General features: G+C 33.7%; 1 protein-coding gene across 1 annotated transcript; it reads right to left on the bottom strand.

Moving 5' to 3' along the window:
• Positions 1-6,829: 6,829 nt before the first annotated feature.
• On the bottom strand, positions 6,830-24,819 carry LOC127840511 (atrial natriuretic peptide receptor 1-like). Its single transcript, XM_052368927.1, has 16 exons — positions 24,770-24,819; positions 24,401-24,503; positions 22,792-22,869; positions 22,135-22,239; positions 20,244-20,315; positions 19,209-19,368; positions 15,733-15,897; positions 15,274-15,410; positions 14,811-14,852; positions 13,856-13,989; positions 13,370-13,493; positions 11,259-11,327; positions 10,753-10,927; positions 9,782-9,880; positions 8,466-8,557; positions 6,830-7,014 (listed from the first exon to the last, which is right to left on the bottom strand). The coding sequence occupies exons 1-16, from the start codon at positions 24,817-24,819 to the stop codon at positions 6,922-6,924; spliced, it is 1,698 nt and encodes a 565-aa protein (XP_052224887.1). The 3' UTR covers positions 6,830-6,921.
• Positions 24,820-60,948: the final 36,129 nt, after the last annotated feature.

Genomic DNA, 60,948 nt, shown 5'->3' with positions numbered 1-60,948 from the left:
AAAAAGGGTCTTCGCTTAATTTATTAACTTACAGACCTTGTCTGGGATCTCAACACCTTAATACAACGAAGATTTAGTGTTTTTTTGCGGTTTAAAAACCTATTTCGCCTTTCATGTCTTTATTTGAAAAGTTTCGGATTGAGTTTACCTCTATCTCTTAAACAACAATATATATTGATCTCAACTTAGTTTGGCATGCCCAGATGTATTATGTTATACCTGTACGTTCACAAATACATCGCTTTTAATTAACCTATAAATCAATAAGAGATCAAGCTGTTGTCCACCTATTTGTTGTGTATTTCATTGCAAGAGTTGAATTTTCATCATTCTGGATCTGCAGGCGATTGTTTGCACACATCAGCCCATATAACGGAGGATATCGGAGATAGTCGATGTATCACGATTGGAATTTGCATATCCGGGGCCAATCGCAGATTCTCGGCCCTTTCCGTCAAACATCGGGTAAGAACGATTATTGATAATCTGCGAGGGGTACCGAATGATTCGGGGCATTTGATAATGTTTCCCAATCTCCACGCAGAGTTGTCGTTCCTTGCTCTCACATACAACTCTGCGAAAGGCTCAGCCCTCCATTTTGTCTATAAAATAGATAAAACCGAACTAACGCATTCAAAGTATATTTGATTGGATATTTAAGATCGCATGCATTAAATTAAGAAATAAAACCGAACCAACGTTTTCAACGTATATTTGATTGGATATTTAAGATCGCATGCATTAAATTAAGAAATATGACTTTTAAATGTACGATAAATCGTGCAAAAAATTGCGAGTTTTAATGCAACTCTTTAGAACTAATTTATTGCCCATTTACGCAGATAGAATCATTCCACGCACTTCACAAATGTAAACAAGTGAACATATTTTTTTTATGAGTGATGTTAGGAATTGCTTCGACGTGTGTATGTATGTTGGTTTCTTAACATAAAAAAAACATATCAATTTTATAATAATGAATTAAGACTGATATAAGATATCATGGTATAAGATGGTTTTCTTTAATGCAGTGAATGCAATGTAACCGTCGTGCAAGAGATTGTTTAGTATTCTGTAACCTCAATGATGAACGCTTGGAATGATCATGACATAAATGAGACGCTTTCATAACAATAGTCCGTTCTGAGCCCAACACAGAGGTGAATGTAATGTAACCGTCGTGCAAGAGATTGAATGTTTCCCTGATGATCAGGGACCAATCATCTCTTTTCGTTACGTTTTTTCAGCCGCATTGAACCTGATTGATTTCGATTGACTAGTTTTTTAACCTATTTTTTTTTTAAGAATAAGTCATGTAAAATGATTGGTGCAAATGATATTTAATCAAAACAATATCTTCCCCATAATAACGGCTATGGTTTTCAACAAGGTGATGACAAATTAAAACGTCAGAGAGATACAAACGTTGAACATTAAAATTATCTATGTTTTAATGTAACCTTGATCGAAAAGTAGAAAAAAAGTTAAGTATTTTCACTCTCAATATCTTTCTCGTTTCAAACGGACGATTATGCTATAACAATGCCGAATGTGATAATATTTCAGATACTGAGCAAACTTATCATATGTCATATACAACTATGACGAACTACTTTCAAGTACTATTTACATGTTATTAATCATTTGTGAACGAAAGCAAATATGGAACGAAGTAGTAAAATGTTCTCAGTTTTTATAGTTCACCTAAGCTGAGAAAATTACAAAACAGAGGAAATTTATTTGGAAAATAAACAGACTTATTGTAGTTTTCTCGTTTTGTCTTCACGTTATGTATTTTTAATTAACTCGTGCAAAACAGCGTTATACTTGGAATGACCTACAATAATTATAATAGCAAGTTAAAGGCGTTGAATTAAACAGTTTGCAGTGCGGTTTTAGAACCCTGGACCGCTAGTACCAATTATCTTGGTCCTTTTGTTCTCATTTTATAGCATACCATATACACATTTATTAAAAAGACATTTGTTCAATTATTTCTTGTAAATATTAGACTTAACATTAAGGATATCAAAAATCACGTACGTAGTGTACAGGTAGTGTATCATTATAAAATACATGTATGCACAAGACGTTCACACGCTGTACTGATCAGTGAGAAAGCGATTTGTTACTGGTATATTATTTACTTATACACATTCAAACAGAACTTTAAATAAATAATTCAGCAATGTAATTGCTATACATCAATTTCATAATCCGTATTGACACAGCCCCTAAATTATTTATGTTTAACAACGTTGTTAAAGAATTATTTTAACTGAATAATATATATACCGCCTTTCTGAATGTAACGCATCAAACCACGTATTTGAAGTTAAAAACAACGAAAGTTTTGACAAATGAACCCAAAATTTTAAACGAAAGTGAATCTTATTTGTAACGTTTTGAATCGAAAACTCTTGAAATTATAAGAAAATTATTGTCTAGAATAGTGTATTAGTTGAGTCCGGTTAATGAAATTGAAACATCATTACGTTTTTTATAAGGGCGCTTACTCAGCTATTGACATAATGTTAACAAATTTGAGTTGTTCCGAATTTATGTTCTAATTTCTATTGCATCAATAATTATTTAGTTCTTCGGTCTGGTTAAACGATAAATAATCTTATATACTTTATAAAATCTTAATTATATTACAATTAATGGCAAGACACCAAAACAGTTTAAATAAGAGTGAATCTTATTTGTAACGTTTTGAATCAAAAACTCTTATGAGTATAAGAAAATTAGCTAGAATTTAAATAGTGTATTAGTAGAGTGTCGTTAATGAAATTGAAACATCATTGTGTTTTTTATAAGGGCGCTTACTCAGTTATGGAGTGAATGTTAAAAACTCGAGTTGTTCCGAATTTATGTTCTTATTTCAATCGCATAAATACTTATTTTGTTATTCGGTCTGGTATGGAAGCGTATATGGTACACTCTGATGCTGTGATGATGTCAACATTCTATGACGGCGTGTTATGAAAAAGGTGTCATGGCGTAAAAAAATAACACATCTTGTCGACTAAAACTATAATGGCAAGGCATTTTCACAAAAGCATGACGCCAAAAAATATGTTGATTTGTCGACTTAGATCATGTCGACCAAATATTTTTGCGGGAAAATCCGGAAACATTTACGTCGAGACTTTAACTTAATGTCGTTATGGCGAGTAAAATTAAGAGGGAAAACCTACAAAACTATGACGACATACCATGTTATTTTTTGAATATAACCTGCGTATTATATCTCAATATCCATAAATAAAAACAAAGACAGGCAACTCGAAAAACGGGACAAAACTGGTAAGCGTTTCATCATAGTATTACTTCCTTTGGCGGTACTTCACGAATTACTGTGTAAAAACTTCACAAACTAGACAGACATGTGTCTTGCGACATGTATATCTAAACATTTCAATTTTGTCATATAAGTTCACTACATCTTATTTCGAAACAAATGAACACATAAATATAAATACCCAGGCTTGTAAAATTAATATGCTTATTTAAAGTAGCTGAAATTATAACGAAACACGGTCGTTTAAATGGTACATTTCAATTTGTGTAGTAAATGGAGTGCTTTGCATCACGCACATTTTAACCGGAATTTTCTACGCGCAAGAACGGCATTATTTCATCTGAATTTCAGATAGAGGTGCGGCTTGTTTATTAATGCTTCTCAAAACATAGGTGTTGCCCGTGATTTACGTAATAGTTATAGTTATTCATACCTGCTTTGAAATGACAATTACACTGGGGAAATACTGCCAGTCGATGTCGTTAATCACGGGCGCCACCCTTTTTTAAGATGATTTAATTAACCAGCCAATGCTACTTTCGAGGTGGCGCTAAGGACCGAATGTTTTAAAATACCAGTAGATCTCTATATAGTAATTAGGTTGTATATGTATTTGCAACATATTTCGAAATACTTGTGTTTAACAATCGGATAATTTAGTGCGATTCAGCGAAGATTTTTTAAACAACAAATGTACAGAAATGTACAATCATATCCCATTTGAAAACGTGACGATCTTCATTAGTTAGATATTAACATTCTTGGGTGTGTTTTTTTAACAAATCTGACGAGAGGTACAATAATATAATGACATGGCTGTTAATCACGTTCTAAAAAATGAGGTGGCGTCCATGATTAACAGCCATGCAATTATGCTCTTGTTTGTTTTGGGTATGTACAATTGTACTTTCCAATAAAGTTGACTTTACATGAGTTTGCTGCTGTAACACAATCATATATGTTTTTGTTAGTATTATTCGCTTATCTGGACTTAATTGTTTCAGTTGGCATATATGCAAGCATGATTTCATATACGTTCTCTAAAATAATTGTTTGGGTCACAAAGTTGTTGGTATTAAATAAGGTCATGTTCGGAGATTGTATTTTCTAAACCAAGTATTTGGCAAGTCGCTTACCTAGATTTTAAAAACCTCCCTGTATATATAAACTTTTAGAAGATACATGTCTCTGCTTTTGACAATTTTGATTTAACATACATGGTCTTAATGACGGTGGGATAAATTAACATATAGTATTAATCCAAATGTCCAAAATTTGCTTTGAAGTTGGATAACATACATTTAGCTCTGTTGATAATGCCACTATTTCGATTACTTACGTTATTTGTATTAATCTGTTCTTAGATACCGCATGTTTGTATAACAATTGTACTAAAACATTCCAATGAAACTGTAACTCAGTTAAACAATGTTAACAATTACACAAATTTGAACATGTTTTGTGGATTTTCCTTTATGTGATCGTGTTAGCTCGAGCGTATTTTTACCAAGATATCAACATTAAAAAAATGCAAAAAAAAATAAAACATGTGTTGTAATTATGCCAGTAAGTGTGCTAATACAAGGCAATCAAAAAGGCGAGAAAGGAAAGACGTCAGCGTTCCGAAAGACGTCTCGACCTCGGGGACCAAGCCCGAGGGTCGCGTCACGGCAGACTAAGTCTTGACCCACATCAGTGCATGTACGTAGAGGCAATCCATTGAGTTTAAGCATTGAATTGTTGTCTATTTTAAATGTACATTGATCTTAAAGAACATAAGCAGATATTCCAGATTCGCGATCAACCCGCAATTACCAAATACCTTTCATTGAAGACAAGCCAATGGTAGCAAGGTTAAATCCCTTGCATTGCCGAGTTCGATTGTTTTCTTGTTTTCGCATGTGTTATAGAAATGTTTAACGCTGTTGTGTATAATATTTCTATTTCACATTTTCTGTCTATGATATTTATGCGTTTGAAATGTGTAACTGTCACTGTCAGGAAACGGTCAGAAGGATCGTTGCTTAAAAAACAGATATCCTTTATATGATTTTCGAAATATCGTCGCGGAAACATGGTGTGAGAGGCATGTCTTCAATTGATGTGGACAACGTTTCAAAACATTTCGATAGGCAAATATATTTATATGGTAATGGGGTTGCAATAATGAAGACGCAGACAAGTTTGAGACATAGAGTATATTGATGTCAAACAATGATTTACTATGCAAAATCACATCAAACACTGAGTATTACAAAGCATTATTTACATATATATATATATATATATATATATATATATATATATATATATATATATATATATATATATATATATATATATATATATATTTATTTATTTATTTATTTATTTATTTATTTATTTATTTATACATTGACATTTTTTCATGGAACTAAAGCCTATTAAAAAAAGTCGATTTGATTAAAGATGTTAATAACATGAGTAGCTAATAATGTGCCAATACATTTTACATTTTATAGCCCCTTAAATGTACCAAAAATATTTTTTTAAATGCATGAATTTTATTGTTTGCTTAAATATTGACATTGTTTTGGTCTCTGCGTTTACAATTACTATTAATAACACATGTAAGCAAAGAACGTGTCGTTTCGGCGTTTGGCTAAGAAATAAACATAACATGCTCCAAATTGTTAAAAATGCTAGCATATAAAAATTATATACTATGACATTAAACAAGATTAAAACAATGTTTGTTCAGCGGCAATATACTACTTATTTCATTTAATGAAGCATAGAGGACCAGAGCCGTTCGCATTGGTTAGCACACAATAAATGATAATGTTGATCAACAATTACAATCTTTTGAATTTGCAAGAATACAATTAAAACATGCATACAAAACGACACAATATAAACACTTGAAAAAACAAAATGAGGTCATTACTTTAGCAAAACATTATTGAATGACCCAAAATAATCAAATCACTAATTTAAAACAGTTGCAAGAGCTTTGCAAAGAAAGGTGCAGGATTTTTAGGTTAATAAAAATAACATAGTATATAATATACGGTTTCAAACAGAACGAATGTTCAACATTTACAAATCGTCCGTTTTTGAAAACAAAATTCGGGCTGGTTCCATATACTTAAATGTGTTGTATCATGCTCGTAACCGGCATGCACAATCTTTACCATGGACCATTATTTAAAGACCATTGAATACATGTAAATAACATTTGGTGTAAATATGACATAACCCATATGCTAGTTACAAAAAAACCGGCAAATGGAAATAGGTTTGAGTTGTGTTTGTTGTTTGACAGACAGTCTCATAATGTGGTTTAAATAGCCAGGTTACAAAATGGGACTTTGAGATCAATGACAAAAATGAAAACAAACTTAGATTTGTCTTTTTATACACATGCACAACTATTATGTATCATGACGAATAATGATAGTTCAACATCCATTTTCCACAAGGCAACGAAAGTAAGCAAACATTTTTCTATGGTTTTAAGACACGAACTTATTATTCCGAGCTCTTCATCTTGAAACAAACACATGACAGATATATAAATGAAAACTGGATGACTGGAGACTAATATAAGCCGTCGTCTTGTCCCTTAACGTATTTCATCAGCGTAACGTAAATGGCATTTGAAGGGCAAATCCATCGTTTTGTCTTGTTATCTCGTCGACCAACCAGTACGTCGTCATGGAACCTTTCCCCTGCAAATCGCAACGTACAGAATAGTGCAATTTTGTTTTATTATTATTATTATGATAATGTGTTTCGCATCTGTATTATTAAAAACTAAACTCTATTCTATCATTTTCCCTTAAGTCTAAGTTTGTGTTATCTCGGAATGGACACTATTTCCAGTCTTCTTATTTGAAATCGGATAAATATGGCTTAAGCTCAAAGTATCACTATACAACTCTTTTCGGTCCAAACAAGTGTGTGTTTACGCTAGTATAAGTTGTGTAAATAATTTTGAGGATTTACTACTTGCTTGAAAACAGAACCCAACGTGAAAAAAAAAACAGTAAAACGTACAACAAAAGAGCGAACTTTGTTCCACATCGCTTTTATATTAACATACATTTTTCGAATAAATTAAAAACTAGATTTATTGAGACAATTAAAAAGCACTAAAATTCAAAGCCTAATAGAAGTGCGCAAATTGTATAACTATAGGAAATTAAAACTTATACAACTTGGTTAATCTCCGTCCATAAGTTGTTTCATACAATTTGGTTTTAATATTTGGACAACAGCTACATTGAGAACTGTATGTATATTTAAGTAAATAAACTAAATTGGAATATCAATTTATTTTTAAGTTGCGGATACGTGTTTTAAGAGTTATTTAAGAAATAATCGACGTGTAAGCGTTGGTTATTGCGGTAATTACCAACGGTTTGGAGTTCCGATGCGTTGGAATTAAACCACGAGGGCGTAGCCCTAGTTTTTTGGTAACACGCATCGGAACGACGAATGTTAGGCGTTCGGTGTGCGTTCTGAAGTGTGTGGATGGATCGTCTAATTTTAATCGTGAGCAATCTAGATGCCTCATGTTTTTATCCAATCTTGATTAAATCATATAAGACTGCTTATCATGACACTATCTAGACCGGGGTTAAGTCTATGAACCATGCGTCCAAAATATAGTTCATAAGATCAAAACTTCTCCATAGGCAACTTTTATGACTACACCGTTATGAAACCTGGTAAGAATGTTTACTTTGACAATTGCTAGGACGACTGCATATCTGGGTCACTTGCATCGCATAGAAAAACTATGATCGCATGTAAAATCTTGGAAAAACCTTGTTACTACTAGAGAGGCCACAATTATGACTCAATTTTGATGAACCTTTGTAAGAATGTTTGTATTGACAATATCTAGGCCGACTGTTGATCTGGGCCTCGTGTTTCTCGGTCAAACATTATGCATAACTATGTTCCCAACTCTAATCATACAATGAAGCTTTATATGGAACACGTGAGCCAACCTTTGTTAATATTAGAGAAATGATTGACCTTTACAAACAAATAAATTAATATTAGATACGTGATTTATAGCTAACACCGATGCTAGAAAGTAACCAAACACAAGAAACAGAGGAAATAAAAACAAAATATTGATTTCGTACAAACAAATGAAACCTTTCCTTACCTTAACCTCAATTTTTCCCCGTTCTTCTATAACGAACGTATTAAAACTTTTCAGAAGCGTCTTAGTTTCGTCGCTTATATGTATCTTCATTGCTGAAATACAACCAGCCGTACAACATAATTGTGTATTAAACCGTTTTCCACAATCAAATAACTACATGTATAACCTTATGTAACTATCTTTCAGCTGATACAAGATCAGCTTCGTCTCTCTCTGTTTTCGAAGCTAAACAAGGATGCAAGAAAAGTAAATTAATTATTATTTAAGGCGACGGAAATGTTCAGTATATATTATGGAAGACGACAAATGTATTGTTTCAGCTTAAATGAGTATTCATTAACGAAGATTTTCTGGATACCCCTAGTTGTCGATGTGGTAAAATCGAAGATACTTCAATATATCTTATCTTTTCGTTTCTATCGTGGTAAAATAATAATTCTATTTAAAAGCCTGTCTGCACTCCGCCCATTGACAGTTCAACTCCTTCTCGATTTGGTCTTACAAATTTAAAGTATGAAACTAATTCAGCAATAGTTTAATATGTTAAGGCCTACATTCGTGACACTCACAGATTGTATCTTATTTCCTTCCGGTTACCGATCTAAAGTAGTAACCGTTGCCAAGCTGCTGTTTATTGTATTCGAGCTTTCTTGTTCTATCAGTCTATAGTCTCAATCTCTTCACAACCATATGGTACATACACCACTTTGCGTAAGCCCGTCTATTATGACGCTTTACTTTACTACCTTAATGATGTGTAATTTATACATGTTTTTTTTTTACCATAACCTCATACATAACCTTCAACTGTATTCTTCACTAATTGCAGCAGGTCTATTTAAGTACTTGTATTATCTTATTGACTTACGGTGCAATTCATAATGTAGTATTGATATACGAAGTTTGTAAACTTTGTCAAATGTATCATGTTGCTTTTTATGATCGCATGCTTATTTGATTAAATTAAATATTTGTTCAACTAAACTAAAGTTATATATGTACATACAAGTTGGTCAGTCGGCACTTAACATATCGGCAAATGACTCGGTACCATAAAACCACGCAAAAGTGGATAATTCAGCTGAAACAGGTCGCAGTTCAAATTTCTTTATCAGCAATCATCTACTCAATAAGGTTATTTAATAAGTTTTAGCAAATTCACGAAGCACTAAGAGGTGTTGCAACCCAAATTTTGAAACAATACATAACATTATTGAAAAACGGACGTGTGGTCAGCATTTTTAATTAAGCACAACAGAATACACACAGTCAGTTAAGAACGTATCGAATAAAGTAAATTAATATTTTAGCCATACCTTTTCCGTTAGACTCCATTCGGCTGGCGGTGTTGACCGTGTCCCCGAAGAGACAGTAGCGGGGCATTTTACGACCCACGACTCCCGCGCACACTGGGCCTGTGTGTTGTTATAAGAGAGCAGAAACGTGCATATTAGGAAATATTGGATAATATTCTTAATTCAAATACTTTAGATATTCTAGAAATTATTTGGAATTTTATTTTAAAGATGTCGATAAAATGTTAAAATCACATAACTATTTGAAATATATCATAGTTGAAAATCAGACACATGGCCATTATTCTGCTGAAACGAGTTGCATAAGAATTACCCCCCCCCCCCCCCCCCCCGGTATTTCGTTTCTTTAAGGCCTTCTACACATTAAGGTTATTTAATTGTGGAATTTTCAAAGAGATCTAATAAGCATGGAAATATTATTTGAAAACTCAACATTTGGGATATATAAAAAAACAGAAAAAGGGCCATCATTCTGCAAAAACTCAAAAAACGGGCATTATTTCTTTCGTTCCAATCATCTGCAGATTAAGGTCATTCAACTGTGAAAGTCTGAGTGACATTTATTTTTTAATATAAGAGGATTTAAACACACAGTTTTTTACTATATATTATATAGTGGAAGAACGGGCCATTATGCTGCAAAACAATATTGCAGCCAAAATTGCTTTTATTTTGGCAATCTACATATAAAGATGCATATTAAGATTATTCAACTAAGAACGTTTGAGCGAGATCCAGCCATTTGTAAACGCGGAGATTAAACCTGGGCAACTGATAAAGGGCCATCATTTTTACAAAACTAGTAGAAGCTTCGATGTAATTCTTAACGAGAATTAACGTATAAAATTAATTCATCTATTTGCGTTGGAGCGAGATCCACCCATCAGTCAAAGATAAGGGACGGACCAACAGACCAACGGAGAAGTGAAATAAATTCCAGTTCGTTTATATGTGTATATAGATGTGTGTACCAGAATGCAGTCCTATCCGAGCCTTAAGCGGTGTTTCCGGCATATGGCGTATCATAAACTGCCGCACGCTCCTCAGAATTGTCAGCGACATGCGGGCAATCTGTCGCACGTGCTCAGTCCCGTTTCTTTCCGGAATCCCGGAAACGACCATATAGGCGTCGCCAATAGTTTCCACCTGCGTTTATGTTTAATGAATGCACAAAAAAATGTAAAATGCACCATCATTTTGTATCGACTTGATCAAAACAACCATGCAATGGATAAAAAATGTAACGAATACATTTTGTAATAATGTATGTAATAATGCAATTAACGAAAAAGAATAGGCAAACGTCTCTCCAAAATTGACAGCAAAAACAATGTTTTACATATTTCTTACAAAACATGCATACAAGATTAACGAAAATTTATCAGTATAAAGTTACATAAATATAGCGTCATAACACTTAAAATGTATGGGCTAATGTCAGCAACTATGTGTGAACATTTCACATTATGAAACCCACCTTGTACACGTCGTAATGTTCGATAATAGTGTCAAAACAAGTGTAAAGGTCATTCAAGAATTCAACCACCTGCAACGACGAATAATAAAAAAAAACAAAATTGATACAGATTATAGTAAAGTTTTTTTATCACAGCATATTTCAATGTCCTGCTTTTTAAGAGTATAGATTTTTATTATATGTTATGCACATTTAAGCAAAAACCGGAAATACGCTACTTAAATTTCCGTTTATCCAACCGAATTGGTATTGAACAGCATAACAATAATTAATTTATATTTATTTGAACAATAAACAAAGCATACTAATTCGCAACACTTCATCTTTTATCGGAATCATCTTTGAAATTATGCATCAGAATGCACTTTAATAAGATATTGAACACTGTTGTTATTAAGTTAATACACATATGGAACAAAATATGAAAGTTCTTATATAAATCAGTCTGACATCTCTTCTGAAGAATAAAAATGTAAATAATTGATGCACTACATATCCCATTATATTAGATTAATCTCATGGAAAACCCCATACTGACAACTTGTTTATTGCAAAATAAACATGCACCAGGCGGTTTTGGCCCCTTATTTAAAGGCGCTCACGTCTATAAGGGTTGGTCAATTAGAAGTAGATTAGAGATATTTTTCTCACATCTTATCAAACTGACACCTTTAATTAATAAATATAGGATCTGGCACGAGTTGTCATATCATACCATATTTTATTAAACAAGTTCAGGAATTTTGTTAGTAAGCGAGCCTTTGGCGAGCTTACTAACGAATTTCCTGGACGAGTTTAATAAAATATGGTATGATATGACAACGAGTGTCAGATCTTTTTTATCACATGTTTTTAAATGAGCAAATTAAATAAATATGTACGAAAACATAATGATAGATCTCGAATATTGTTTACATTTCCTGACGTCATTTGGAATGCCTCGGCTTTTACAAAGCAAAATAACAAAATGCGATTGGTCAATAAACGAAAACGAAGTCAATGAAAACGCATAAAAATGTTGTATTACACATGTGTAATATAAAATAAATATGTAATGGTTGTATTACATTGGAAACAGGGTATAGCATGTGATAAAATAACGTCTTTAAAGAAAGATTAACATCGGGTGCGCTTAATTTGTTAGTTTTATGAATTCTTTTATAAACAAGGACACTTCACACATTTTTTATTAATTTCTCGCATTTCCTGAAAAAATAACAGGCCTCTCGTAAATTCCCTTAGTAAAGCAGTCATTTCACAGAATTCCTGAATTTAATGGCGTGAAATTTAAAGTTTTTCTACAATGCATATACATTTTATATTTCTTAGAAACAGCAATAAGTGTATATTGTGCATGAGAAAAAGTCAATAACACTTAAATTGAACGAATATTTTGTAAAATAATTCAAAAATACAGTTAACACATCAAAATCAATGCTCCTTATAGCAATAGCGAACATTTCAACGCTTGATGTGGTCTAGTAACATAGATATAACTCGATACAATATGCTCGGTTGTTATTTTTAGGTGTCACAATATATTCCAGGTGAATTACCGGCTACGATATCCGAACATTTACGAGCGAACGCGAGATTGGCTTCGGGCAGCTTCTGAAGCACGACGTAGTTCTCATGAATACGTCGTACTGCCGACGCTGCCCGAAGCCAGTCACGTTTTCGCTCGTAAATGTTCGGATATCGGTGCGGGACATTAACATGGAATATATTGTCGCACAAAAAATAAAACCGAGCATTTTATATCTCGTAAAATATATGTAACGAGACCACATCTAGCGTTGAAATGTTGGCTATTGCTACGAGGAACACTATTTGTTAATTGGTTAACTTATTTTTACTAAATGTCTTGCGAAATATTCGTTGATTTAAAGTATTAATGTTACTTCAATTTTTTTTATATACTTGTATAGGCCTTTGAACAGCCTTGTGAAGCGCACTACTGATAAAGTTTGATTTGATATGGAATTCATATGAAAGCCTGTATAATGACTCAAGCTACATAGGTTTAATAAACTGCAAGCAAAAGCAACAACTGACGAATTGTACAGTCCATTATATTCGAAAAAACATAGGCCATTATATTGAACGCTTACCTGAAATGGAGTGCTCACTGCTGATATTGACGTAAAGCCAACGATATCCGAGAAATATATAGTAACACTGTCAAAGGATTCTGGGTTAACAGACTTCCCTATTCGAAGCTGATTTGCAACGCTCCTGGTAATACAAAACCTTATCCTCTCTATATTTAACATTTATTGTGTCAATGTGTATTAGTAAAACATAGCTGCACATATGGTGTATATTGTTGTATGCTTGTCTGTATTTGATTAAAACAATATAAAATACGTATGTTTCGTGAAATATTATTTGTTCCGATCAAGTGTGAATTAAAGTCGATGATATAGTAAAACCAATATATGTCAGAAAATATTTTAAAAGCTACTCATATACACTAAAAAATGACGTACCTAAACCTTAATGTAAAATCGCGGACGATTTAAATCAGAAAAATTGTGCGGTAAGTGTGTTACAACTTTTTTTTTAATTTAACATCAACCGTACTCCGGTACACGTACTTTGGCAATACTTGGTAGAGCAGCTCCTCAGATCGTTTCTTCTCTTCTATGAACGCCTGTGTCTTCTCCTCAACAAGACCTTCCAGATTGTTGGCGTATTGCTCCATTCGCTTCAAAAGAACGTCCAATACGTTGTGCGAAGCGTTTACGTCCCTGAAATAGTTTATGATACACACAATTACAAACACACAATAAATATTGTCTAAAATAACTGTTTGTGTTCAATCATTTACACTCCTATAAAGCCAAGCATATGTGCCAAAACAACGGACGGAATGCAATAAATATAGGATCTGGCACGAGTTGTCATATCATACCATATTTTATTAAACGAGTTCAGGAATTGTGTTACTAAGCGAGCCTTTGGCGAGCTTACTAACGAATTTTCTGGACGAGTTTAATAAAATATGGTATGATTTGACAACGAGTGTCAGATCTTTTATATCACATGCTTTTAAATGAGCGAATTAAATAAATATTTACGCAAACATAATGACAAATCCCGAATGTTGTTTACATTTCGTGACGTCATTTGACATTGCAACGTCATTTCAGCAAAATGAAAACGCTTAAAAATTTTGTATTACACAATCATGTGTTATATAAAAAATGTTATGGTTGTATTACATTCGAAACAGGGTATAGCATGTGATAAATAACTTTATATGTATATATGTAATTTTCGCAACAGCACTATATTAAAACATACTTGAAATGATAATACATTTTGTTATTAAAGTTTTTGTAAGCTGAAGTACGGTGTGTAAATAGAAATGACGATTCGTCGAAAAAAATCTGTGCAACTTTTTCAACATACTTTAAAATGTGTAATTGCTTTTATTTGTATTTTGTTGAAAAAGAGGTATTATAAATGTAATTCAAAGATGATTCACCATTTAACATTTCAATGCGGCCAAACAATACCAATATTCATGTATGTGTCCCTTCTATATATTATGCAACTGCGGTCATTTAAACGACGGAAACTTGTCGCGACCTATTTACATTGTATGTTGTAAACCATGATGTTGTTTGTTTTTCCACGCCCTGCTTTTTAAGAATACGATATGTTTTTCATAAAACATGCTCGTTTCAATTTACCAAATGGTTAGCAGCTAAAATGATTCGCAATTGTTATTTTTATTACGAGGAAAGCTGTAAGACATATGAGGTGAGACTATGATTTTGATTTATCGTTCAAATTGAAACAAAATCTACAACAATTCTTTTATTTAAAAAATGACAAACGCCTTATATATTTCGGTAATATTATTACTACATTATTCCCTTATTTTATATTTGGCTTTTATTCGATTTTTATATAAAATTAGCATGTTTACCGTAAGTGATCAGATGCATTTTACGTCTAATGAGCTTATTTACCTCTTAATACGTATGCCTTTTATGACTTTCCTCACGTTCGAAAATGACGGTCGTTCCGTTGGAATTTCAAGCCAGCAACACGTGGTGAGATTGACGATACTGGGCAAATGCTCCTCCTCTTTTAGAGTAGGACGGACGCTTGTGCCACCACGTTTAATTCTTCGAATGGTATCTATATACAAATGATATATTCAGGACACGTATTGGTCTGGATGAAATTCTTCTATATCGGCGTTGTGCGATACCGATGGTTCTGACATAATTTTGGAAACTCTTATAGTGTAAATGCGATAACATGTGGTTGTTGTTGTTCAAACTGAATATTTCATTGCATTTTTAACAACTACATACACATACGAAAATATATATGATTTATTAAAATATATATTACATAAGAAAGAAATCCAGTACCCATCTAGTGACAGAGGTGTTAAAAAAGAAGTCAATTGAGACTATAGTGAACCTATACACGATTGACATTTTAAGCAACTCACCATCTAAAGATTGGTACCAGATCTCGGCGGTGTAAGGTTCAGTTCTCGTGCACATCTCGTACAAAATAATTGCGAAGCTGTAAACATCTCCTGATTGGGAGATTTGTCGCGGAGGATACACTCGGAGGTGTTCCGGAGCCATCCATAGCAGCTCTGGCAAACTAACTACGAAAATAAATATATCAAGCCGATTTGAATAAATGCATTTGATTTATAAATGTATACCTTAAATGGCGATCCGTTTTGTTTGAGTTAAAGCATGTCTTTGGTATTATGTTTAAGTCTCCTACCAAAGTTTTCTTGGAGGATCATAAACGTTTTTCTGACTGTATATTTTTAAAAGTCGAATGATAATGAAGAAAACTTGATATAGTTATAAGCGGAAACGTTAGCGTAGTGTACGACCTTTATAACGTTTACTAAACATTTAATAAACCTTTATTTAATAATTAAACATAAATAAATAGAAACTATGAAACTTAGTCTAGACATCGGGCTATATGTTGCCCGGTGACAGGTTTGTCAATCATTTCCTCTGTGTGCAACTATAGAAAGTCAGGTGACCTCATATATACTAATATATAATTAAAAACAAAATATAATATATTACCAAGAATATTATATAAGATATGAGTACGCCATTTTGTTTAAACAGGATAAGCAATGCAATGGTTATGTGCAACATGTTACAGTTGCTAAAGAAGTGAGTGGTTTGAAAATGACGACGTTGGTATCATATTGTGATAGACCTAAGGACGTGAAAAAGTATCAAAGTAAGAAAGATTATCATAAAGATATAGTTACAAACGTAATATAGCATATTACATTATTGACAAACTTTCTTAGCGACTTGCTTAAACGGACAAAACGTTGGCATTTAAAAAACGGTGTTTTTTTAAATGAGAATTACGCTTAAATGGGTTTGACTTATGCATAAACCAGACCTTATTTGATTATATCTTAGCTCATCGTTGCTCGGTTTGTAATATTAAAAGTTTCACGCGTAAACTGGGTTACAAAATATTAAGCACACATGCACTATTTCTTAGTAAAGTTTCGGTTCGCATCATATTTGTATATCCATGTAAAATGGCTTTAAAATCGACCATCACAATTGTTTGGTCGGGAAAGTTGCAAATTCCTAAAAATGCTTTAAGATGTAACCGATTGTATCACAGCTCTTCAAATCAGGCGTACATTATCACGTATTAAAAACGTGTAGAAAACTTTGCTTCTTTCAGCGTTAAATAGATAAGGCTATAACGGCCACGGCAATGGCTCGAATTTTATAAATTTCTTGACTACATATTTTCTATCATACTATGAAGTTTATCTTTTAGGTAAGATATACATTGGTGGGTTTTTCCTCACTTTGAACAAAACTATGAACCACTCGCATAGACTCGTAGTGTTTCTTGTGAATTTCACACTTACAATATGCAGTGTGTAAGTGCACTCAATAAACGTTTCTAAATTTATTATTTACAATAAGCAGGATAGTATTGCACTCAATAAACTTATCTGAATCTCGAACTTACAATGGGAAACGTGTAAGTGCACTCAATATACTTATTTAAATTCAACACTTACAATTGACAGTTTGTATGTGCTCGCAATAACCTTTTGTGAATTTAACATTACAATTTGCAGTGTGTAAGTGCACTTGATAAACTTATCTGCATGTACACTTACAATTGACAATTAGTAAATGCACTTAATAAACTTATCAGAATTTAACACATACAATATGCACTGTATGTGCACTCAATAAACTTATCTGAATTGAACACTTACAATATGCAGTGTGTGTGTGCACTCAATTAAATAATCTGCATTTGACACTTACAATGGGCAGTGTGTAAGTGCACACAATAAACTTATCTGAATTGAACACATACAATGGGCAGTCCGTAAGTGCACTCAATAAACTTATCTGAATTTAACACGTACAATAGGCAGTATGTAAGTGCACTGAATAAACTTATCTGAATTTACCTCGTACAGTGGGCAGAAGCTAATTGAACTCAATCAACTTATCTGAATTTTACACTTACTATTGACAGTGTGTAAGTGCACTCAATAAACGTATCTAAATATAACACTTACAATGGGCAGGGTGTAAGTGCATTCAATAACTTAATCTGAATTAAATACTTACAATGTGAGGTGTGTATGTACACTCAATTAACTTATCTGCATTTGACACTTCCACTGGGCAGTGTTTATTGCGCACAATAAAATTATCTGAATTAAACACTTACACTGGCGAGTGTTCAAGTGCACACAATAAACTTTTCTAAATATAACACTTACAATGACAGTGTGTAAGTGCACTCAATAAACTGATCTAAATATAACACTTTCGATTGACAATGTGTATGTGCACTCAATACACTTATCTGAATTTACACTTACAATTGGCAGTGTGTAAGTGCACTCAGTAAATTTATATGAGTTTTACACTAACAAATGGCAGTGTGTACGTGCACACAATAAACTTGTCTGAATTCAACACTTACGATGGGCAGTGTGAAAGTGCACACAATAAACTTGTCTGAATTTAACACTTACGATGGGCAGTGTGAAAGTGCACACAATAAACTTGTCTGAATTTAACACTTACGAAGGGCAGTGTGTACGTGCACACAATAAACCTATCTGAATTTAACACTTACAATGGTAAGTTTGAAAGTGCACACAATAACTTTATCTGAATTTAACACTTACAATGGGAAGTGTGTAAGTGCACACAATAAACTCATCTGAATTCAACACTTACAATGGAAAGTGTGTCAGTGCACACAATAAACTTATCTGAATTCAAAACTTACAATGGGGACTGTGAAAGTGCAAACAATAAACTTATCTGAATAAAACACTTCCAATGGGGAGTGTGTAAGCGCAAACAATAAACTTATCTGAAATTAACACTTACAATGGTAAGTTTGAAAGTGCACACATTAACTTTATCTGAATTTAACACTTACAATGGGGAGTGTGTAAGTGCACACAATAAACTTATCTGAATTTAACACATGCAATTTGCAGTTTGTAAGAAAACTCTATACAATTATCTGAATTTAACACTTAGAATGGAGAGTATGTACGTGTAAACCTCTGTTTAATATAATCAACGAATATAACAACTATAACTTTTCATTAATACAACTGCGAGAAATGGAAATAGATTTGATGTCTCATTTCACTCATGTACAATTAAAGGTCAATGTAATTTGATGGGCATTCTTTACTTGCTCAGAGTTTTAGCTGAAAGAGGACTATTTATTGCTGGCATTCTGTCCACGCCTGGTTCTATTTGTTTCGTGTTAAAGTTTACAGTCAACTTATTCAGAAATTATTATGTGTTATCTATTCGCATGCCTTTGTGATTACATATAAATTTAAATTGAACCGCAAAAACAAACATAAAATTATACCGAACAACTTTAATTATTAATGTACTTGCTTTTTCTTACCGTACATGTTTTCCACGTGCTGTTTCTTCGCATGGACCTCGTTAATGAAATTTAGACCGAACCCGGTTATTTTGAGGACAAACCTGCTGTCAATCACGCATCTGGAACTAGTTAGTCGTCCATGCACGCCTATACTAGTGGTGTGCAAGTAATGCATGCCCTGTTCAGAATAAACACCCCACATGTACATAATAGACAGACCTGACAAAGATGAGTTATCCAATTGGCAATCAAAGCAGGCAACTTATCATGGAAGTCCTTAAAAAAAACTCAAATCAACGTTACATTAAAAATACATTAAATTGGCTGGAACATACATCTAATAGGTTAAGATAATGGAAACCTTTTTAAATATATCCTGAACTGTGAGTGATATGTTTTACATACATTTATTATAAATTATTGAAAGTACCAAATGACATGTGTCAATTAAAAATAATTGGATGAACTAAATGACATTTGTTAATCGTCAATTATTTAACTTACCTAATAATTGAAAGTATACCGTGTTTTGTGTAAAAAGTAAATTATTGAGAGAACTAAGGGCTTTGTTAAAATTATAATAAAATGTGGTAAATAATGTAATGCATGATCGTAGAGGAATACATTAAGATGGTTCTGTTGTTTTTTGGTCGCAAATGTATATCTGTAAACGTATTGTTTGTCTTTTTCGAAATTTACAAACCATATATATACAAAAACGAATCATTGATGTTTCGACTACACAACGTACCTTTTTGCAAGTGCTATATTAATAATGTATGTGTGCGACATTTAAAGCTCTTTCTGTTTTCTTCTTTCCGCTTCTCCTTTTTTTAAATGCATTGTACTTCAAGTTATTCAAATTAGTTAGTTTTGGTTACGTTATGCTACCGACTTTGGTGGACTTGTTTCGAATAAAATGCTGCTAGATTTGGAGTTACAATATTCCTTTTTGCATTGATTTAATAGTTTTGAAAACGAATGTGACATTAAGCTTCAACTATATAAAACCATCGTTTGCAGTATTATGCCTTCCCTATATGGTGTCCCTACCTCGACGATGTCGTTGATAAGGGACAGTTTGAAATCCCAATCAAGTTGAATAGACTCATTCTGAAGGATGTCCTAAAATAAAGTGAATTTTGATGTGTTAAAAAATAATTTATATGTTACAATTAAAAAACTATGGTAAAATGTGATCAAACACATATCAGATTTCAACAGTGGTATAAAGCATTGCTAATCTATGAATGTCAATAAAATAAATAAATAAAAGAAAAATATAAATAAACGTACATCTGTTTTAACACTTACCTGATATTCTATCTATTCGTTCATTTTCGCATTTTTTTAATGTGTATTGTGTTTCAAAAATTAAAAAACACAATGACACAACACATCACTCAAACATTAAGTGACGTAATGCAAATTTACAAAATGAGGTCACTATCTTTTCATCTCGTTAATTTTTGCATAATGATTATCACAAATTACAATTATTGAATAAATTCTGTTTTAATAATTTAGCAAAATCAGTAGATATATAAGTGCACTACGTTCAACAAATATGATCTCTTTAAAATATCAGTGATTACACTCTTAAATCATATGTATAACATATGGTCATTAGGTGATATAACTAGTATATTACCAGAGTTTCCAGAAAAGCCATATGCGTACAATAAAAAAAAAGACACCTAAATAGCCTTAGGTGTTCACTTACGGAGAATTGTAATCACAGACGTAATGATGTCCATCAAACACAGAACGTTCAACCCACCTATATATTTATGCAATCGTTCACCTCTTGATCAGATATATTTCAATCAAATAATGTATGTTCAAGAACAGAAACCAGTTTTTGTGAACACATTAAAATAGTATCGGTGTTATTGTAATGGTATCTATAGTTTATGCATTAATGACACTCAAACTATAATATACAATTTGTCCTTTGTCAGCGGTATAAATTCATCGATTCGCTTTTTCAAAAAAATGTACATATAAAACAGTAACTAAGTATTGCAATCGCATTACACTTGATTTAATATGTGTACTCAACCCACTTGCTGGTGAAGATTGGAAACACATATTCATCTCTATTTAAAAAAAAACATGAGAAGCAATAATTGTCGATAAAGAATTTCTTATTAACTGATACATTAATTAATACAATGTAAATTTTGACTTGATTATTTGTATATGGTACGTATGCTTGACAAAACCGTGCGAGAGCTTGACACTTGTACTTGCATGTGACCATTAAGCAAATAAAAGGCAAGAATCATGCCCATTGCAAGGCAATACTTGATAACAAAGTGTGAACGGTTTTACAGTTGTATATTCATTTCCCTGGTTATACAGTTGTATATTCATATACCTGTTTATTCAGTTGTATATTCATGTACCTGGTTATACAGTTGTATATTCATATACCTGTTTATACAGTTGTATATTCATGTACCTGGTTATACAGTTGTATATTCATATACATGTTTATGCAGTTGTATAATTATTCACGTACCCGGTTATATAGTTGTATATTCATATACATATTTATGCAGTTGTATATTCATATACCTGGTTATATAGTTGTATATTCATATACATGTTTATGCAGTTGTATATTCATGTACCTGGTTATATAGTTGTATATTCATATACATGTTTATGCAGTTGTATATTCATGTACCTGACTATACAATTATATATTAATATAAATGTTTATACAGTTGTTTATTCATGTACCTGATTATATAGTTGTATATTCATATACATGTTTATGCAGTTGTATATTCATGTACGTGGTTATATTGTTGTATATTCATATACATGTTTATGCAGTTGTATATTCATGTACCTGGTTATACAGTTGTATATTCATATACATGTTTATGCAGTTGTATATTCATGTACCTGGTTATATAGTTGTCTATTCATATACCTGTAGGCTTCCTCTAGAGCAATACTCAGTGAGGATACAAACATTGTTTGTGTCCGGACACACGCCAATCAGACGGGTAAGATTCTGGCATGTGATGTCACGCATCTGAAATATGTGGATAACTTGAAGGATACTAAATAATCAGATAAAACATGTTGCATTGATAAAACACATATTAAATTAAGACAACTTTAACGGATAATTATTGACAATTAAACCATAATATGGGCATATGTAAATGTAAGTGTTGATAGAAAATGTAGCTACATGTATATATCAAATATTACCTTGCATTTCTTGCACAAGGAAAACGTTAAAATATCATGCAATTATATTTTGAAATCACAACAAAGCAACCCATGTTTACATGTGATGTCGCATGTGTTAATATTTAGTATTTCGATGTATGGAGTGTCTTGTATTGTATAGGCGAATGTTGTTCTGTTCAGAAAATCGTTCACTTAGCTAAAATAAACACTCAGCGGATGCATGATATAGGTTAATTGTTGATGAGCGGATGCCTGATATCGGTTACTTGCTGATGTTATTTTTTAAGTTTGTATTTTTGTATATTGAAACCAATTTCGAAACAACAAGTTGCTATCTTTTATAGTCACAATATCTGCCACTGCCTGTTAAATTCAAATGTTTGCCCACGTGTTTCATTTCCAACATGAAGGCTCTATCTAGCGATATGGACTTGACCTTCGGTTTTCGCACATACACCATCGTACCCTAGATAGAAACAAAAACAAATTCAAAAACACAAAACTAGCTAAACATTACGCAATACTGATTCTACTGTATCATTTTTTTATTGAAAACAAAGATATAAGCTTAACACATCTTTGATATCAGAAATGATCGTCTTGAAAGCATGCCAAGTAAGAAGCATTACGTCGTTTCAATAATGCTTAAATCTAACGTTGTCGTATCCTCGAACTCGTGGTAATATATATGAACATAATAAAAAAACAGTTCAGATGTACTTGATTTGTTCATATGTGTTGGTTTTAGACTGAACCAACATATAAGTAACGAGTTACATTTATTAATAAATAGAAAACGCAGTGAATTTACCTTATACACACCCACAGTTTGAAAGCATGCTGCGTGTGTTGCTATTGATAACGACCTATCATCAAATTCGACCTGCCGAATGATAGTAGAAATTAAAATACCCAACATGTCGTCGTTACCTACGTTCAAGTCTACAAAGTAAAACTAAAATATTATGTCATTATGGCATGGGTTTCTAGTTCTGACTATGACACGCAAACCCTATGTAGTTAACGACAGTTTTTGTTACGTATAACTTGGAGCACAGCACGATAATATCTATGTTTTGAGAATAGCAGAGCATATCTCAATAAATACTGTAAATTGTTAGCACAAAATTACCTTTGCATAAACAATAGTATACATCAATTTGTTCCAATATTATCTAAGAGGAAAACTCATACAAACCTATTCTTCAGGAATAGCATGAAACTGTTGTTCAAGTAAAAGAGGAGCGGTACATCACCTCCCGTTCAAATTAGCCAATATAATATAAGTGTGAAACAACATTGCCATAAAAGTATACACTTTACGTTATCATAATACATTTAAATAGCGTTTTGGTGAACTGTTGGGAGTAAATGGAATATTTCATTGAGATCGGAAACAAGATTGTGTTATACATTTTTTTCCGGAACATTTGTTTTGTCCTCCCTATTCGAGCTATGTATGCTTGAAGAGAAAAAACCCATAGATATTCGCAAAACTGACTTTTTTTAAATGAGTGTCGTTACATTTTCATGTCATAAACCTGATGCAAATTATTCGGTTTGTGGATGATTTTAATTATTGAATATCTAATAATGCAACACTATACCATGCTAAGTTTTTTTTCAATGAACAACTTGAAAAAGTGCAGCTTTTAAATATAGCCCCTGCTGTTTTTTAATAACAAACTTCTGATACTAATCCTAACGTGTTATTACATTTGATGTGTTTTACCTTCAACCATGATAAAATTTAATAACACGGTTGCACTATTACTTTCACCGCTAAAACAATAACGTTCTTATTTGTTATGGGGATGTACAGTAGACATCCGACGATGTTCCTATCTATTTGTATGCCTATATAAAAAGGAATTTTCTAAAGATTGTACTGATTAATTGCCGGTAAATGTCAAGAAATGAAAGCTCTTAGTTTGATATAACATTGTTGCAGAAGAATGCATAATTATTTATTTGATAATGAAAACATAATAGTTTACATGACTTCTGCTAGACAAGAATGACGACTGCGTTGTCATGGTGATGTCCTCACTGCGCACGCGCCACCACTTACTGTGGATTTCTGCTTCAGCTTTCAGTCGTCTGCACAACACGAAGACAAACGATGTATTCGTTGGAATAATTAACAATCTTAAAAAATGAAAAGTTAAAAAAATATATTTTTACATTCCATACTGATTTCCAGTTATTATGGATCATGTTTCTTTTTGAATTGTTATGTCAATTAGCCAAATCAAAATATCAATGTTCGTTTGGCGAGAAACATGGCCGTTGTTCCAAATACCTAACATACCTTAAAAACTCGAAAATGTTAGTAGTATTTGAAGTATAGGGCATAGAAAAAGTACCTGTAAACCAGCCCAGCAACTACTCCGAACACGAATATAACAGCACCCATGCTGATACCCACGATAGCTGAAGGCTGCAATTCTAAAAATAAACATCAGTGCACATACTGCAGACAAGCGCAGAATTCGTAACAAACAAACATCCAAGTAGCAGAGGGCTGCCATGATGAAAATAAAGATCAGTCTACAAACTTCTTTCAACATCAACAATGCAAATGCACTTGCTGTTGACCTCTGTAGGAATGTTTGTAGGTTAATCATTATGGGGATATGGTACGTCATGGGTCCTCGATTTATAACACATCATTATTTAGCAAAATGTATTGAAATCTGTTTATTGAATGTTTTAATCGGTGTTTCTCTATTTGAAAAGCAAGCCCAAAGTAACCGTTCCCATTATGACGTCATCTGTGCGTGAAGCTTTCATTCATAACGGATAATAAGTAATTATGATGTATTCAAATTTGGAACGGGTATTTGCATAGGCGGTTCAAAGGGGGGGGGGGGCGGGCGCGGCGCAAGCCACCATCCCCCAAAATCGCCAAAGTAATGGCTATATCCATCCGTTTTACGTGTAAACTATGCACATCTTTGTTATTATAAGAAGGTACTTTGATGAAAGAACACAGGCGTGACATGATCGAGGAGTGGTTGCCAAAGCCTTCAAAATCACTAAAATCTTGGAGCTTCCGGGGGGGCTCCGCCCCCCCCCCCCTCCCGGACCCTCTAGTAAGCTTTGCCCGGCACCCGCCAGGGGCCCTGAGCAAATCTTTCAATATCCACCCCCCAACCAGTAATCATGGATCCGCCCCTGATTTGTTACATTATGTCAATACATAAGCGTTGTGTCATTAACATGATATTGATGTATTTTATATTGAATCATTATTTGTTCATGGATTTGACCATCTTATCGAAAAACATATATTTGGCTAAAAATGTCAGCGTGCGATACGCGGATCTATAGCGTTTTTACATTGGTACTAACCGCGCTTAAAATTGATGTCAGATAACAATCGATATTCGATACAGAGGGCAAAGCAAGCGATATATGAACACCTAATGTGCCCGGCCTTTGTATTCATATTATAAAACAATTCAACGTAAATCTGTTATTTATTGTAAAGAATGTTGTCACTAATTTAAATGTTGTTCCGAAATATAACGTTTAAGTGTTATTGCAATGAAATAAGTAAAATATGAAAATGCTTATTTCTAGTCTTTAACTCTTTTTTATTTTTATTGGCGTCGCACTGGAGTGCGGCGACTAGTATGTAATGCATTTTTTTCGCTTATGGGAGGAGAAGTTATTTTACGAATCAATGTATATTTTTGTTTTAAGAATATCTTGCATAGTGGTGATTTTTTGTGTTCATTAGTGTAAATAAGTACTGCATTTGTGCCCATAAAATTTATTACAACATTTATTGCAAATAATGCGAAGCTAATTGTTTTAAATAATAACTGATCACAGGGAAAAGATCACAGGGACTGGGCAAATACGCGAAACTTTCTGGTTTTGTATAAAAACAAAATATAATCAAAATATATTTATTTTGTGGTTTTTCTAACAATAGCGCAGACTTTTGCTGCTGAGTTTTGGTAAACGCGTATTTTCTTCAATTTTACAAGACGACAGCGATTACACGGTTTATTGCTTTATTGATAACCGTTACACTACAGTCACTTATTAAGGCAGTAGGTGCCTAGTGAGATCGGGAATAGTAGGTCGATATCGCCGTATTCGGAAAGCGTTTCGGCTATAAGCGATATCTACGGTAAAGTCCGGAAATTATACTAAATACAGGAAATAAATTTGTATTTTTTTATTTAAGCGTTAAATTTGCTTATCTTTTTAACATTTAATAACTATACAATACAAATATAAGTAAAATTAATTCGTTTCATAAAATATTTGTGTTCATGACGTCACGGTTGTTGACATTTTCTTAGCAAAATGAAAGTGCGAAATAAAAGCGAGCGATTTGCAAAATCGAAAAAGAAGCAAACACCGATCGACAACGTTGTGTTCGATAACAAGTATTCATTTACCGAGCTCTGCGATGGCGATTTGTGTGAAAATGACTCATGTTAAAGCTATTCGCATTTTCTAAATGGCGTGAAAAGAGTAAGCAGAAGTGGGTTGGGGATGGAAGAAGATTGATTGACTCGTTGAGCTGGAGGTTTTGCTAAACAAATTACAGTATGGTCAGTTTTGTAATCGGTTTCCCATTCCTTTGACAATATATAACCATGCCGGTGAAGGTAATTAACTTCCTAACCACTCTAAATATAACGCTTATTGCAAATAGAAATCTTAAGAAGATGGAGGCTCGTGCTGGGGAGTCCATCAAGAAAATCTCAACTGCGTCGTCTAACAAGGCTGCCATTGATGCTTATGAGAAAGAAATGGAGTAAGTGTAAAAACTAACTTTTAATACAATGTTATTGACTATTCTGGTGCCAAATTTTAGTTTTTTTTCTCATCAAATGTCTTCCTATTTCCTATTCCAGATGAACATGAAACATATTTATAATAACAGTTTTATTAAAGGCACTGTGTTCATAGTTTGGTAAAAATACATTTTTTTTTAAAGATTTTTGGTTAGAAAATATTAAAAGCTATTTCAAATATTACAATTTTTTATAATAAATTCATTACTTTTAGAAATAAATCTTATGAAGGAGCATAGGTATATTAAAATTATGAGCTATTCATATAAATGGTGAATTCTTTTCACAAGCGATAATTTGAGTTCGAAGACTTGGTAATATGTATTGTGCTTGTTGTGCTGAAAATTGATTTTTCTCATAACCAATGATCATATAAGGCGTCAGAATGAAACTTAAAGAGGAATTATAAAATTCATGAAATAAGCATTGTGTGAAGTTAATTTTGTATTTCAGTTCGAGGTACAGTAATGCCTGATATTACTCAGATTGCTGCTGTGCATTTGAAGACGGGTTGTAAGTTCTCGACATATGTGAAGACAACAGTGCCAATTTCTTCCGAAGCTCAGAAAGTGATTGGCAACTCTGTTGATGATCATGGCATAATGCGTGTAAATGGTGGAAGTGTTGATAGTGTATCAATTAAAACTTCTGTACATGATTGTATGATGTGGCTTGCAAAGTTTCCCAGAGCCATTTGTGTTGCTCATAATGGGCGCAGGTTTGATTTTCCGGTTTTGGTTAGTGCATTGCTAAGCACACACTGTTTTGAAACGTTTTGTAATTGTGTAAGCAGTTTTGTTGACTCTTTGCCGGTTTTCAAAAATCGTATCCTGGACAGTCACACAAACAGGAAGATCTAGTGAACGTGTTCTCCAGGCAACCTGCAGCGCACACAGTGCTCCTGATGATGTTGAAGCACTGGGATCTTTGCTTAAAACATGTAAAATTACTGACAATATGGCCCACATCTTTACTGTTACTGCAATCCATAATTCAGTTTGTTTAAGTCATGAAAAGCCTTAAAGGCAAAGAACATTATATTGTTAGACGTGCTGTTGCATAGAGAAACTTTAAAGCGACCAACAGCTGAAAACATTGCGGGATATGGACTGGCCTTGTGTGATTTGAAAGCCATATTTTCTAGTTCCGGAGAGGATGACTTTAAGGATACTTTCATTGCTAAAAACAATGAGGGACTACCAAAAGTCACAAATGCACAAACATATTTTATCTGAAGTGGTCCCTAAAATCGGTCAGTTTTTCAGTGACGAAAAGTGACGGAACGAGATAATATGGCTTTCAAATGACACGCGGCCAGTCAAAATTATGCAATGGCTTTATACTGATACTAAATTATGTACATCTAGTTGTCATTAATCTGGCTGTTTTTATTAAAATATAAGTTGTATATTATTGTGCTACATGTTTAAAGAAACATGATAACTTATACATCTTTATGCTACGTAATAGTGGGACAACTTTGACATTTTGTGGTGAACTGCGCCAAGTGTTTTTTTTCACCATTCGGGGAATGGGACCGAGTCCCTTTGGATTGGGAAAATTTGCGGTGTTTTGACTAAAATTGGGAAATTATTGTTGTTTTGCTAACAAATGCTTCAATATAAAGGATACAAGTGTGTCCAGTATTATATTTACTAAGATTGATTTATATGGATGGGAGATGAACAAAATATTGAGATCTAAATAATAAATATTTTTTGTTAACCTTCCATTGTGAATTTTTAGCTCCCATTTGGAAAAAGTATAAGTTACCGGACCCGATTTTGAATGAAGAAAACACTTGCGCCTGTATTCATATGTTGCCTTTTGAATGTAGGTGACCTTAAGATTGTATTATTAGCTCGGCTGTTTTCGGAGAAAACTCCGAGGTATAGTCATAGCCTCTTCGTCGTCCGCCGTCCGACGTCGTGCTAAAACCTTTACATTGGCTCTAAAATTAAAGTGCTTCCATCTACAACTTTGAAACTTCATATGTACATGCACCTTGATGAGTTCTACACGCCACACCCATTTTTGAGTCACTAGGTCAAAGGTCAAGGTCACTGTGACCTCTAATATAAAACTTTAACTTTGCCTCTAACATCATAGTGCTTCCACCTACAACTTTGAAACTTCATATGTACATGCACCTTGATGAGTTCTACATCACACACCCATTTTTGGGTCACTAGGTCAAAGGTCAAGGTCACTGTGACCTCTAATATAAAACTCGATTGACTATTAATAGCTTATTAATATCTTAGTTAGAAGGTGATTTTTCAAGCGGTTCCGTAGTGTAATGATTACACGCTCGCTTCACATGTGAGAGGCCCAAGTTTCGAGCCCCAGTATAATCAAATAATTTTATTTGTGTTTTATGTTAACTTTTTGTTTTGATGTAGACATTTTAGTTTAAATAAATATGCTGTTTTATTGTAACCAATTTTTGCTTTTAATATGCCCATGAAATATATGTGTGAGAGGGTGTGTGTGTGGGGGGGGGGTCGTAAACACATTAAAACTTGTACAGTGTTTTCATATCAATGAGTACTCAACCCCTATCGTAAATGAGCAACGTAAGAATAAGTTCAGAATCACCTCCCCTTGATGCTGAGAAAAATATGAAATAACGCTTACAAGATGAAGCAGATTTTTTAAAACCTACACAGTTCTGTTCCATTAATAAAAACTGCACACGGATGCCAGTAAAAAAAGGAAACCAATATAAATAAAATGAACTATGAAATATTTGGGGGTTACAACTCAAAATCATAGATAATGGTTGTTTGGGGGTTATAACACAACATCATAGATAATGGTTATTTGGGGGTTATAACACACAATCAAAGATAATGGTTATACCAGTATCTTTTTCTATTTTGTTTAAAATAATCGGCCAATATATTATATTTACAGTAGAAAAAAATCGTTCCATGTAACTTCATTGAGTGCCTTTTACACTGAAATTCCCGACGCCCTTTGATGCTTTGCATGAATACTAATCTTGTTAATACGTGAAATACATTATTTAATAATATATATATTTGGCTATGTAAGCTAAATGAATTTATCATGTGAGCCCTTAAGAACATGAGTTTGCTCTTTGCACCATGCAGATTTGTATCGAATTATTTTTCATTAAACTAGTTAGTCAAAGCTTGATAATATAGTTAGTTTTTTTCTGATGATAACATACGAAATCGCAATTGCTCCACAGGAAAGGGATTTAACAAATGTGTTTAAAACTTCTTGAGAGCCTCCGTAAATGAATATCAACTAAGGGAGTGGTTATTCCTTTCCAAACGCTGTATGCATGTTTATATTTCACAAAAGACCAAATATGAAAGTTGACTTTGATTTACATTTTCATTTCACAGACGTTGGTGTTTAAATATGCGTATATGTGTTAAACATGTAACAACAGTCGCAAGGCTTGCGCGTAAAAAATCGTGTACTAACTACTAAGTGTTTATTAAAACACACTTCGTGTCAAAGCATTATAAAACAGAAATAACTGACGTCATTAAACGTATTCAGTTACTGTTAAATCTGTATAAACTGTGTGTGCATCCTGAAATCATGATTAAGTTGGTGTAATATGATACCTCGTTGCCATGCAACACAATAACAACATCAAATGAACATTAGTGCTTAATGTCAGAGAGCTATGAATTGTCTCTTTTCAATTTCAAACGCAATTTAAGATGATCGCATTTCTTCGTGTACAAGTGTCAATTAATCCTATTTATGTATTTTATTTGTAGCACACATTTGCACGTATACATAGGCGGATTAAGGGGCGCCGGTAACGGCGATTTCTCACTGGAAAAAATCGTTGCGAACTAGAATCTGTAATTGTGTGTCGTAAACGAGAAAAGGCAGTGCAATTTGTTACGGTTATCCGACTGGTCAAGTTATATACGATTCGACATCGCACACAATAATTCATGAGTCGTTTACATTCTTTCAATCATGGACGTAATGCGAAGTTATTTCTGACGAAACAAGTGTTTGTTTGTGAAGGTAAGCATGTTTCAACACCAGTCACCGCTCAGTCTTTCTTATATATCGAAGAATGTGACTTTCGACACAATTTAGTTCTACCGTGATGTTCATTTCATAGACACGAAATTATTCAGAATATGATGTAAACTGCACTTATTATAGTTGTACTGAAACCTCATTTGAAAACTACCCTTCTTGAGTCAGAGTGTGTCAACGGAACAACGGCTATTGAAATAACTTAATTACCCATTTTAACATATATCAGCCGTCTCTGGTTAATAGTCGATGAGATTCCATTATTATGGTCATTAATTCTTGATCGTAGCTGTCATAGAAACAAAACAGTGCAATAGCTCGATGTTTAATGAACTACAACAAGATGAACAGAACCATAATCTTCACATTTCTATTCTTGATTTTTGCGAAAATGTTCTTCGTAAGTCTTACAGTTCATAAAAACATCAGATCATGAAATTAATGCCATGTGATTTATATTTATCTAAAGTACAGTTTTTATTATGATATTAAATTCTAATTAATATGGTTGTTTAAGTACTAATCTTAAACTTACTGCAGTATGAATAATGCATTTATAGCATGCTAGAGAACTTTTGAAAGAGTGGGTTCAGATTTGTTTCTTTGGTTAATTTAATGTTTAAGCGTTTAACAGATTTCCAAAAGCAACAACACCATCACTCATGGAAATATCACTTTACAAAACAGGTTGATCCTTACTAAAGTTCTGACACAGCTCCCTCAGGAAGCCACACTGAGGTCTGTTTGGCGGTGCAGAAGTCCTTCTCGGCCAATGAATCTGGGCCGGTAGAAGCTCGAACGTGTGCGTCCATCCCAGGTACTGGGCCACGACCTGGTGCGAACAAGTTCAAATAAAATACAATGGCTCTGGCGCCGGATAAAAACCAACATGCTTGAACACAATGACACACATTTTAAGACAAAATACCGCACTATACATACACAAAGTGTACCCTACAAACGCGCATTCTCATTTTACATAAATAAATATGAATATACATCAATATGTACACGTATTAAATGGATATTGAATACACAAACACATGTTTCATAAAAACGCACGTATTTCACTGACCTTGAACTCTCCAGTAACTGGGTCAAGGTCAAGCAAAGCGAAGTCTGTATCTCTGTCACCATTTTTATTCACGTAAACCGGACCACCGATTCCTGAAAAAGAACATTTAAAATATTTGCATAGACGTATTCCCCTATACGTTCATATAATCCTGTAGGAATTTATTTAGCTCATTAATTTTATTCGCAAGGCCGGCGGTAGATCATCTCATTATTGCCTATGTAAATTGTCAGATACTTTATATAAATATAGTAATGTTTCCCTGGAAACGGTCATATGATGAGGCTACTTCATACTGCTTGAAATAATGGTAGATTGAGAACAAAAAGTATGAAACATAAAGACTTAACATGTTATTTGTACATTTCTGTTTGAAATTCAATGTTTACAGAAAGAAATTTATTGAAGTACAAATATTGGTACGTTCGATTTTTAACTTGTATAACATTGAATTTTTCATGTATTTAGATTGAATGGAAACTCAATGACTTTTTTAAACTTTTTTAAAATTAGAATTCGCCGTTGACGATTTTTTTTCCATCTTCTGGCATTTAGTGTAAGTTTTCCAAGAAACAAATAACCTGAAGGACTCTTTGAACCTGGGGTCTGTCTTCCACATCTTGTTAATTAATACAAATAGTATTATATAGAATAAATAATAGTATCAGAAAATATAAAAGATGAAATTGTTAAGGAAAAGACGTACCAGGAAATGTTTTGTTCCACATTCTGTGTGTCATTTTAGCGCCATTTCGCGGATCCTCGTCCGCGTGCAAACTCTCGTTTAACGCATGAGCATACAGGATAAAGGAGTCGTAGTGACCGATGTTGTAGATCGATACCTATGTGAACATGGACGGACAAAATATTATAAGGGTTTTTTAACGGAATTTTTACACTGGCAAAGGACATTACGGCGGAGCGGTAATAGTGGTAGTAGTATTAAAATCGTTATGAATTAAATGTACACGAAGAATCCAATGCGCATTCGTTAAAAGACTTTAATGTTGTTGAATTTTCATGGTCGTAAGATATCATTGCCCTCGACATGAAAACATTTTACTTGTAATTACAGTTGTCACGGATGTAACATTTCTTACTGTCACTGTAAACGAGGTACTTTTTGTGACGAGTTTAAGAAAAAGTTCTATAAATATAGTGCAGTGTAACCTCATGACCCTCCTTCCATGTATATTTATACTCGGTCTGGGCTCTCTGCTTTACTTCCTCTTCAAATGCAAAAAATTCATTGGAAACCGGCCTCCGTGGCCGAATTACCATCACGGATTGATACGCAGATTTGGCCTCCTGAAAGAAAATTCTTTCACTCCATGCAGACGTGTTCCTCTGTTGTATCACAGAAAATATATCAATGTTAAGTCAAAGCTTACAATGTTCAAATGAGTTTTGGTCTTGAAAATAGGCAATCAAACAGTTATTTACTTATAGTTACGTCCATGGCATATGCCTATAGTGAAAGACAAAATATATGTATGGTCGCCAAAGTTTGTAAGTAAAATACAAAATGGTTAAGCAAATCGCTCGCAATGTAAAAATGCAAAATCCAGCAACCTACCTCATCAAAATCGTCACCTCTTTTCCAATCGTATTTTCCCACAGGTGGATCGCCGTGCAATTGAAAGAAGAAAATAAACACGTAATCCCCAAACGGAAGAGATGTCATCTTTTGCGTGAATAAAACCATCTTACGGAACACGTCTCCGTGACAGGAAACTAAGAACACTGTAAAGGTAATGATAACAGTTTCAAATGAGGTGTTTTTTAAGACGTCACGTGGTATTGATATAAAGGCAAAGAACAAAGAAGGGGCCGATAAAATTATAATTATGCATCCATATTAAAGTAATGTTCGTTTATACACATACAATTAAAAATAAAAAATCTTCCTTTGATAAACACTTTTGCCTCCGGCCCGTTGATGATGGAAAGGTCATTTTAAGGTGAAGGTAAAAATAAACGTGGGCTGAAACGGTCATACACAGCAAATGTTAATGTCATTGGATGATTGACAAAACGGTACAACCTGTGCGACTTACATGAATGGAAAGACAGAATGACGAAAGTACGGAAGGACTGGAAAATCGATTAATTCCTCGAACATTATTGTACTTAACACACATCATGCTGTTATTTATAGAATTAATGATGTTTTTGGACTTGTCATTATCGTACAATACAGTTTATTCAGACATCGCAATATTTAATTGTCGGTAATTTTGACTATCAACAATTCTAACACGTCATGTTTTCCTTTAAAACACATAAAGTCCATAACCTGTAGGTGCTGATTAACGTACTTTTTGTGATCAATTATTTCGGAGAGTTATACTTCACCAACACTCAGCATTTAATGATCTGTTAGATGTGCTCGGTCTATTTTGAGTAAACGCAAAGAGGTTAAAATGTGCAGGGACATGCTTCCAAAGTAAAAATATTCTCCATGGATTGTCGTTGATGCATTTTCGTGTTTTTTAAACCAAATCTAAATAACGATAATAATGTTTAATGAAAGGCAAAACGTATATATGATAACTTTTTGATACAGAAAAAATAAATACAGTTTTCTACCTTAACAAAGCCCAGCTAATTCCGTTGAGTTTAATTATGACAATTGTATACAAGAGTACTCAATAGCATGGTTTCTATTGAACGTTTAGCGTTTCATGTTGTCGACTGTATTAATCCACTGTAAGCGCAAGTGCGTAAGCCCATTTATGCCCCATGTGGCATTAGTAACTGTTATAACCCAATATACGGGCTATACACTAAAGCGGGTTTAATGCTGTTTTTATCATGGTTGGGTTGATATTGTTTGTGTTGTTTTTTCTCCTGGCTTTGTTAGTGTATTTCGATACATTTTTTAATATAAAACAAATCCGAGCATGTGTAAAAGGAGCAGACGATAGAAAACGAGTGTGATTTATCGTAAAAGGGCGTAAGTTTCAGAGAACCTTAATCAATTTATGTATGAAAACTAAAAAAAATCAATGTATAATATTATTGAAAACGTTTGGTACAGTAAATTACACAAGTTTATAAGTTTACCAATTTCCAATCTATGTATTGCATATTGATAAAACAATCTCCTTAGAATCAACTTCTGCTTTACTTTATTTTTAATTAAGTTTGACATCTACGCTCAAGTCTTAAAGTCACCTCGAGAGACCCTGCTCGCGTGGGATACAGCGCCAAGTATTTCAGCGTCTAAGTCGTCTGCTTTTGCGTGGAACGGAATCGCATGCGAGTTGATGTGAGGTGCCTCCTCTTCAAACGATCGCTTAAATATAATGTACACATTTTTTATTGGTGTTTTGTTAAATACTAAAACACTTATTCATGTTATATTTGATTTATTTTGTATGCATACTGTATTTCTCAAACGACTGTCACATTATATTCATGAAATACAGCTCCTATGCAGGTGATGCCAATTGATACATATACTTCATACACTTGAAAACAAACACATACTATTCACAAAAAATAAATAGCAATTGCTTTCTAAAGGCTATTGCATATCCTCATTCCATAGACAGGGAAAATACCACGATCTCTCAAGACGTTACATGCAATTAAATCGTCTTCAGCTCGCATTCCGGTAGTTCTTAAGTGAAACATTTACTTATATTAGGTCAAATATTGCATTCTTCAGTTTTATATATTTGTGTATGTTTTCCTCTGTTTCTGACAGCTTGGTTATCAGTAACTTGCAATATATAAAGGAGTGCATGTTCACAATGCGTCTTCTTTCCAGCTTGTGCAGATCAGAAAGTTGCATTGTGTTAATTCAGAGCTGTTAATCGACATGCTTATCCGGTCGTCGAACATCATCATCATCGTCATCATCATCATCGTCATACCTATCAATCCCTTGACCGATTTGACGTTTGGGGGATAATAAGCGATGACGATACAGAAATCCTCCTCCAGCCAGGCCTGTTGTGTGCTGCTGAAAGTAATTCATCCATGTCCAATCTTTAACATTGTCCATCCATATTTTCTTCTGACGGCCTCGACGTCGACCTCCTTCTAGCTTGCCTTGTAGAACAGTCTTGCACAGTGAGTCGTTCCTGGCGACGTTTCCAAACCAAGCAAGCTTACGTCATTTGACGGTCACCAGGACTCCTGTGGACCAACAAGTGTTGCAATCATGTTCCGGACGTACTCGTTGGTCTTGTGCTCCATGAAGGAGATGCGGAGCAGTCTTTGGAGAAACTTATCTTCAAATTCCTGTATCCTGCGTTCTTTGCCCGCGTGAAAGGCACAGGTCTCGCAGCCGTATAGTAGGATGGAGACTACGAGGGACTTGTAGAGCCTGTTTAGTGGCAAAGATGATGGAACTGCTTGTCAACAACCGGCTCAGTCTGGTCATCGCTGCAGTCGCCATGGCAATTTTTATTTGGACCTCAGCGATACTTATACAATACTTTGACAGGGTTGCGCCCAAACACTTGAAGCGGGTCACTTCCGTTGCTTCTCGTCGTTCATGGTGATGTCTGGACTGGTGTTGGTCGTGCTGTTCACCATGATCTTCGCTTTCTCCGTGCTTACCTCCATGCCGAACGCTATTACTATTTCATTGAATCTGTTGAGATGTTGAAGTTCACTTCTAATGCCACCCATGAGGTCAATCTCATCAGCGAATCTCAAGTTGCAGATGGGTCTTACACCGATGGAGAAAGAGGGGGAATGGTAATGGAGATTGTCATGTATTATCTTCTCAAGGAAAAGGTTGAACAGAACGGGATAGAGCTGAAAACCCTGACGGACGCTCGATGAAGTCCCCCTTCTGCCCGTTGAGAAGTACTATGCTGCGGGCGTTTCCGTAGAGTTCTTGAATGACTTTAACCAGTCCTTTGTCAATGTTGAATCCTCTCATATCATGCCATAGGCTATCATGCCACACGCGTTTAAAAGCTTTCTCAAAGGCCAAGTTGTAGAGGAGCTCGCGTTGGTGTTGCAAACGTTTCTCAATGATTATTTTGCTGTTGAAGATCTGTTTCACCGGTATCCGCACAGCTCTGAATCCAGTCTGCTTTTCGCCTTATTTTGCAATCGAATAAAGATGATGCGTAATCTAATCTGGGGTCGTTCTGAAGGAAACTGGAGCCTGGTTGAAGCGGGTCGTTTTTGAGGTCATTTAAGTGTTCAGTAATCGTAAAATCCAATGCATCTATATAATGCATATTCGAAATTAGTGTCACGATTCACAAGAATACATGCGGTACGGTAAAAAGAAAATACATACACTGGTCAGAAAAAAGCGCCGACAAGTCTTTCTTACTAACGATGTTTCTGGAGATTTATTGTTCATGTATTTAATTTAATTTTTACACGCATGCCGTGTTATTAATGAGCTGCATTTCATAATATAATGTGTCGCATTTTAAACAAAATGCATACATTGAAACTAATTCTTAAATATATTAATCTCCGAAATCTTTGGACCAATAGCGTGCGTGGAATGGGAGGAGGGGGCGCCACACTTGTCATGGTCAAGTACCTGTAAACTTGTTCCGACAAGGTTAGGTAGATATTCATCGGCGTCGTAAATGTTGGCGATATCAGTCCAATGAAAGGCGTCGAACACCTGCAATACAGTGTGGCAAATTGAACAAAAAGTAATTTGAAAATGAATAATAGATTAAGGTATTAAAGGAGAGAAATGCAGCATGTCCGTGTTTGTGTCCGTGGTATATAGTTTATAAAGTATTCATTGAAGACTGATTGTAACTAAAAATAATCGATATATATATCAACGTGTATATTTTTTTCGTTTTATAATAGTTGATTGCAATCCGATTATTACAAAGTTTGAAAATTATTGACAATTAATGTTGAAGGATCTAAATTAATAATAAAGATTCAAAATAAATGCAGTATTTCAGTCCATGGTTTAACTATCGACGTTACGTTTTATGAAAATTATGCAAAAATAAATGAGACTATAACAAACCAATTTAAGTAATCGCCGGGATAAAAAGATAAAACAAACATATATAATTTACATGCATTAACCCATTCAAAAAAATAATACTTGCACGAAATCATATTTACAATCAGACTTCCATAACGTTGAAACATTGTTTATACCTTACTAGGAGTAAATAAGTCTTACATGAACATAAAAATCAGCAAACACGTTCATAGTGTATGAAAGACGCGTTAGCATGGAGTATTCGTTCTTGTTGCCTAGCGTCTCGTCGGTGCCAACGTACGTGATGTGGGGGACGTTCCATTCTACCGCCATTCGAGACACCGTCTGAACGGACGGGGTGCAACCTAGCAACAATATACCAACAATTTCCATTATCCTGCAGGAACTTTATTAGGACATGTTACTAGCAGCTGTGCGAATGAATAGTTGAACACATTCAATTGTTTGCCCTGTGTGCCCAAATAGGTTTCTTACGCCTTGTGGACGTTGCCGATGTGGTTAGAGTAACGCTGAAAGCAAGACTGGGAAAAACTTAATACGCACATCGCACTTTCTGAATAATGTACGCATTCAATGAATTCATATGCGCTTTTCAACAAAAGAAAATTGTTGAATTTGTACAGCAATGATTGAACAACAACACATGTTTCGTTAATAAAATCTTAGGTTGCTTAATTGTGGCGCCAACAATCAAAAACTACTCTGCATCCAACGCAGTTGATGCACAAAATGTTAAAGGTAAAAATATATCTTATTTGGCCTAGCCATGAAAGGTATATGTCTACGTTAGTCGTGATAATATGAAGTCATTCAAAACAGTCGTGACAAGTGTGCTACTTTTATAAAGATTTAAAACGTATTGTGTTGTATTATAGTAGCGTTTTATTACACATCATTTACGTTTTTGGCCGCTACCGTAAAGTTATATTATTTAAAGAAAGAAAAAAAATAATTGACTTAACGAGTCGCTTGTGCACAAGAACTCTGGCTGACCTGACAATATATAGGGTGATACAGCTGCGTCTGACTGTATTGATATTCATACCCGTAGCCAGGGGGGGGGGGGGGGGTGCGTTGGATGCGTTCGCACCCAACATATTTCGACGAGTTAACAAAAGTTATACTACAAGTTGCACCTGACTTTATTTGACTCAAAAACGGTAATTTATCTTTTCGCGGAATCCAGTAATCCAGCAATGTTGAATTCAATAGGCTACCGACAGGTCACCATATAATTAACTTCTCGATGAAGTCATTTCCAAGATAGCGCTTGATTTTTATTTACAAGTTAACACACAGGGGCGTCTGCACCACTACCAGCGTGCGTCTATGACACATAGTCAACTGTTTTCATTGGCACTTGTAAATTCCTACTATGGATTCCAACACACCTTGCCCGACATCATATTGCGATATTCCCACCTACATCCCCGCAAAATGGAATTGGAATATTTGTTATAAATATATATTTGTTTTCTGTGTAATAACAAATTATTAACCTTGCACTCTAATCCGTAAAAATCGAAATTTAATTAAAGATATTTGATACAAAATGAGTGTTTTGTAACCTTTTTCATCGTTATTAATGTCTGTTCAAGCTATAACGTTCATAGATATCAAAACGTAATGATGAAGCCTTCTTATTGTGGGGGGAAATCTCAGTCCAATAACATTTGTTCGACAATCATCTAAATGGTTGGAAAAATTATTTGATTAATTTGAATAAATAATCTTTTAAGAAAGAAAGTACATTTTAGATGAGTATTAACGGAATGTAATGCCAGCTTCCAAAAATGACTAAAAACAAAAGGACAGCGTGTCAACTATTGTTGAAGACCAATGAGTCACTGGTTAATAATTGTGCATTATACCACGATTTATAACAATTACACATTGTGCACAGCATTTCAACAGACTGCGTTGTATTTTTGTTATATTCCCGTACAGCCATTTTCTGATGAGCTAAATAGTTTTCCAGCAAAGAAAATATCAGCTATGCTCAAGACAGGATACATATGTTGTAGTTTACCAACATTTAATGGCATCTGATCTGCTCCACATACATAACTTTCCACAATGTTTTAACAATGTCAAACTTGACATTATGAAATATGTCGTACTCTTAAACAGTTGAAATACTTAATTTTAAACGTTATAACATATGCTCAGATGGACGTGAACGTTTAATGTTCATTAACTGTGACGAATCTTGCGCATAATTGGCAAATAAGTCCATCTTTTTTCTTCAACTTCCTGGTATTCATTGTAAAGGACTTTGAGAGCATAGTGCAAGTAGATTGTGGCATATAGTCTTAGACCTTAGCCTTAATTGTAATATGCTTCTGAAATTCGTTAAAAATATAACTTACTTGTTAAAATAGTTTTATATTCATAAAAAAACAAGACTATTCCAAAGCAATAAAAGTCCCCTATCTACGCAGGATCCACCATTTTCAGCAATATTTGTAGTTCACTTGTTGCCATAGCAACCACAGGTGGAAGTAACGTACCCTGGATAGTATTTTTTGTTATTTATTTTTTTAAGAGCCCAATATATTCAAATAAATACATAAAATCATGTTTAATGAGAAAAACATTGACAAAGAGCCGTGAAAAAAAAGCCCCACCCTCTGATATTGGAATCATAACAAGGTCATTAACTAGAATTTATCATAGACCTGTCTTCGCGGGCCGCAAAAATGTCAAAAGTAGCTTTAATCAAAAGCATCCGTTGATCCTCCTATGGGCAATTGGACAACCCTTCAAAAAAAGTTCACTTTAAAAAAATCTGTCCAGCCGTTAACTCACAGTCGGTCGAAAACCGAGCAATATTTCGAGTCCGTTTGTCAACCCGAATAAATCTTCTACAGACTTTCAAACAATATTTTTGAGTTTTTGCCCCTTAATCGATAGCTCGCGTCCTATTCCTTTAAAACAACGAGGCGTGTCAAATAATGCATGCACATGCAACCACTAACCCCTAAAAACTTATTCCAATACAATCAGAATGATAAGTATTTTTCATTTATTTACATTTATTAAAACATCGTTGTTGTTGTTGATTGGATATTTATGTGCCTGGCTCTGTCAGTGTAATTCACTGCTAAGCCGGGTTCAAGAGCGATGGCTACTTTCGTTTTCAAGTAAATCAAATTTAGAGTTATAACAGTTGTTGCAAAGAAAATATAACATTTTGGAATACGTTTTTAGGGGTAAGTGGTTGCATATGCATGCATTATTTGACACGCTTCGTTGTTTCAAAGGAATAGGACGCGAGCTATCGATTAAGGGGCAAAAACTCAAAAATATTGTTTGAAAGTCTGTAGAAGATTTATTCGGGTTGACAAACGGACTCAAATATTGCTCGGTTTTCGACCGACTGTGAGTTAACGGCTAGACAGATATGTTTGAAGTTAACTTTTTTTGACAGGTTGTCCTATGGCCCATAGGGGGATCAAGGGATGCTTTGGATTAAAGCTATTTTTGACATTTTTGCGGCCCGCGAAGACAGGTCTATAATAAAGTCTAGTTAATGACCTTGTTATGATTCCAATATCAGAGGGTGGGGATTTTTTTTTCATGGCTCTTTGTCAATTTTGTTCTCATTAAACATGATTTTATATATTTATTTGAATATATTGGGCTCCTAAAAAATATATATATGAAAAATACTATCCTGGGTACGTTACTTCCACCTGTGATAGCAACAAGAATTCTTGACATAGGAACAAAATGAAATGGCGTGCATAATCTCCATATTGTCATCTGTCCATGTTTCAAGTTTCATTAAAAAATATGAAGAACTTTTAAAGAGTTATCACAGGATCCAGAAACTTGTGACAGACTAACAGACACACAGAGTGCAAGCCTCAAGTCCCTCTCCGGTTTCACCGGTAGGGGACTTATAAACGTGACCAGTTATACCCTTTTGATTTCTGTTTAGTATTGATGCAGATAAGAGAAGACCCAGTTTTGTTTATCAGTGTTTGTTGTAAACTACACTATAAGCACGTTTAGAGCAATTCTAGGCCTCTGGTACCATTTAAAGTAGCAGACAAACAATTGTTTAAAAAAAAGCAAATATTTCCTTTTAATTATTCTTGATTTATAAATGGTAGAATTGTGAAATGGTTTGCAGACGACCACACTGCAAACAAGCGATTCAAACATACATCTTTTTCTTTTGAAATACTAGTAACTGCCATTCAAGAACTTGAACGTTGCGCATTTGTTATGAACAACTGGATGAACGAGAATAAACTGAAAATGAACGCATCAAAAACGGAATTCATCATGTTCGGTAGTTGACCCCAATTAAATAAACGTCAATCTAAAGAAATAGATATTGCTGGTGACACTGTTAAAGCAGAAAAATGCATACGGTATTTGGGTGCATATTTAAACGAAACACTAAATTTTAAAGAACACATCAAAATTAAGTGCCGTACAGCCATGTACAACTACCTTAAAAGATAAAACGTAAGGAAATACTTAACAAAAGAAGCAACAGAAATACTCGTTTTGTCTTTGGTAATATCCCATCTGGATTATTGTAATCTCATCTTGTATGGAACACCTCAATGCGAAATAAACAAAATGCAACGTATCCAAAACATGTGTGCCAAATTGGTACTCGGCCGACAGAAATATGACAGTTCAAAAGATGCTTTGTATGAACTACACTGGCTACCAGTCAAGGCTAGGATAACATTCAAATTACTGACCTTCATGTATAATTGTTCTGTTGGCCACGCGCCAAAATACCTTACAAAACTTTTAAAAGAAAAAGTACAAGCACGTAACCTACGATCTACTGTCTCGTATGACGGATGTTATGATGTGAAACGCACAAAGAGAAAAACTTTCGTGGACAGGAGTTTCGGAGTTGTTGGTCCGAAACTGTGGAATGACCTACCATCAAGCATTCGGACTTCTGTCTCAATAGACATTTTCAACAGGAATTTGAAAACATTTCTCTTCAGAGACTTTTACAACCTTTTTTAATTTGAATACTGTGATTTCAAAACAAATCAAGACTCAGATGTACGGGCTTATTTGTCCAACAACCATGACTCGGAGGACCAAGAAATTAAAGAATTGTGCGGGCTTCTTTGCTCGAAAAGGATATTTATTGTACAAGTGACCGGTAACCAAAAATCATTAGGGCTTCTTTGCTCAATGATTGAATGACATCATCCAGCGGTCTTTTAGTTACGCTTAGCCCTCTAGTTGTGTCTTATAGTCACACTGAAATTTTAACCTTCAAGTCGTGTCTTGCAGTCACACTTGGTCAGTCTATTCGTGACTTGTAGTCACAATAGTTCAAATAAGGTTAAACCCAAAAGAAGTGTCCGTAAGGGTGACAGGCGACCGGTAGCTGTGGGATCCGACAGCCAGAGTGCAGAAATATCCTTTCACGTATCCTTTTAGTTAATGATACACAGTGTCTTTATGTTGCCAAAACTTTGCTCATAATATCATTATAACTATTGTCGTAACCCTAGTTATATCAATTTATTACATAATATTTCATTTTGCCTGTGTTTTAATATTGTAGCCTGTATTGTTTTATTGCTTACAGCATTTTTATTTATAGCACACATTTTTAGATTATTAATCCTTTAATTAATGCTTCATAATAGTATCAATCACTCTTTTTTGTATCAATTGTACGTATATTTATATGTTTTGTACAACGCCATTGAATATAAGTATATAAATAGGCGTTTCATCAAATTAGCAAGTTTCAAGTTAGTTTCAATGGTAAAGTACACAAATTATCAAGATTCCAAGATTCCAATTAAGAATGATTGTTAATACCGTTCTTATTGTTGATTGTACATTCTACAGAGTGTTATTTCATATGTAAACAAAGTGTGTGCGCGCACACTTAATGTCGGTATAAAATGATATATTTCCATGACTGATCGCAAAAGGTGGTTATTTAAATACGGTTGTGGTGAATACATGTATGTTATATCATATTCATGTCGAATACTGAGTATGGTCAATGGCATTAAATTTCATGTTAAAATGCAATACAACTTCAGTCTCTAAATACAGATAGATAGTCACCAGAATGCAGGATTTTACGTTTCCTTTTCAAGTTTTTCTAGGGGGAGATCCTTCAATGCCCCCGATTGCAGGAGGAGGGCATCCCCTCCCGAACCTACCCCGTCGCCACTTCGTCGCTCAATAACAATCGTTGAAGGAAAATTTCGCACCCCCTTTTCAAAAGCCTGGCTACGGGCCTGATATTTATGTATATATGGCATCATCATACGTAACCAATGATGTAAATATCTCTTATTCACTCACCAGGACCTATGATCACGTGTGGTGTGTACGTGTAATACATTTTCGCGAACAATGCTCCCCACTTGAGCGCAATACACGTTGGAACATCACATGGCATGATGACGAAAGTCTGCAATGAAACAAAGAGAAACAGAGTGTTTATCACACATGTCAATCATATTAAAAATAATAGAGGAACGGGAGCAAAACAAAGCTGTTTATTATATTTTAATAGACATCTATCCAATTAAAATACTGGTGTATGTTGGTATAAACTACGGATTTATAGGAATTCAGTATCTCATAGTGTGAAATTCGTTTCCGTATTATAGGGTTGGAAAACAAATCTCTTGCACGACGGCTAAAATAACACCACAGCTCTTGCACGACGGTAACATAACATTACATAGTATGTGAGAGCATGGCACGACAACTCTGCATGGAGATACCTTGAAAAAAGAACTATTGATTGACGTCATTAATATATACATCATAATGACGTCATGGGGGCAGGGGCGTACCTAGGCATACGACGGTACGCCCGTGCGTATAAGTCAGTTTCAAACTTTAAAAAATGAAAACGCTAAAAATTCGAAAAATGCAATAAAAAATGATGGCTAAGGGGGGTAAGGGGTATAATTATGTAAACAAACAAACAAGACGTTCACTTTTAGAAAATAACAGTGGTTACAAAACACAACACAGTCTTAACTCCAAACATACGAAGTAAAGTCTCTTTCACTGATGAGGGGTAGTTATCACAGTAAAGACTTAACTCAGTCTACGACTGTGCCTGTGGTGTCGCCCTTCAATTTTTGGGGAACCAATATTCAGACACGGGTACCAGATTATGTTTACATGGCGCAAATTTTCAAAATGTTGGCGAACGCTCCGTTTTACCCAGATGCTTTTAGAGATAGCGTCAGCGAAATATGTTCATTAGATGATACTCAGAAGCTAGCTCTTTTGACAGATAATTTAAAAAATGTTTAGAGCCGTTTCCCTTAAGGTAAGTCGATTTGTAGATCTACGAGTTAAATAAAAGTTTAGAATGCTCGCTCAAGACTCGGCGAGCATGCTGCTGTTTTATTCAAAATTCAAACAGTGTTCCTTTTACAGTTTAAATTAAAAACGAATTTAATTTTCTGTTTACCAAATACCCCAAAAAAATCAGTTTCAGCAGAAAAAATGACGGGCTTAGTTTTTGGCGCAACGTCGCAGCAGGTTTGACGACTCGTCTAAACAAATACACACGCCGTGGGCGGGGCACTACATTTTTACAGAGTCGCAACAAATACACGGACATGGGAAAGGTTTCCATGGAGAACATGCTAAATCCTTTACTTTTTTAGAGGAAGAAATTGAGGAATAAAATTGCCAAATGTCGCTGAAAGATAAGAACAAACGTTCATTCTGCAATGAAATCCAACATTTTCTGGGGGAGGAAGCAAGAGGCAAACATTTCCTCACATTTACATACCCATTCACTCACAGTCATAGGCTTCTTGATTTAAAGCCTTGACACTCAAACTTAATAGATTATTGTCAAAAGTACATTTGCAGTTGGCAATGTTTATTGAAATATTTATTTTGCTTAATTTTATCAAGCTAAAATTCGAGGATAAACATTGACAAAATGGTCCTGAAATGCAACACATAATTACACCTTTTGCAAAGAAATTTCCAAAATTTTATAGGGGAGGACCCCATACTCCCGCCAGCAATAGAGTTGAACACCCCCCCACACCTAAGCAACTACGGATCGATTCACCCTCGCAATAAGGCTCCTTGATTTAAAGCATTGAAACTTAGCAAATAAATTATGGTTGAAAGTATATTTGCTGTTGACGATATTTAATAAAATATTTCCTTTTATCAGTCTTTTTTAAGCAAGAAATTGATGAATAAAATTGCCAAAACGTGGTTGAAAGATAACACCAAAACGCACCATCTGCAATGAATTTTCCAAATTTTCTTGGAGGGGGGAACCCTTCCCCCCAAACCTCCCCAGCAGCAGGCGGAGACCCCCTCCCGCACCTACCCCCCAGCTGCTCGAGCGTGCGTATAGCTGAAATAGCGACAGGAACGCCCCTGATGGGGGAATGTAAAAATTCGTGTAGTTCAAAATTGTGTTATGTGTACGTAATCAATTTTTACCTTATGAATTTGGTAATTTCAAATTGTGTTTGTCGTCGTAAGAATGTACATAATAAACGGAATAGCCCAAGGCTGTGGTGTTTCGGAGAGCGAACTTTCGAAGTTCACATTGCGATCTCGCGTTATATCGAACAATGCAAAGGCATGATTACGAAAACATAGTTTGAAAGTTTTATCATGATCTCGCATTGTTGTATCGCTATCTCACATTGTATTGTCCAAATTCGTAATTTCAAGACGTCGCCTTGTTATCGTATGGCTTCACATCGTGTTTTCGAGTTGCCTCTCTTGTAATATAGCGGTCGATTGTTCGAAATCACGATGCAAGACAACGAGATAATGATGCGAAGATGCGAGAATATGATGCGAGATCTTCAGATGACGATGCGAAAATACGATTGTTGGTTGTTGTTTTTTTCTTCAAAATTTAACCTTTATCAAAATTAACTGAATTCTTTAGTAAGCAAATCTGTATGTGTATTTATTCATTATACTATATTTGTTTTGCAACTTCTTTTATTATTATTATAAAAAGTTCAATCTGAAATATGTGAAAATTTGAATGAAGCAGCGATTTTTAATATTTAATTTCATATGCATATCTGGTGTCGGCATATGAATCATTGAAGAAAGTAAATGTTATTAAGATATAATTCTGTTCCTGCAGAGACCCACAAATAACAATAAGAAAGTCAAGGTCAAACGTTGAGCTGGTAATATAATGAGGTCTTTTTCATTTGGAGCCTTTTAGCAATTGATAGTTATGCCAGAATATTGCAGATATTGCACAAATCTGAAACGCAATAAGAACGGTCTCAGTCAAGTCATATACTCAAACACGTTTATTAATTTGTTTACAATCCATCTTGAAGCACAAGAATACTCCATATTTAAACCGCACTGCGTTTCAATACCCACGTGTCTTTCGGCTGCATGATGCAATCAATTTCCAGGTAGCTACGTCATCATACTTTCTTGTGCAATTTGGTGATTTTATTTGCATTCAAAAACCTGTTGAAATAAGAAACCCGTATTGGCTTGGACATATTGTTTTCCTTTATTGTTTATATATCCAACTTAAATTATTATATGATTATTGCCAAACTATCATCAAAGATCGACCTAAGTGGAACAAATCGCCCATCGAAAGGCTTTAAAAGGAAGATAAAGGTGTCATATAAAGCTAAAGTTCATGTACGGACCAGACTGACATCGAGATTGATGAATCATCGAGTGGTAGGATTTATATGATCGCAAGGGATGATAGTAGCACCGAGAAATTTATTGAGAAATAAGCGACAATATTTGTTGTTGTTGTTTTTTTTTGTTCCAGATGAAGGCGCTTACTTTTAAATGGTTACAATTCTACTGTTATTGTATAATATCCGTACATGTAATATATAGTTTTACCCTATCTGTAGGGTTTTATTTCACACTTTCTAAATTTATATTCTAATGAATTATATCAGAAATGTCACATGCGGTATTTCTTAGAATTGTTTCTGAACTTAAGCAATTAAATGTTATCATATTTCTTCAAAAGCGATGATTTTAATCATTTGATCAATTTGCATCATAAGTACGAGAAGCACGACAACATTTTAATCTGTGATCGCATTATAGCTTATTCTAATCCTCATAATTGGACCGAGGAATATATATTAGTGTGTTCCATAAGTGGCATTCATAGTTTAGAGCATCAAGAGGATACGGAATCGTTTTATATCCAATTAGACGCGAATAGAACGTAAGCTTTGAACAAGGAAATAATAGTACAGTTTTCATTTTACAGAAAACATAACAAATAATCGAAACTTTTTGCTTTGTTGTAATGCACTATGTACAATTGTTTGCGGGCAATATAATATGAGAAATGAATTGTATAATAATTGTGTTTGTTACATCATTGCGTGTACCGGTAAATCTAGGCGGATGGCAAGCATGCGATGTTTAACCTAAACGCACACGTTTGGTATTGATAGTCATAGCAATAAAACATAAGGCCAATGGCATCACAACTTTGATAGCGTTTATTTGGTAGATGCAAGAGAGCTTGAACAATTGCAAATATTTCGATTGTAGATGCGAAAAGTCGACCATGTTCAAACGCTTTTCAAACGCTGTTGGTAAATACCCTTTATTCTGTACAGATTCATGCATACAAATATTTTTGCTTCTGCAAAAAATACGAGTAAACGTGAGTTTTTCGGTGCATGCTTGGTCATAATGGTTTTCTTTGAAGACAGTATGAGTTAATATATGGCATCATTGCAAGAATGTAAACAAAGTATCATATTTTATCGCGTGCATGGTTAAAATACACGTGCTTGTTTAAAGCCCCATAAACACTCAATAACAACGACTATTTCGTACAATATTTCGAGAAAAAATGTTTACACATAAACAATCTGTGTTTCTTAGAGCAATAGCAAAATTTTAACGTTAGTTGTGGTCTGGTAAAAGAGATTTATCGGGATAAAAAACGCTCGTTTTTTATATTGTTATGTTACAATATACCCCATGTGCATATCCCGTGACGATATCCGAATATCAACGAGCGAACGCGAGATTGACTTCGGGCAGCGTCGGAAGCACGACGTAGTTCTCGTCACACATCCGAATACGGAGATTTAATGGGTAAAATTAATTTTACGAAATATTTTGCGACATATTTGTTGATTTTTAAAATAAAAGGGACTTTTAGAATACGAAAATAATACACTTAAATCGTATATAGTTGTATGGTCCTAAAAAAGGGGGATGAGTCACAAACACAAATAAAAATAAGAAGAAATCGTACCAGGAGATAAATTACATTTAACATTTAGGCGTTGCAAACAATGTGTTCCAGTGTGTTTCAGTCGGCAATTCAGTTATGTACAAAAACTATGTACACTTTGAAAATCCAAAATATTTTGCATAAATCACTTCAGTTGACCCACAAACACACGTGTTATTATGCTAAAAATACTAATAATCGTTTCGGATTCAGCTTAACGTTTAAATGAGTTTGTATATTTAATAAAACATTTTAAAAATTGTAACATAAACAGATAATTAATGAAGTTTATTTATCTTTACTGGTTCATATCCATGTGTTTGTTTCAGAATAAAAATATAAAACATTTACCAGCTTTAAAATGATATTTTATTAGATACAGTACGGTTTTGGTTGTAATGGATTTGAAGACGTCATTTCGTTTACTGTTATTATCATTTTCAGATATGTGACCTAGCTGCGTAGATGATATTCAAAACAATCAATTTGATCATAACACAACGCAGTAACCGATTTATAAACTCGTTTTAGTTGCAGAATCGAAAAATCAATTGTACACAAATGTTGTATACCACACATTAACGGTTACCTTGAAGTTTTGAATTTGATAAGAACGATCGTTTTAGTTAGTTTGGTTTTTTTTTTGCTAAGCTAACAATAAGTGAAAATTCCTCTAATTTATTCGGGTCCACGGACAGTTTATTTGTACAACATTTTAATAGTTATTAAATAAGGTCCAACCTGGAGTATACAACTTCATCTATAAAAGATATTCAATCAATCGTTTCGTTTAAGAGATATCATTTAAATATACGCTCTTCGTCGATCTATAAAAGTACTGTTTTTGAATCTATGTAAGGGCTAATTCATTTTTCTGGATATTTTACTTACCGTAATACTCAGTTAAACTGGTTTAGTTTTGTCAGGAACTAAATTTAATTCATTCGCAAAAATAATCCATGTGAGCAAGTTTCCTTAAGGTAACAGAAAGATAACTTACCATTCTGGCCAGTCCGCTCAACATCTGGCAAGATCTATTTATGGCAATGTTGATAAGCCCGTGCGTTCTATTTATAGAAAACGGAAAGTCCAGTACGGCTGACCGCTCGATGAGAACACCAACTGTAATTTTATTATCTGCCCCCTCATTGCATTCGATGATTTCCAATAGATTTTCGTTGTCATACTTGCAAGACACGAGTCCCAGTATATGAATCATAAAACATAAACGAATATACATGGTTAACAAAAGAGAAATGCGGAGATAGTATTGCCAATCCAGGAAATGTTACCAACGTTATTGTAGACAAAATAATAGAAAAAAATTCATGAACATATTTCTTTGAAAGACAAAAACACTTATCATTTAAATGCATGTATATAAACAGTTCTGCACTCAAATCATCACGAACATGAAAACGTGACAAACTTTTGCCATCAACGTAATATAGACAATAACAACGGAACTGTCATGAAGCTAGTACCACAGAGCCTCAGACTGCGCTCAATTTATAGACTCGTATTGGTATGCTACATCAGTGTGATGCCACCTTGTCATGCAAATTGCCAATCAGATTATGTATCTGCAAATTAACTCTCAGACTGATGGTATCATTCATTAAAAGAAAAACTGCGCATATAAAGAAATGTGTATTGAAATAAAATTCACAAGAAAGTATGTTTGCCAACGTGTTTACATTCAGTTATAACTGTGCAAGAAGATGATTTGGTAAGCGAACATTGGGCTCTTCGATATTGGCTATTTATTTATTTATTTAACTGATCTTATGAAAGAAACACAGATTTATTATGATTATCGTGCTAATTTGCTATTTGGTCTGTTTCATTTATTAATGACAAACATGCCATCTGGCAGTCATACTGTAATGCTTTAACGGAAATGCGTAATACGTGTCAATGAACGTTTAGCAATCAAAACACACAGCAGACAACACTTGGATTCTACAAATATTTAGCTTCAATAGCAATTCTGCAGTTGTGTTCTCTGCTTTCAATGACTACACGCTTAAATGACAGATCCATAATTGGTGACAATATGGTACACATACAAATACAAGAAATATATAAATATATATTAACCAATAAGTCTTTACAGGTGAACAAGTATGATAAATTATATAAACACCAGTTTTATTTAATGCCAACATTATTGTATGTATCTGTTTTAATGACCATGCTTTTTGAACGACTAAAAGTCAACAAATTTATAAAAATGCTGTTTGAGTCAGCAGCAATTAAAATGTCTTAGGGTATATATTTTCATCGCTAGCTAATAATTGATAATGTTTATGACATTCAACCACATGTAGATCTGAAACGCCCTGAATTATATACATATGATGGCTTTGTTCGCTATAGCTATGCAATTAATGATGAATATGAGTTATATTAATGATTGTTAATGCCGTGAGTTTAAACATATTTAATTAAGCACGATTGCATCAAAAGTCTTAGGCGAAGTGAAACGCTTTCGAGTCCGTTTCCAAGGTAGACCAAGAACTTGGTGTATTTTCGTCTGATCTAAAGAACGCTCAAAATGTGGGGATTGATCCTGTGATCCACTACGCCCCGGCGACCTTTCAATAAATTGTCATTAATAACACCAATGCAGTGTTCGAGTGTTCCTTTTCGGACTTTGCTGGCATAATGATGATATCATCTTGTGCTCGTAAAACTAAAAAATATATCATTTGACACACCTAGAAAACGAAAATGAAACAAACAATTAATAGTATATGGTGATATTTAATAAATTAACATGGTGCATTTTGAACGGCTCTAACTTTAAATAACAATAACCTTGTGTACAGATGTACAGTTTGTACAAGTTAAGTGTCATAACCCTTCTTTATAGTAGGCAAAGACAATAGGTTACAGACATCATCTTGTCGTGGCGATTTAATAAATCTTAGATAACGTTTGTAAGTTTTCAAAAAATATATAAGTTTAACACATATTACATGGAATGTTTGCATTCATGTATGCAATTAAAATGAAATAACACCTTCAAGACACCATTTGTGTTGTATTTATATGACTCTAAACAAGTTAGTTAAATAATTTAAAAGTGTAAGCACACGCACACACAAATTGCAACGAAAATGTCAAACCTTATTGTATCAACAACGCTTTCGCAAGGATCAAACGTCAGTAAACTGGCGCTTTAGCTATATATTTAACATAATGCATTACATAATAACATATTTCTTGGGGATTCAGATAAAAGGTCGTTATTTTAATGGATTTAAAATCATACGAATTATAATTATACACACTTGTTAATTCTTTCAAAGGAACGAAGGAAAGGAATTGATAAGCAACACAATTTATTTATTATAAATATAAAGCTTTATATATAGATTGGTCCCTAAATAAAATGATTGGGTTTTTTTACATTCATTAACGAAACATAATCCTATAGATGAAATATAGTTTCGATTTTCGTGTAGGTGGTCAATAAAGGGATAATACTTATACTAAAACAAAACTTAACTACAATAAAGTGCAACAAATTTGGAGGTATTATTATGATATCAAACAACTTTTACGTTATCAGCATCTCTCAATCCTATATTTCTTAATTTTATTTACCTACGAATGAAAATAACATACCAATATAAAGTTTGATTTATGCCCTTATATCTGTCCGTCATATGACGTCATATTAATATATCTTTCTATGTAAAAAAAGATTCAAAGCTTTAAGGTATAAACACCGAGAAATATCTTATATATAAAGTTTGAAAAGAAAATCAGTAATGAACTTTTATGCAGAATAATTTGATAAATGTTGCAATTATTAAAGTACGTTTGAAATTATGTACATGTAATAACAATCTCACGAAAACCCGATAAAATCTTTACTCCTTATATTGTAAATTGATCTTCGAATTGATGTATATTTTGTATTTACTTCAGTTTGTTATTCTATATGTATGTAAATGACGATGAGCTGCACATGGTTAAGTCTAAATAAACGATTCTGTATATAATATTGATTACTTTATAACCAGATGCGTAATAGGATTAAACAATCAAAGTGTATATATCTCATACCATTTAACAAAATTACACATATATGATATGTATGACACGAACAACCAAAATTATGTTTTTAAAAATCATTCCTTTAGAATTACTGAAATTACTTTACATTCAAGATTGTATCGAATACCGGAAACGATTATCTGAATGCAAGTTATGTTTAGTATAAGTTGATTTTTATTTGTTAAGAGATGCCATACCCGTAGCCAGTGGGGATGCGTTGGGTGCACCCAACATTTTTCGACGAGTTAAAAAAAATTGTACTATAAGCTGCATCCAACTTTATTTGACGCAAACACGGTAATTTATCTTTTCGCGGAATCAAGTGAGTCTTCATATTTAAACGTTACAATAATATTGAATTCAATAGGCTACCGACAGGTCACCATATAATTCACTTCTCGATGAAGTCATTTCCAAGATAGCGAGTGATTTTAATTTACAAGTTAACACACTGAGACGTCTGCACCACTACCAGCGTGCATCTATGATAAATAGTCGCCTGTCTTCATTGGCACTTGTAAACATCAACTATGGATTCCAGCACACCTTGCCCGACATCATATCGCGATATTCCCACTAACATCCCCGCAAAATAGAATTAGACATCTTTTTTATAAATATACATTGGTTTTCTGTGTAATGAAAAATTATCAACCTGGCACTCTAATCCGTAAAAATCGAAATTTAATTATAGTTATCTGATACAAAATTATTGTTTTGTAACCTTTGTCTTCGTTATTAATGTCTGTTCAAGCTATAACTTAAATAGGTATCATAACGTAATGATGAAGCATACTTATTGTGAGTTCAAATCCCAGTCCAATAACCTTTTTCGACAATCATCTAAATGGTTGGAAAAACTATTTGATTAATTTGAATTAATAATCTTTAAAAAAAAAAGAAAGTACATTTTAAATGATTATTTACGCAATGTTATGCCATCTTCTAAAAATGACTTAAATCAAAAGGACACACTGTCAACTATTGTGGAAGACCACTAAGTCACTAGTTAATAATTTTGCATTCTAACACGGCACGTGACTTGTTTTCTATAGACAAAGAAGGAAATCAAGCGTGGGTTATTCTGCAATAACTTATGGGCGGAGCTTATACACCGAAAGCACGCGCTGTAGCTAAACAAAACATGCCGATACATTTTCCACCAGCGTAATAATCCGGCATTTTATGAATGAAAGTCACGTGACAAAATACTACGCTATGAACAGAAATGCGTAAACTTGACCCAATTTCCCACGGTGTTCGTCTGCTGCTTCGATACTGAAATGGCTGAAGTTCGAATCGGAGTTGTTGTCTTGTAGATTCAACACTCTTGCGTTAATTTAAAGAGTACAATGAAAACATATTAGTTTACGCAAGTTGTTGTTCTTAGTTAACCAAACGTGAGAAATGAAATGGGTTTTTTTCCATCCAGTTTGGCTGTTATTGAGGGCGGAGATCTGATCGACAGAACAGCCGAAAGCTATTTTTTATGGGCGGAGCTTCACATAAAATAGTATGCAAGAAAAATAAGATACATTCTATAAATCTTTAGTAAAAATCGTGTTAGAATCGAAATAATTCGTGTACGTTATAGTTTGTGGTCGAATAACCCACGGCCGGAAGTTTAGATGCGTGGTTTCAAATCACTCGTGCTTCGCACTCGTGATTTAATCCCTACGCATCTAAACTTCCGGCCGTGGGTTATTCGACAACAAACTATAACGTACACGAATTATTTCTTAATTATACCACGATTTATAACAATAACACATTGTGCACAGCATTTCGACAGACAGCGTTGTCTTTTTGTTATAAACCCGTACAACCATTTCCTGATCAACTAAAGGGTTTTTCCAGCAAAGAAAATATCAGCTATGCGCAAGACAGAATAAAAATTTTGTTGTATTTCAAGAAAACAAATTATTTCAACAAATCAATGTAGCTTTTTTGTAGTTTATCAACACTTAATGGCATCTGTTCTGCTCCACATACATAACTTTCCACAATGTTTTAACTATGTCAAACTTGACATTATGAAATATGTCCAACTCGTTAACAGTTGTAATACTTAGTTTAAAACGTCATAACATATGATCAGGTGGACATGAACTTCATATGATCAGGTGGACATGAACTTTAATGTTCATTAACTGTTACGAATCTTGAGAATAATGGGCAAATAAGTCCATCTTTTTTCTTCAACGTCCTGGTATACATTGTAAAGGACTTTGAGACCATAGGGTCAGTTGATTGTGGCATAGGGTCTTAGACCTTAGCCTTAATTGTAATATGTTTCTGAAATTCGTTTAAAGAAAAGTTAACTAATTTTTAAAAATAGTTTCATAACAGAACAAGACTATTGCCACGCAATAAAAGTCCCCTACCTACGCAGGATCCACTATTTTCAGCAATTTAATTTGTTGCCATAGCAACCAGAATTCTTGACGTAGGAACAAAATGAAATGACGTGCATAATCTCCATATTGCCATCTATCCATGTTTCAAGTTTCATGAACAAATATGAAGAACTCTTAAAGTTATCACAGGATCCACCATTTTCAACAATATTTCTAGTCTATTTGTTGCCATAGCAACCATAATTATTGACGTAGGAACGAAATAAAATTACGTGTATAATATCCATATATTTTATGTAAAAATATGAAGAACTTTTAAAGTTATCGCATGATAAAGAAAAGTGTGACAGACTGACAGACATACAGAGCGCATACCATAAGTTCCTCTCCGGTTTCACCGGTATGGGACTAATTAAAGTAACCAGTTATACCATTTGGATTTCTGTTTAGTATTGATGCAGATTAGAGAAGACCCAGTTTTGTTAATCAGTGTTTGTTTTACAATACACTATAAGCACGTTTAGAACAATGCTAGGCCTCTGGTACCATCCCTTGTAGCAGATAAAAGATTGTTTCAAAAATAAGCAAATATTTCCTTTTAATTTCTTCTTGATTTATTAATGGTAGAATTTTGGAATGGTAAAGTTCACCAATTATCAAGAGTCCAAGATTCCAATAAATAATGATGTTTATTAAGTTCTTATTGTAGATTGTACATTCTACAAATGTGTTATTTCATATGTAAACAACGTGTGTGCGCGCACACTCAGTGTCGGTGTAAAATAATGTATTTCCGTGACTGATCGAAAAAGGTGGTTATTTAAATACGGTAGTGGGGAATGTATGTTATATCATATTCATGTCGATCAGTCACTGAGTCAATGAAAGTGAAATTTCATGTAAAAATGGTGTAAAACTTCACTCTCTAAATACAGATAAAAAGTCACCAGCATGCAGGATTTTACGTTTCTTTTTCAAGTTTTTCTAGGGGTAGGACCTACAAACCCAATACAAAAAAATAATAGCAGGACAAGTAAATTATAAACATTGTCTCTTGCATTCCAATATTGTTTATTTTACCAAGCAAACAAATTTTACCGTGCGTAAACGCATGCATAATTGCCTATTAAAACAAACGTACACGATGTTTCCGTATCTTCAGAGTGGTGTGTTTAGTTAATTGCAATTATGTATGCAGGAAAGCAACATCTTACAAGTATACTGATGTATTTTATGACGCTTAATTAGTATCGTTCATCGCGACCGCGTCCTCGTATCGTGCTTGTCTTCAACAAGCTGTGGCGAGAATCTAGTCCAGAGGTATGAGTATAGCCCAGTCTATCAGCGCGTGTTAGTTAGTTATCTTCTAAACTATGTTAATGACAAGTAAACATGTTTAATTGTCGGTCATTTTGTAACCACAAACGCCCACTTTTGAACAAAACAACTGTTCTTTTTTTAAAGGACGTGACTTTTGTTTGTATAAAGTAGCGCAAAAAATGCGTTGAAACACGGTGTGTCTGCAAACCATACTTCATTGTGCCAGTGTCTAATCTATGAACTTCAAAGCTTTCCGCCTACAACAAACAGTAATTGGCAGTCAACTTACTATAAGTTAATTATATATTACAACTTTTATGTTTTAATTGGCTTTAAGGTTTATTTTTTAGCTTGACGATATACTTTATTATAAATATAAATAAAACAGTAAGCAATGTATAATGCTGTTACCTTTATTGTTGTATTTTAAATTTAACATTCAATTGTCACGATAATTTTCCTGCAACACATATTGAACATGAAAAACGAACAAGCATTACATCATTGACTTAAATGATTTTAACGATGCGCATACAACATCTTAAACGGTATTACCTAATGTTCTTATTAAAGGGGCCTTTTCACGTTTTGTTAATTTGACAAATTAAAACAAAAAATGCTACAGATTCGCAAATGTTCGTTGTAGTTATGATATTTGTGAGGAAAAGATCATACTGAACATTTACCATGCTCTTAAATATCCAGTATATACATCTTTTGACGATTTAAAAACCTGCAACTTATAAATCTTTGCAACGCGAAACGATTTAATAATTTGGAGAGTTCTGTTGTTGTCGTTATATTTAAGAATACTACAAGGATTGCTTATATAAAGTATTAAAAACAACACTCATTGAATGAGCACGGATGGCCGAGTGGCCTCAGCGATAGACTTTTACTCTAGGGGTCAGTGGTTCGAGCCCAGTTAAGATTTACTTGTTTTTCTTTATGTGATTTTATTATTGTTCTTTACAGGAGCTTTTTTAGATTCTATGTTTACATTTATCAATATAAAGTATTTAAAACAAACTTCAATATATGCCAAAATCTGTGAAAAGGCCCCTTTAAGATTGTACTGATGCATCTATCATAAATGCTAAGGTCAATCGATGCAGTTTTAAGATATACATAAAACGCCAATGTATACTACAAATAAATCAAATGTAATACACACCATACTGATAGTACATGTATGACACAATAATTACAAATATTGATTGCTCTGTACACTGGTATACACAGTTGGCGTAAAATGAATGCATATACATGTGTACTCTGTTATGACACAAACGGATCAAAACGTTTGAATGTAAAATATCACTTAAGTCTTCGATTTCCGTAGGATTTACAGTATTTTTCAATAAAGAGCAAAGCACAGAACGATATACCGTGGTCGTAAAATTATTGCAACACGATTTTTAAAAAGTAGACTTAAATTGAATTTTAGTATTTTATATATTTATTTCATTTCCTATTACTCTTTAGTATGACATGGGTCGAATAATCCCTTACTGCATATTGAACATGGTATTTGATATGACATCCTAAACAATGCAATGTTTTGTTTACAGCGTTGTATATTTCGTGAAAAAAAGAAAACACAGAAACACAAAATATATTAATCATGTATTCATACGTGACATGCGTGAAATATTATACTATTAAATAAGTTGGAGATATACAGTAACAGTGATGTATAGTTAACGTGATAGTTTTAGTCTGCATTCATGCCATATTAATTTGGAGCATTGTTTTTATATACAGGAAAACTTACCTTTATATCTTCAGATATATTATTCATATGATAGCTCTTCATTTTTGTTTATAGAAAATTCAAGTAAAAAGCGTTTTAAATAAAATGATCATTTTGGCTAACGATGCATGATAAACACTTTCCTTTTATGTATTTATCGTCTTGTAACAAGTCCAAACAAGACGGGCAATAGTTTCCCCGTTTGCGTTGCAAAAAGGACACTTATGCATGTTTATTAGAATCCCCTTAATTAGGTTACTTCTTCCATGGTATTTAATTAAATATCATTGTATAAACCCATTATGTGTAATTGTCATTTGATATATGAGAAACCTATTACAATACAACATTTCAAATATTGTTTTTGAATTTTAAAACTTCTGCATTTCTGTTTTCATTTTGGATGAAACTTATATATAAAACATTGTATATAAGTATGTAATTATTTTCATCAAATGCTTATAATTTTAAAAATCAAAACGGTGCCGGGCCATATCCATGACCTTTATGATCAGTTAAGGAAGATCTTGTTTCTTAAAAATTGTTATCACTTGTTTAACAATACCTTCAACGTTGATGAAATTTATTGTTCACCGAGTGTTGCATTTACATGTGATCTTTCTTAAAAATTGTTATAGTTAATTTTATAATCTTTTTACACATATAAACTTTACTAACCATTAAAAAGTATAGGCGTATTAACCAAGTTTTAAATATTCTTCAAAATTAACTTAAAGACTTGAAAGTAATGAAAATTCATAGCGCATATCAATCTAATTTGTCTGAGCCAATTAACATAAGCTTGTTATTCATCAGCAAACTGCGATATTTTGCCATATTAATCATAACTAGTTATACCTTGATTGTGTTTATATTATTAATTGCTTGAATGAAGACGTAATGAGATAACAAGCCCCATTGTCTACAATCGCGGCGTATTGATACATTATCAGAAAGCGACCCTTTTTGGTTGTACAGATACGAATATTTGTAAAGTCCAGTAATATTGTGATTTTTACAACAATTCATAATTCCCTGAATCAGTTATGTATTCTCACCATTATCAAGTCTAGTGACAACGCCATTGTTTGATGGCATTTAAATTGTAGTTCTAATGTTCCTCGTGCTTGTTTATAAACGGAATCTATTAAAGTTAAAGATCGACAGTTCTTTTCAAAATGTTTTGAATAATTTGTCTTTGGGAAACCAACAATGCACCGTCAATTTGTGTGTTTAACAACAATTATTTTTATACATTTGTTTTGTTGCAATTTGTTTTCTTTTTTCTCGTTCATATGCCTACATTTATTATTAAAATCACGTATGAACAGAACGGCGGTAAGAACATCATCGGATTGATTTGTTTGTATTCGGGTTAATATCTCGAAATTTATTTCTCCGTAAAGTGAAAAATATATTTTTTCATGAGAACTGGAGCACAAGCAGGACAAAAAATGATTTACTTCACATACACTTTTCAGTTTTAGTGATGAATACAGTTATAATACAAAATACATTAATATAGAAAGTATTTTGGTAGAAATATTATAAATCTATTAATTGATAGACTAAATAAATATTGACGTTAATCTTTTTATCTCTCATGTTAACAATGTTTTTTATTTATATTTGGATCCGGTTTAGTGTTGTTTTCCATAACATAAAGTATTACGATATAATTTTGAAGTCACACAAAAGATAATAATTTAAATGCAAATCTTATTTTATTAAAGTAGTAAGGTACCGAGATATTGTCATCTACAACTTCATCGCTGTCATATGAATGGCTGAGCGGCAAGTTTCTTTCAATCTTCTCTATTCTATTATATCTACCAAACGGAATTTTCAGGTTATCTGCATATATACGTTATTTTGCAATCGCTCTTTTTATATCTTTGGTTTTATTGAAACAACTGGTG

The sequence above is a fragment of the Dreissena polymorpha genome, chromosome 8 (assembly GCF_020536995.1).
Source record: "Dreissena polymorpha isolate Duluth1 chromosome 8, UMN_Dpol_1.0, whole genome shotgun sequence".
Lineage (NCBI taxonomy): Eukaryota > Metazoa > Mollusca > Bivalvia > Myida > Dreissenidae > Dreissena > Dreissena polymorpha.
Note: the sequence above shows the minus strand (reverse complement) of the source record. Positions and strands in the feature narration are given on the sequence as shown.

Excerpts from the sequence above, each read along its gene's own strand:
- LOC127840511 (XM_052368927.1), bottom strand. The coding sequence starts at position 24,819 with ATGGGTGCTGTTATATTCGTGTTCGGAGTAGTTGCTGGGCTGGTTTAC. Across the intron at positions 13,990-14,810 it reads TAAATGACCGCAGTTGCATA|AACGTATTGGACGTTCTTTT; the intron begins ATATATAGAAGG and ends AACGCTTCGCAC. Across the intron at positions 13,494-13,855 it reads CTCTACCAAGTATTGCCAAA|GAGCGTTGCAAATCAGCTTC; the intron begins GTACGTGTACCG and ends TTGTATTACCAG.